Source organism: Carassius auratus, chromosome 28 (genome assembly GCF_003368295.1).
Source record: "Carassius auratus strain Wakin chromosome 28, ASM336829v1, whole genome shotgun sequence".
Classification (NCBI taxonomy): Eukaryota; Metazoa; Chordata; class Actinopteri; order Cypriniformes; family Cyprinidae; genus Carassius; species Carassius auratus.
The window spans coordinates 2351710-2423798 of record NC_039270.1 but is presented as its reverse complement, the minus strand read 5'-3'; the positions used below and the strand labels follow the sequence as shown (position 1 = coordinate 2423798).

At 40.0% G+C, this 72089-nt stretch overlaps 1 protein-coding gene and 1 long non-coding RNA gene across 2 annotated transcripts; both read left to right on the top strand.

The window, feature by feature from the left end:
* Positions 1–22761: 22761 nt before the first annotated feature.
* Positions 22762–27136, top strand: LOC113047526 (uncharacterized). Its single transcript, XR_003276283.1, has 3 exons — positions 22762–24730; positions 25174–26503; positions 26613–27136. It is a non-coding gene; the product is annotated as an uncharacterized LOC113047526 (long non-coding RNA).
* A 4545-nt stretch (positions 27137–31681) lies between these two features.
* On the top strand, positions 31682–70812 carry LOC113047436 (zinc finger protein 208-like). Its single transcript, XM_026208802.1, has 3 exons — positions 31682–31732; positions 47757–47942; positions 67059–70812. The coding sequence occupies exon 3, from the start codon at positions 67256–67258 to the stop codon at positions 69299–69301; it is 2046 nt and encodes a 681-aa protein (XP_026064587.1). The 5' UTR covers positions 31682–31732; positions 47757–47942; positions 67059–67255; the 3' UTR covers positions 69302–70812.
* The last annotated feature ends 1277 nt before the right edge of the window (positions 70813–72089 follow it).

Sequence of the window (72089 nt, the reverse complement as noted above, 5' to 3'; positions counted from 1 at the left end):
TAGACTTACATCATCACTTGAGATACACAAATCCACATGTTCCATCTTACAGTGTTTTATGTGTACTGGAAGGCACTGAAGGGGAACCATTTTGCTGCATAGTGCACACTGGGCTTTGGGCATTTTTTCGAATTCCCTTGCATCAGGTGGTAATGGAGTTATGTCAATTTGCTCTTGCAGAGGAACTACATATATTGTGCTCTTTCTATTGCTGCTCACGGTTTTTAATTGCTGTCCATTATACCCATCAGGGTCAGGAGGGATGACAGTCAATTTCCGTTGACCACCTCCACCTATGAAGTATTTAACAGAATATAGAAAGATAATACACCAAAAATATTTAACAGATAGAATCCATCTGATATCTATAAACGCGTATGATTTCAATTCACATACGTTTTTTAGAGGTTAGGAAATTTTTTTCAAAATGATCGTACATACCTGAGCACTTGTGAAGCAACCATCCTCCGCAGACTTTTGCCAGTTTTGGATATGCATTAACAAGCACGTCTGATAGCTTAATTATCAAAGGCAGAGTAAAACAGAGTAAGGAAGTTCACCCAACACAAAAAAAACAAGAAAAAATACATTATTGATCTTACCTCTGAATGAGTCATGTTTTCGGTTATAGTTAATGATCTTCTCCCAAGTCCTTTAAGTGTAAACTAGACAAAAGAGAACTGGAGCGCTGCTGGAATCCCTTGTATCCTCTGGTGCTCTTGGAAGGGTTAAATGTAGAAAAAGATTTTGGAAAAAAATCCAAGTCCAGGCACTCAATAGGATGCAAAAGTTAAAAAGGCTTTTTTTCCAAAATCTTTTCCTTTAAGTGTAAGTTGTAATTCTGTCTTTCCTTTCGGCGTTTTCTCATATTAAAGGTCAAAAAAGGTTTTCTGTGGCCGTTTATATGGTCCAAAACGTTTTTTACCCCTCACTTCCTTTCTGAAGAATCCAGGAAATGACCTAAAAAGGACATTTTTATTTTGAGCCAGTTTAAAACATTGAGAACACTCACATGCACACTAATATATGTGATGTAATGTTAATGTGTGATGAAACTTATATACAGTATGTATTCAAAAAAAAATATATACTGTACCAACTGTATATTCCACCAGTACAGACACACATACATTTTATTAAAACAACAAATACATTGAATCTCACACCTAGCCATTTCCTGCTGAACTGACTGCACATTTGACTTGGACCTTCTTTCTTCTGCTGACTGTACACTGATATTGGACTGGTTCCCCACTTTCGGTTGTCCAACACTTAAGGTGTTGGTCAACATCGACACCAGATTCTGGGCTGTATGCAAGATGTCACCTAATGGAACCTGATGAACAATGAAATATGACTTCAATACTTAAACAGTGAACACTTATATAACATGACCTGTGTATTAACATACAGTGCACGTAACACGGCTGGTAGGAAGTCAACGCTTAAAATTGCTCATTCTTTTATGTAACCCTATCTCATCGCGCTACAGGCTGCAGTGATGACCTCCTAAACAGCTGTCTTCTTTAAGCACCTAACGTTACATGTACTCTGAGAGCTTATCTTACCTACTACACTATCTCTGTAATATTGCTACTCTCTGTTATTAGTTATAACTAATGTTAACCCTTAAACACAGGGGTCGTCAAGTTCAGTCCTGGAGGGCCCGTGTCCTTCGGAGTTTAGCTCCGACCTCATGACCGCCAGGAACAGGTTTGATGACACCTGTTTAAACATGTCAGATAAACAAAATTAATAATAATTAACTTACCTGAGATGAGGAGTGAGCGCTTGGCTGCTGATCCGCCATTTCGGCGCCAGTGGTTTAAAATTTTGGTGGGGCGCATGCGCACTTTGTTGAATGTGTGTGTGTGTAACAGAGCTATTGTGAAAACAAGCGCCATGTCTGTAAACTGTCACAGTCGTACATTTTAGAGTTGTACTCTAAAAAACACACAGAATCGCGGATCTGTAAACTGTCGTGGTCATAGATTTTGAAATCCAACTCTGACAAAAAAAATTATTACGTACAATAGTTTTAAATTACGAACGAGTGTATTAAAATTACACACAAATGTTTTGAATTATGTACGATTATTTTTGAAAGTGATTTTATTCCATACAGTTATGTATGTACAGGTATATTATGTGCAAAAAATGTAAGTGTACACTAAGTATGTATGTTAGATAAATAAGTGTATGTGTATATAAATATAAATAGTGTAGTGTGTTCCACAGTTATTATTAAGTGTTCACTAGATGGATTGCCTGAGGGAAGAAACTGTTCCAATGTCTGGTCATTTTGGTGCTCAGTGCTCTGTAGCGTCGACCAGATGGCAACAGTTCAAAGAGGAAATGTGCTGGATGTGAGGGGTCCAGAGTGATTTCAATTCAAGTTTATTTGTATAGCGCTTTTTACAAAACAAATCGTTACAAAGCAACTTTACAGAAAATTATGTTTCTACAATATTTAGTAGTAGCTAGTAGTTTGTGCACATTTGACAGGATTTTAGAAAAACTAAAAAATAATAATAATACAAGACGTAGTCAGCTAGACGATGAACTATCAATATTATTAATTAAGTTATTATATGATTAAGTCACACATTTAGGAATAATTGTTAGTTCTGTTTGTTCATTCAGGGTTAGCATCATCTGGGGTCCTCTGAGGGTCAGCATCATCTCTTCTCAGGTGTTCTGGATCCAGACTGGAGCTTGTGTAAATCCTAGTTACCACGGGATGTGAATCCCGTGGCAAAACATAGAAACAAATACAGACATCATTAGCATAGCTGCTGATCCAACAAAGTAAAATTAGTTTAACCCAAGCTAATGAATAAAAATGCACCTTTGATCAGATGCAACTACACTCACAATTAAAAAGATACATTATTCGAATGCTTGGCGAAAGAGATGTGTTTTTAATCTAGATTTAAACAAAGAGAGTGTGTCTGAACCCCGAACATTATCAGGAAGGCTATTCCAGAGTTTGGGAGCCAAATGTGAGAAGGCTCTACCTCCTTTAGTGGACTTTGCTATCCTAGGAACTACCAAAAGTCCAGCGTTTTGTGACCTTAGGGTGCGTGATGGGTTGTAACGTGGTAGAAGGCTAGTTAGGTACGCTGGAGCTAAACCATTTAGGGCCTTATAGGTAAGTAATGATAATTTGTAACTGATGCGGAACTTAATAGGTAGCCAGTGCAGAGACTGTAAAATTGGGGTAATATGATCATATTTTCTTGACCTCGTAAGGACTCTCGCTGCTGCATTTTGGACGACCTGTAGCTTGTTTATTGAAGAAGCAGGACAACCACCTAGAAGTGCATTACAATAGTCCAGTCTAGAGGTCATGAATGCATGAACTAGCTTTTCTGCATCAGAAACAGATAACATGTTTCGTAGCTTGGCAATGTTTCTAAGATGGAAGAATGCAATTTTTGTAACATTGGAAATATGATTTTCAAAAGACAAATTGCTGTCTAATATAACACCCAGATTTCTGACTGTAGAGGAAGTTACAGTACATCCGTCTAGTTGCAGATTGTAATCTACAAGATTCTGTGTAGTGTTTTTTGGTCCAATAATTAATATCTCCGTCTTATCCGAATTTAATTGGAGAAAATTCTTTGTCATCCAATCTTTTACATTTTTAACACAATCTGTTAGCTTAGATAATTGGGAAGTTTCATCTGGTCTCGTTGATATATATAGCTGAGTATCATCAGCATAACAGTGGAAGCTAATTCCGTATTTTCTAATAATATTACCAAGGGGCAACATGTATATTGAAAATAGAAGGGGACCTAGGACGGATCCTTGTGGCACTCCATATTTTACTGATGATAAATGAGATGACTCCCCATTTAAGTAAACAAAATGGTAGCGATCGGACAGGTAGGATCTAAACCATCTTAGAGCCTGCCCTTGAATACCTGTATAGTTTTGTAATCGATCTATGAGTATGTCATGATCTATGGTGTCGAACGCAGCACTAAGATCAAGTAAGACTAGAAATGAGATGCAGCCTTGGTCTGACGCAAGGAGCAGGTCATTTGTAATTTTAACAAGTGCAGTTTCTGTGCTATGGTGGGGCCTAAAACCTGACTGAAATTCTTCATACAGATCATTTTTATGCAGGAAGGTGCTCAATTGAGCAGACACAACTTTTTCTAAAATTTTAGACATAAATGGAAGATTTGAAATAGGCCTATAATTTGCCAGTACACTAGGATCTAGTTTTGGTTTCTTAATAAGAGGCTTGATAACCGCCAGCTTGAATGGTTTTGGGACGTGTCCTAAAGATAACGACGAGTTTATGATATTGAGAAGCGGTTCTTCGGCTACAGGTAACAGCTCTTTCAGTAATTTAGTGGGTACAGGATCTAATAAACATGTTGTTGGTTTAGATACAGTGATAAGTTTATTTAGCTCCTCCTGTCCTATGGTTGTAAAGCACTGCAGTTTATGTTTGGGTGCGATGGATGAAACTGAAGTGTTAGATGCTGTAGAATCTACATTCGCTATTGTATTTCTAATGTTATCTATTTTATCAGTGAAGAAATTCATAAAGTCATTACTATTTAACGTTGGTGGAATATTTGAATCAGGTGGCGTCTGGTAATTTGTTAACTTAGCCACTGTGTTAAATAAAAACCTTGGATTGTTTTGGTTATTTTCAATGAGTTTGTGTATATGCTCTGCCCTAGCAGTTTTTAGAGCCTGTCTATAGCTGGACATACTGTTTTTCCATGCAATTCTAAAAACTTCTAAGTTAGTTTTTCTCCATTTGCGTTCAAGACTACGAGTTACTTTCTTGAGAGAGTGAGTATTACTGTTATACCATGGTACAGTACGTTTTTCTCTAACTTTTTTCAATTTGATTGGGGCAACAGCTTCTAATGTATTAGAGAAAATAGTGCCCATGTTGTCAGTAATTTTGTCTAATTCATGTGTATTTTTGGGTACAAATAGCAGTTGAGATAGATCAGGCAGGTTATTTGCGAATCTGTCTTTGGTGGCTGGAACAATAGTTCTGCCCAGACGGTATCGCTGAGACATATAGTTAATATCAGTTATACGCAGAATGCACGATACGAGGAAATGGTCTGTAATATCATCACTTTGAGGTACAATATCTATAGCAGTAAGATCGATGCCATGCGATATAATTAAATCTAGTGTATGATTAAAACGATGAGTGGGCCCGGTGACATTTTGCTTGACTCCAAAGGAGTTTATTAGGTCAGTAAACGCAAGTCCTAATGTATCATTTGTATTATCAACGTGAATATTAAAATCTCCCATGATTAGCGCCTTATCAACTGTAACTAGAAGGTCTGAGAGGAAATCTGCAAATTCTTTTAGGAATTCTGTATACGGCCCTGGTGGTCTATACACAGTAGCCAGAGCAAGAGATACATTAGATTTATTTTGCATGTCTGACAGAGTAACATTTAGCAGAAGTATTTCAAAAGAGTTAAACCTGTATCCTGTTTTCTGGGTAACATTGAGAATATCACTATATATTGTTGCAACACCCCCGCCACGACCAGTCTGACGGGGCTCATGCTTATAACAGTAGTTTGGTGGAGTAGACTCATTTAGACCAAAATAATCATTTGGTTTTAGCCAGGTTTCAGTCAAGCAGAGTAAATCAAAACTATTATCTGTGATCATTTCATTTACAATAACTGCTTTTGGTGTGAGTGATCTAATATTTATGAGCCCAAACTTTAAAAATTGTTTTTGTTCATTTACTTTACATTTTTCTGGTTTAATTACGATAAGATTTTTTCTAGATCCTACATTATATTTATATTTTGACCTCACTATTCTGGGAACAGACACAGTCTTAATAGGTTTTACAGCACAAGTACTTTTATCATTTAAGCGGGTGGAACAAAACTCATCATAATGGTTATTTGAGAATTGACTTACTAGTCACATGGAGCGAAGTGTCCTGGAGATGTTGTCAGAGAGAAGCTCCGCTCCGACTCGACTGGGGTGTAATCCATCAGCGCGAAACAGTCTAGGACGCTCCCAGAAAAGATTCCAGTTATTAACAAATAGCAGTTTCTGTTCTTTACACCATGACAACAACCATTCATTTAAAGCAAAAAGTCTACTGAACCTTTCGTGTCCTCGTCGATACGTGGGCAGTGGTCCTGACACGACGATCGTCGCCGCGGGCGTCGTGCTGCGAACCGTCTCGATCAGGCTCCTGAAGTCCCTCTTCAGCGTCTCCGTCTGCCGCAGCGTGGTGTCGTTAACCCCGGCGTGAAGCACGACCGCTCTCGGGCTCTCATCGTCCTTCAGGATCGCGGGTATCTGCGCAGAAACATCGAGAACACGAGCACCAGGCAAACAATGAGTGTGCACTTTACCTTCGGCTAACGTAGCACTTACGTGTCGGACGATGGAGTCTCCGATGATCACAGCGTCGCGTCCTGTCTCGCGGAGGGGAGCGAAGCGGTTCTGGATGGAGATCTCGAAGGCAGGAGGGGGAGAAGTCGTTGCCCGGGACCCGGCTCGCGTCCTCCGCTGTGGATGCACCCAGGGTCCGTGGTGTCCCGGCGTCGCAGTGAAGGACATCTGGGAAGATCGCGTCCTGGGTGCACCGGGCCTGCGCAGAGAAACACACGGAGTAGACGTGGTGGGACTGTTAACAGCACGCTGTATACTTACCCCGGACTTGTGAGCGTCAGCCCGGGATGATTCCAGCGCGGCTCTCCGCTCTCTCAGCTCGGCCTGCCTCCGTTCCAGGTCGCGAATCTGCTTCCCCACGGCCTCGAGCTCGAGCTGCACAGAGTGGAGACATTCATCCGCCATTAAAGCAAGTAACAGTGAGTACAGCAGTGGTAATGTGTGTGAATAGAGTATTAGCAATGTAAGCTCAGTTAGCAGCAACCACGCTTGCTGATGCTAACTGGCTAAAAGCTAATAGCGGACCCGGGAGATCAAAATAAATCTAGTGATAGCGAGTCGCTCTAATTGTTTTTGTTGTAGATTTTGCCAGCCCTTTTGCTCACTCTGGATAAGTACAGTTCTTGAATAGAAGGGAGTGTTGTACCGATGATTTGCTCAGCAGTCCGGACTACCCTCTGTAGTCTTCTGAGGTCAGATCTAGAAGCTGAGCTGAACCAGACAGTTACTGAAGTGCAGAGGGTGGATTCAATGATGGAGTAGAACTTTTTCAGCAGCTCCTGTGGCAGGTTAAACTTCCTCAGCTGGCGAAAAGGAAGTACAACCTCTGCTGGGCCTTTTTTACGATGGAGTCAATGTGACTGTCCCACTTCAGGTCCTGAGAGTTTGTGGTACCCAGGAATCTGAATGACTCCACTGCAGTCACAGTGCTGTTCATGATGGTGAGTGGGGGGAGAGCAGGTGGGTTTCTCCTGAAGTCCACGATCGTCTCCACTGTTTTGAGCATGTTAGACTCCAGGTTGTTGGACTGCACCAGACAGCCAGCTCTTTAACCTCCTGTCTGTAAGCAAACTCATCACCGTCCTGAATGAGGCCGATGAGTGTGGTGTCATCTGCAAACTTCAGGAGCTTGACAGAGGGGTCTTTAGATGTGCAATCGTTGGTGTACAGGGAGAAGAGCAGTGGGGAGAGAACGCAGCATTGGGGAGCTCCGGTGCTGATTGTATGGGTGCTGGATGTGTATTTTCCCAACCTCACTAGCTGCTTCCTGTCTGTCAGGAACGAGACGAGGCTTGTGACAGATAATACAAGTTCCTAAATAAATATACGATTGTGATAGAGAATAAGAAGCTGACGTCTGATTTCAAGTGGTCATATTTACCATGTTTACTATGGTAACATGTTTAGAGTGCATAACTTTTACATCGCTTATAAATATTTCTGCCTTGTATGGTGATTATAATCCACAGTGGATCAAGTTATTTCAAACACTCGCTGGTGACTGAAAGTGAGTTTTGAGCTTGACTTATTTAAAAAAGTGTTTAATGCTGGTGTTAAAGCTGTTATCTTTCTGAAATGATCCTCAGCGCAGACTCTCTATTTTTATAAAAGCTCCCAAACTAAAATCATTATTATATTTTGATGATATGCAACGTGGAGCTAAACTCTTGAAACGATACAACAGATAAAATGTTACTTAATAAATACACAATTGTGATAGAGAACAAGGTGACGTCTGATTTATCCAAGCGGTCATATTTACCATGTTTACTATGGTAACATAAATGTTTAGCGTGCATAGTCTTTTACATCGCTTATAAATATTTCTGCCTTGTTTAGTGATTATAATCCACATCGGATCAAGTTATTTCAAACGCTCGCTGCTGAGTTTTGAGCTCAACCTATTTTAAAAAGTCTTTAATACCGGTGTTAAAGCTCTTATCTCTCTGAAATTATCCGCAGCGCAGACGCTTTCTAGACGCGGAGAAACTCCGCCATTGTTCATCCTCGCTTATCTGTATAGCAGGTGTGGGGGAGAGGGGGGATCCTGGAGGTGTGAATTGTGAGAGCGGTTGATTGGAGAGGTGTTCAGGGCGGGTTGCAGGAGTTGTTAATGGTGTGAACGGTTGTTACATTGCTACATGTGTGACTGCATCATATAATAATTATTAATTAATAATATTAATTATGTTCATCGTCTAGCTGACTACGTCTTGTATTCATTTTTTCTAAAAATCCTGTCACGTGCACAAACTGACAGTCACCACCATAAGCTACTACTAAATATTGTAGAAACTAAATTTTCTGTAAAGTTGCTTTGTAACGATTTGTATTGTAAAAAGCGCTATACAAAAAAACTTGAAAAAACTTGAATTGTTTGGAGAGGTGATCAGGGCGGGTTGCAGGACTTGTCAATGGTGTGAACGGTTGTTTGGACAGGTGACCAGGGCAGGTTGCAAGAGTTGTCAATGGTGTGAATGGTTGTATGGGGAGGCGTTCAGGGCAGGGGATGGGTGTTCTTCTTTCAAACCTGCAGTAAAACTCATTCAGATCGTCTGCCAGTCGTTGATTCTCCACAGTGTTGGGGTGTGGTGTCTTGTAATTGGTGATCTCCATTAGACTTTTCCACACTGATGCTGGGTCATTGGAAGTGAACGGAGTCCTTATTTTTCCAGAATAATTCCTCTTTGCCACTTTGATCTCCTTTTCCAGTGTGTATTTAGTCTGTTTATACAGGACATTGTCCCCATTCATGTAAGCATCTTCTTTGGCCTGACAGAGCTGTCTGAGTTTTGCAATGAGACACAGTTTGTCACTGTTGTAATTTAGTTGAGTCCTGGTAGGAATACACATATAATTGATTAATTTAATTTAATAATTCATTACATTTATATAGCACTTTTCTAGGCACTCAAAGCGCTTTACATAGTAAGGGGGTACCTCCTCGTCCACCTGGATGATGCTACGGCAGCCATATTGCGCCAGAACGCCCACCACACAACAGCTTATTGGTGGAGAGGAGACAGAGTGATGAAGCCAATCAGCAGATATTGGGATTGTTTGGAGGCCATGATGGTCAGAGGCCAATGGGCGAATTTAGCCAGGATGCCGAGGTCACACCTCTACACTTTTTGAAAGACATCCTGGGATTTTTTAATGACCACAGAGAGTCAGGACCTCGGTTTAACGTCTCATCCGAAGTACGGTGCTTGTTGACAGTATAGTGTCCCCATCACTACACTGGGGCGCTAGGACCCACACAGACCACAGGGTGAGCACCCCCTGCTGGCCTCACTAGCACCTCTTCCAGCAGCAACCTAGTTTTTACAGGAGGTCTCCCATCCAGGTACTGACCAGGCTCAGCCCTGCTTAGCTTCAGTGGGAAACCGGTCTTGGGCTCCAGGGCGATATGGCTGCCGGCTGCATATCTTCACAGAAACTGATGTAAGATGTTACAGTCTCTGTGAGTTCATCCAGATCGGTGGCAGCAGCTTCAAAAACACTCCAATCAGTGAGGTCAAAACAAGATTGTAAATCCTGCTCTGCTTCATTAGTCCATCTTCTTACAGTCCTTAATACAGGTTTAGCTGATTTAAGTGTCTGCCTGTAGATTGGTATAAGATGAACCAGACAGTTATCAGAACGTCCCAGAGCTGCTCGTGGAACAGAGTGATATGCATCCTTTATTGTGGTGTAAAAGTGATCCAATATATTACTGTCTCTGGTGGGACAAGTGATGTGTTGTCTGTATTTTGACATTTCACGGGAGATATTGGCTTTATTAAAGTCCCCAAGAATGATTAAAATGGACTCCGGATGTTGTTGTTCTGTCTCTGTGATCTGATCAGCGAGTTTCTGTAAAGCCAGACTTATGTGCGCTTGCGGAGGAATGTAGACGCTCACCAGAATGAACGAGTGAAACTCCCACGGCGAATAGAACGGCTAGCAGTTAATGAGGAATGTTTAGAGATCTGAGAAGCACATCTTCTTTAACACAGTTACATCTGTACTCCACCGTTCATTTATGTAAAAGCATGTCCCGCCACTGCGTGCTTTGCCCATTGATTCTGTGTTGCGGTCTGCTCTGAACAGCATAAAGCCCGGCAGATAGAGCGCGCTGTCCGGTATGGCGTCATTCAGCCAAGTTTTCCGTGAAACACAGAGCAGCAGAGTGTGAGAAATCCTTATTTGTCCGAGAGAGCAGAAAGAGTTTTTCCGAATTCCGTTTTGCTGGGTAGAGAGCGGAGATTCGCCAGATGGATGCTAGACAACGGTGTTCGAAATCTGCGTTTTCTGAGTCTCACAAGGTTGAATATATCGGGAGATGTGTGTTGACAAATTTCCAGCAATTCATCCCTGGTGAAACTGATTGCAGGAATATAACTAAAGGCAAACTAACAAAAACACAAAAACAACTGCAGAGCACGTCACGGATGGAGCCATCCTGTATCGGCGCCAGCGCATTTCAAAACAGTAACATGTAAACACATCATTCCTCACAGCCAAAAAGCTCTCTTTCATATGGACAGTGTCTTATGAGGGTTTCAAACTTGCAGAGCAGGTTTAGCCAAAGTAGAACAATTGCCTCGTCATAATGTTGAAGAAAGGTTTTGATTCACTTCAAATGTTGACTACTGTATAGCGCAATATAGTTTATTAGTTATTATTACCTAGTTTCAGAGGAAGCTGCCTTACTAGGGATGTCCCGATCAGTTTTTTTGCCCTCGAGTCCGAGTCATTTGATTTTGAGTATCTGCCGATACCGAGTCCTGATCCGTTACTTTTATAAAATACGAGCGAAAAAACTGATCCAGGATGTTCAATAAATAACATTTTGAAATATATTCTAATATAAAACAGCTTTTTTAAATAGGCTAGTAAAAATATTTCAAAATCTTACTGTTTTGCTGTACTTTGGATCAAATAAATGCAGGCTTGGTGAACAGAAGGGACTTCTTTAAAAAAAAAAAAAAAAAAAAAAAAACCTTAAACAAGCTTACTGTTCAAAAACTTCTGACTGGTATGTGGCGAGTGGGGCGGGGCCAAGGGACGTGGGAACAAGGAATGAGGCCCGGCGAAATGATTGGGAAATCAGCGACACCTGCGTCCCACCGCGGGTCTCGAGTCCCACGTAGGAGATGGAAGGATATATAAAACTGGAGCGACATCAGTGAAGGACGAGAGAGCACCAGTCTTGGGCTTTTAGTTGTGTTTTGGTTTTTATTTGAGCGCACCAGTTGTCCGTGAGGGGCTGGCTCGCGGTTTTGTGTTTATTTTGAATTATTAAAATGTTATTTGATTGTCCGCCGGTTCCCGCCTCCTTCTTCCGATGATTAGGAAGTTTTAATTCGTTACATGGTAGTATAGGCAACTTTCATTTTTCTCTAATTTCTAGCTTTTAATTGGCTTAGAAATCTATAAATGCTGGACAATAACAAATAATAATGATTTGTTTATATACTACAAACACTGTTTATCACATAAGGCAGAATAGTTTCTATACTGTTATAAATGCTATGTCAATTAGCATTGCATTGTTCATATACTTTATTTATCACCTGCTGGAGATGACTTGAAAAACAATTTATTGTCGTGATCATATATTAAGGTCTTCGTGTTTGCATAAGTTTCTGTTGTCCTGTGAGCACCACAACGATAGCTGGACGCTTTTGTCCATATTAGGAATTTCCTGATATCAGCGCGAGAGCGCGCTCCGGCTTAGAGTATGAATGAAACACACACTGCATGAGAGTTTAGCGCTCTGTGATGTTCATCTCGCTGTATTCTGGGTCCGAATGAAATATCAGGTCATGCGCAGACTATCATGTCTCTTTGAGTTTGAAACTATATTTATTCACACCAGCTCTTGAAAACAAAGTGATGTCATGCCGCATGCGTTACTGTTTCTGTGTGGAGTCAAAAGGGTCCAACTCTGTGCCACCACATAACTAAAGATGTGTTAAAAATGAATAAGAATATATATATATATATATATATATATATATATATATATATATATATATATATATATATATATATATATATATTGTAACACCAATGAGCGGATGGTATTCAACCATCTGTTCCATATTAATGAATCCTGACTCTTAAACACATTCTACACTCAAAGACCAGAATGTAGTTAAAGAAAAACAAGGACCTTTGTTTTACAACCCTCTTCCAACATAACTCACCTCCCTGGGCGCCGGATGAGAGTGGATGAGAGTTATAACGCCTTGGAGACTATCCAGAGATACAATATCGAACTTCAGAGGGAAGACAAACACCCGCCCTTTTCACTCACGGCGCTATCACACATTCCAGCGAAGCAGACGCACACATATTCACAAGACGCACACACATTCACAAACAGGCACAGGCATTTTTGGTTAGCCCATGGACCTTTTTACTATAAAACTACCTCTAAATGTATTTTAATGTCTCCCTTTTTATGGTCAAATGTATCTATGCTGCATAGTGGAATATACGAATGTTACTGTGTGTTTAATGCACACTTTATATGCATTTAGTTAAGAATAACTCTGTATCTCTGTATACTTGATTGGTAAAATCATAGTTCTTGGTGTCTGTATAATCATAAAAACACGACTGTAACTAATCTTGATAGCAAATTACAAAAAGATGCATTGTTATAGAGGAACGATCTTGCTTAAGAAAAATGTTTAATTTTGTCATCGCCATAAATTAGACCAGTGGGCGGAGATCAGCAAACAAAGAAGATTTTTCCCGCCTCAGTTTCTTACACTTCATTGGCTCATACTGGAAGATAGGTGTAAACCTAAGTTTACGTAAAAGCTCAGGGAAACCTGTATTCTTGGCATTCTGCCAGAGAGAAAAGAGGGTTCCCAGCTTTGAAACCTGACTTCAAGAAGTTCTCTGTTTGTTCTTCTTTACTTTTCGTTTCATTTTAGTTTTTCTTTATTGTCTTCTGATATTTGACTTCGTTCAATTGTCTTCACGAGCCAAACGAACTTAAGTCTAATCATCTTGTGGTAAAGTTTACCTTCGCGTTAACCATCGAGCTCACGCATCATCTGCTCTGGAAAGGACCACACTGAAGCCGCAGCGACGGACAATTTGGACCCAGCTACACACAAGAGCCAGATCAAAGCAAGTACTTTCTTATATCGCAACTAAAATTGCTGTTTAAGGTTGTCTAGGCTATTCCATGTTTGTGAAATTATTCAATGCCTTGGGGTCTCTTGCAAAGTTAACTGTTTGAAATTGTCACGCTGAGATTGGTTTTCACTTTCTCTCCCTCTCTCTCTCTCTGTCTCCCTCTCTCTCTCTCTGTCTCTCTCTCTCTCTCTCTCTCATCTATATTATTACTATTCTTGTTTGTTTATCTTGTTTTTATATTGTACTTTCGTTTTGCTATATACTCATATTTACTCCGTGTGAATGGTAGTTATGTACTCTTTAGTCTGTTTTTATTAAATCCTATAATCTGCTTGAATTGAATTGTTTTATTGTCAGGAGAAAATGGGCAGGATTCAGATGCGGGTTTACGCTAGGCTTTATTTAAAGCAGAGGAGGCAGATCAGATGAGTCACGTTCACAGGATTACTCGTAGTGACTGGGAGAATAGTCGAAGCAGATGAATCAAACCGATGAGTAACGTTCCACAGTTATTTGTACGACCACTGAGACCGGAGGGATGACACTGAAGCTTCCAAGAGCTCTGCGCTGGGGAACAGGGGGCAGAGAAAACAGCTAAACACACTGGAGCCTGAGGACAAGACACGACAAAGGTGAGTGCCAAGAATAACTAGAAGATCGGAGCTATTGGTACGAGTAACAACAGTCTGACAATAGACAGAGAAACACGGGGACTGATAAGGGGATAAAATTAGAAGAACATAGAAAACAGGTGGTGAGTAATTAGGGTTCACAACACTGAAACAAGGAGGGCGGGGAAAACTCGAACAGGTAGACGCGGTGAGCTGACAAGAGACCCAAACACACACAAAAGGCAGGTGATTAGCCCCGAGACCCGACAGTACCCCCCCTCCCAGGAGCGTCACCTGACGCTCTAGGAAGGGGCCTACCTCGATGCCGCCGGAAGTCCTCAATCAACGAGCGGTCCAGAATGTCCCGGGACGGCACCCAGCACCTCTCCTCTGGACCATACCCCTCCCAGTCCACAAGATACTGAAACCCCCTGCCGCGGCGCCGCTCATCGAGTAATCTCTTAACCGTATAGGTAGGAGATCCATCCACAAGACGAGGGGGCGGGGGGGTGGGCCGACTACAAGCAGGATTAAGGGGGGAAGAGAACACCGGCTTGACCCTGGAAACATGAAACACCGGATGAACCCGACCAAAAGTGGGAGGGAGCTTGAGCCTGATCGCCACCGGACTAACCACCTTGGTGATGCGGAATGGCCCAATGAATCTGGGTGCCAGCTTACGAGAAGGCGCCCGGAGAGGCAGATCCTTGGTAGAAAGCCAAACCCGCTGACCACACACATAGGCGGGAGGAGAGGACCGGCGACGATCAGCTGCGGTCTTGGTTCGGCCAGAGGCTTGGACCAGAATCCTCCTGACTTTCTCCCAGGTGCGACGGCAGCGCTGGACGAAAGCCAGGGCGGATGGAACCGCTGCGTCGGGTTCCTGTGACGGGAACAGAGGTGGGTTATAACCAACAGAACACTCAAAGGGGGACATACCTGACGCGGCCACCGGAAGCGTGTTATGAGCGTACTCTGCCCAGGAGAGCTGCTGGCACCAGGAACTCGGATTGTTGGACGCTAGACAGCGGAGCATTCTTCCTAGATCCTGGTTGGCCCGCTCACACTGCCCATTGGTCTGGGGATGAAACCCTGAAGACAGACTAGCAGAGGCCCCAATCTGTCTACAAAATTCCCTCCAGAACCGGGAGACAAACTGAGGACCCCTATCAGAAACCACATCCACCGGAAACCCATGGAGACGGAAGACGTGGTCCACCACCAGTTGTGCGGTCTCCCGGGCGGAGGGCAGCTTGGGCAGGGGGATGAAGTGAACCGCTTTGGAAAAGCGATCCACCACTGTGAGAACAACAGTGTTACCCTTCGACGGAGGAAGCCCTGAGACGAAATCAAGGGCAATGTGTGACCAAGGGCGAGAAGGGATAGGGAGAGGGTTTAGCAGACCATCAGGAGGGCGATTGACCGGCTTACTTTGGGCACATGTGGGGCAGGCCAACACAAACTGTCTAACATCTGCGGCCATAGTAGGCCACCAGAAACGCTGTCGGATGGCAGACAACGTCCTCCGAATCCCTGGATGGCAGACTAACCTGGATGAGTGACCCCACTCAAGGACCTCAGAGCGCAGCGCAGCCGGCACCGGCAACCTGCCCGCCGGACACTCCCCTGGCACTTGCACCCCTCGACCGGCCTCCTCAACTCGCTGCTCGATACCCCATGAAAGAGCCCCGACCACCACCCCCTCAGGAAGGATGGCCTCGGCCGCAACCTCCCCCCCCGGAGCACCGAACAGACGAGAGAGGGCATCGGGTTTGGTGTTCTTAGATCCCGGCCGGTACGAGAGGGTGAAGTTGAACCTGGCAAAGAAGAGTGCCCAACGGGCCTGGCGCGAGCTCAGCCTCTTGGCTGAACGGATGTATTCCAGGTTCTTGTGATCCGTCCAGACCAAGAAGGGCTGCACTGACCCCTCCAACCAGTGACGCCACTCACCCAAAGCCAATCGTACCGCCAACAGTTCTCTATTGCCGATGTCATAGTTACGTTCTGCAGGGCTGAGACGACGAGAGAAGAATGCACAAGGGTGGAGCTTCCCATCGTGGAGGGAACGCTGAGATAGAACTGCGCCAACCCCGACGTCCGAAGCATCAACCTCAACAATGAACTGGGCCTCAGGATCTGGAACCAACAGAACAGGTGCAGAGACAAAACGGGACTTTAAAATGTCAAAGGCTACCTGCGCTTCCCGGTTCCATCTGAAGGACACCTTAGTTGAAGTTAGGGCTGTGAGCGGTGCAGCAATCTGACCAAAATTTCTGATGAATCGCCGGTAGAAGTTGGCGAAACCCAGGAATCGCTGCAGCGCCTTCCGGGAGTCAGGAACCGGCCACTGGGCAACAGCTTCAATCTTAGCGGGATCTGGCTTGATCCCCTCCGTAGAAATAATGTGGCCAAGGAACGTAACAGACTCAGCGTGGAATTCGCACTTCTCCGCCTTGACAAACAACTGATTCTCTAACAACCGCTGGAGAACCCGTCTGACATGCTGGAAGTGTAATTGGAGAGAAGAGGAGAAAATCAAGATATCATCCAAATACACGAAGACAAATTGATTGATCATGTCACCCAACACGCTATTGACGAGTCCCTGGAAAACGGCTGGAGCATTGGTAAGACCAAACGGAAGAACCAAGTACTCGTAGTGTCCCGAAGGGGTGTTAAATGCCGTCTTCCACTCATCCCCCTCCCGAATGCGCACCAAGTGGTAGGCGTTGCGCAGGTCTAACTTGGTGAAGACCCGAGCTCCCTGTAATAACTCAAAAGCAGAAGACATTAAAGGTAGGGGGTACCTGTTCTTAATAGTAATGTCATTCAAACCTCTGTAATCAATACAGGGGCGCAGGGAGCCGTCCTTCTTCTGAACAAAGAAAAAACCTGCACCAGCGGGAGAGGAGGAATGGCGGATGAGGCCAGCTTGGAGTGACTCACGTATATACTTGTCCATGGCCTCTCTCTCAGGACCCGAAAGGGAGTATAACCGACCCTTAGGCGGAGAAGCGCCCGGGAGAAGATCAATGGCACAGTCGTAGGGGCGATGCGGGGGTAGCGAGGTGGCCCGGGCCTTACTGAAGACCGCCCGAAGATCATGGTACTCCGCGGGGACACCGGACAGGTCAGAGGGATCCTCCTGAGGAACACAAGACACAGAGACAGGAGGAAAAACAGCACCCAAACATGACACGTGACAAGACTGACTCCAGGCTAAAACGGCATTGTTGACCCAGTCAATGTGTGGGTTGTGTTTATGTAACCACGGATGCCCCAGGATTAAAGGAGCCTTAGGGGAATCAATAATAAACAGTTCAATCAGCTCGCTATGGCTATCAGCAATATGAAGGCTTATCTTGGGGGTGATGTGAGTGATGGTGGTGAGGGGACGGCCAGCTAAAGACCATGCTGATACGGGACTAACCAGAGGAATAAGCGGTATTTTCCAACGTTGAGCAGAAGCAGCATCGAGGAAGTTCCCCTCAGCCCCTGAATCCACAAGGGCGAGCCCAGTGTGAGACTGACTCTGGAAAGAGAGTTGGAACGGCAGCTGAGTCCGTGCTGCGGGAGAGCTTGAATTAAGAACCGTGCCCACCAGGACTCTCCGCCTCACTGGTGGACCCTGGCTTTTAACGGACAGTGAAGGGCGAAGTGTCCTCCCCTGCCGCAGTATAGACACGCCCCCGATGACAGACGCTCCTGCTTCTGTTGTGGTGTAAGCCGTAAACGACCCAACTGCATGGGCTCCTCCTCCGAGGGCTGTCGGCCGGCAGAACTGGCTGAACTGGCTGAAGAGGACTCTAGGTGGCGCCACGGGGCGGGCGCTTGCCGTTGTTTGCGGCGGCGGCTGAGACGGCCCTCAATACGGAGCGCGAGATTAATGAGATTATCCAATTCCCGCGGGAGCTCTATGGCCGCGAGTTCATCAGAAATTTGAAAATCCAACCCCTCAAGAAAACGAGCGCGCAGCGCGCTCTCATTCCAGCCACACGCCGCCGCTAAAGTCTGGAACTGGATGGCGTAATCCGTGACAGAGCTCCTCCCCTGAGTCAAACGCGACAACTGGGCCGCCGCCTCGTCTCCCTGAGCTGAGCGATCAAATAACTTTGCCATCTCTCGACTAAAATCAGTGAAGGTAGCACAACAGGGAGCCCGCGATCTCCATACGGCAATTCCCCATTCGCGGGCACGGCCCGAAAGAAGTGTAAGGACGTACGCTACCTTGGCTTCCTCATTTGCGTAACGCCGGGGCTGCAGAGAAAACACCAGCGAGCACTGGGAGAGAAACGCTTGACAGGCGTTAGGATCGCCATCATAGACCGGCGGATTGTTGGCATGAGGTTCGGACTCGTGGGCCATACCGGTGTGAAGAACGGACCCCCGGTTTGTTGCCTCTCGCTGAAGGTCGTCCACCCGTGTGAGGAGCTCGGAGACTCGGGCACTGAGAGCGTGCACATCCTGCGCGGTGGTGTTGAGCTGGGTGGCATGCTGTCCTAACAAAACTCCCTGCTGCACGAGAGCCGAGCGGAGTGGATCAGATCCCGCTGAATCCATGATATGGTCAGACTGATCTGTCAGGAGAAAATGGGCAGGATTCAGATGCGGGTTTACGCTAGGCTTTATTTAAAGCAGAGGAGGTAGATCAGATGAGTCACGTTCACAGGATTACTCGTAGTGACTGGGAGAATAGTCGAAGCAGATGAATCAAACCGATGAGTAACGTTCCACAGTTATTTGTACGACCACTGAGACCGGAGGGATGACACTGAAGCTTCCAAGAGCTCTGCGCTGGGGAACAGGGGGCAGAGAAAACAGCTAAACACACTGGAGCCTGAGGACAAGACACGACAAAGGTGAGTGCCAAGAATAACTAGAAGATCGGAGCTATTGGTACGAGTAACAACAGTCTGACAATAGACAGAGAAACACGGGGACTGATAAGGGGATAAAATTAGAAGAACATAGAAAACAGGTGGTGAGTAATTAGGGTTCACAACACTGAAACAAGGAGGGCGGGGAAAACTCGAACAGGTAGACGCGGTGAGCTGACAAGAGACCCAAACACACACAAAAGGCAGGTGATTAGCCCCGAGACCCGACATTTATTGCTCATTGAGATCTAAGTCCCTGAATCGTGTGATCTAAGCTACAAGCTTTGTTTTCTATTAATTAATTTCGGTAATCTAAGTAGTACAGACAAAGAAAATATTGTTTTTCCTGATCAGAAGATTAATATTTCTTGGAGTTTGTAAGAAGGGTATTTTCATTGAATTTTGATAAGGAATTCTAGCTTCCAGTTCGTGGGACGAACAGATTGTCTAGATTACCCTCTTTGGGTAATTTAATATTTGTAAGCAAATAAGCAGGTTATATTCATAGACTCATGAATATTCACTTCATTTGAGTTAATTATTCCCCAGAAAGTGATTGTTGCTACATATATATATATATATATATATATATATATTAGTGCTGTCAATTAAAAAAAAATTAACTAAAAAAAATTAACTAATTAATCGCACAATTTTTTAAAATTAATCGCGATTAATCGCAATTAAAAGACTGAAACTTTTTGGATATGTAAATGTAAAATGTAAATAATTAATGTAAACTCAAGACAAAGAAACTATTTAAATTCAAAATATGATTGTTTATTGGAATTTGTGTTTAACTTGTAACACAGATTTTCTCATGTAAACAACATACCTGCAATAAACCATCAATATCCTCCAAATTAACTGTTGGCTTGAAAGCCATATTTATTACAGAAATAAAAACACAGGCATGTAAGTACCATTTGAATTTCAAAACAATCAATGCCAATAAAAAACAAAAATGATTTCCATGTTGAATTCTAAGTGGACTGCAAAAAAATTCCACAGTATAGTCATTGCCAGTGCTTTAAGTGGGCCAGTACTCACCGGTACTCAGTACCGCCACTTCCAAATATAGCTCTTGAGCGTACCGCCACCTCTCCGTGCGCCCAGAACGTGCTTGTAGCGTACCGGTACGCTCATTTGGACATCTGTTTTAATAGAGGTTTTAATCTTTTACCTGCACTGCCGATTTTCAGAGCGCCCTTCACAATGCAAGCTTCCTAATTCATCCCACCCAGAGCAGAAACTACATTACCCATTCACCCTTAAGTTATACAAGTGAATAGCGCATGTGTCGCTTTTCCCACTGTAAGTGTCAACAACTCAACGTGGCCGGAGAAGGTGTGTGAAACTCGTTGTGAGTTATACTAAAGCAAAATCTTGAATATTTATTGTCTGATAAACATTAAAAACTGTCTGCGGAGGTTGAGTCGTCCTGCAGCCCCCGCTGGCTGTTCATTGGCTGCAGCATCTTTTTTCTAAGTTCTAAAAACATACCGTAGACGGCAAGGCACAATTTAGATATTCATTTATCTAATTAATCTATAGCCTATGCACAAAGACAATATGATCTTTTTGTCCCCTTTTTGTTTTAAAGCTTGATGAAGAGAGAGAGCGCAAGTTGCTGCAGCTGAGGAGGACAGTGATGCACGCGTACAGGAGTGATTGACAGTTCGCGGCACTGTGTACAAAAAATACTCCGCTACACAATTATTTCGTTATTTTCGTTTAAGCTTATTAACGTTAGCGTTACAGAAAGGTCTGATTTACGCACTGTTACAGTCATTGTTTTTTTTTTATTTAAACAATGACATTTGAGTTCATGATTTTAATGTTGCTGTTTCTTGTGGCAGACTAAATGAAGAGTAATGTTTCTTGTGGCAGACTGAAGAGTAATCCGGCAGAGTTTTATACTGAAACTTTCCGTCTAAAAGTCCTTCCTTGGTCTTATCCATATTTCTTTGCAAGTTGAACACACGTAGGCCACAACTGGAAATAAAAAACTGCAACCGCGTTAATTGCGTTATTTTTTTTTAACGCGTTAAATATTTCAAATTAATCGAATGCGTTAACGTGCTAATTTTGACAGCACTAATATATATATATATATATATATATATATATATATATATATATATATATATATATATATATATATATATATATATATATATATCGGATCTGGACCATCTATTTTTTAGAGTGTGAAATATACATTCTCACAGCCTATTCATAACCAATATATTGAATATACCATCTCTTTATGTTTTTCTATATCCCATAGAGAGTCCAGACATCAGTAAAGTATCTGTCTATGAACATGTTTTATAGGCTTTTGTAGATTTAGGAAATAGACTTGCTTTACAGATAATAGTTAAAAAAATAGTTTTTGGAGACATTATTATTATTATTATTAGTTATTACTATTTGTATTTATAATGCACAAACCAGAAGCAATAATAATGTGCAGAGAAGGGTTGGCCATTCTCAAAACATAAAATATAAATTTTATTTATTTTGTTTTTGTTTTTCAGAGGAAAAATCTGTGTTAAGGTACCTCTCCGTTCCAGACCATTCTGAAAAAAGAATTTATGCAATTGCGTATAAAATGCTTTAGAAACTTTAACAGAGATCAGGGCCCGTATTCATAAAGAATCTTAATGCAAAAAGTAGCTCCTAGTGACAAAATTCTAAGAAAATTCTTAGAAATGTGGGCGTTTACTCTTAAAATTAAAGAAAAAATCCTAGTAAAGAAAAAAGTAATTCAGAAAGCATCTTAACCCTTAAAAGAGGTCAAACTTGTTAGGAGAACAGACAAGGACTTTTAAGAGGCTTAAGAGTTTCCTTAGCAGAGGAGAAAATAGCAGAAAGACAAAGATGCAGAAGAAATGTGTTGCAGACAATGGATGACAGTGAGTTAATAAGATGGTATAGATTATATAATAATTGATAATTTAATATATAAATTAAAGTAAACCCGACATTATGATATTTGGCAACTGGGAAAATGCAACAATGCAATAGTGATGATTTGGGTCTGTCACAACCTTCTGTAAGCAGAGTGATCACATAAACAATTACAGCACTTTCAGAACATCTTATTGTGTCGCAGTTCATTTCGTTTCACTGGACATTCCCACCTTGCAGGCTCAAAAAACTGCATTTATGAATATAGCAGGCTTATAGGTGCGCACAAGCGGGGGAATGAAACGTTAATAGTTTGTGCTACACGGTCCCATGTCTGCTTCTTGTGCCTTGCTGTGACACCCGGCCCACATTTTCCTTTAAGAATGGCCTTGTGTTCATCCACTAACTGGGCTAACAGTAAACCCTGATCCTCTGTCCAGTTTGCCCCCCCCCCCCCCCCTTCCTGGTTTTGATTCCATGTTTGATACTTTAAAACCAACATTCAAACCACCACTTAAATAGGACGGCAATCACTGTAATTAGAAAGAGTCAAACAATTTTTATCATTCTAAGCCAATCAAATACCTTTTTTTCCTTCTTGGACAACCAACCAATCACAGTCTTCAAAAGATTGTGTCATACATAGCAACAGGGTCAACCCCGCCTCCTCACTAAGTTGAAAGTTATTTGTCTTTTCCTTACTCAGAGTTGCTCTCAGATCGATCCCGAATCGCTCTTAAGCTAAGACTCCTACGTAAAAGTTTTTAAGCTAAATTAAGAGTTTTCTGAGAGGATTCTTAGGATCTTTATGAATACGGGCCCTGAAGGGTATTTAATAGGTCTTCCCCCACGTAAGATTTTCCTAGTTACTAGTTGTTTATTTATATTAAATTTACATCTACAATCCATAATGAGTCTTAATATATTATTTGCTCAAGCACATGCATTAAGTTTGCCACAAAGCACAGGCAGAAGTAGCTTAATAATTGTGAAAATGGAGACATTTTAATTATTTATTAATAAACAATTTTTTTCTTGTCAGCTGCAAGAGGAAATTCCCAGTGCTGACTCTCTCCACGTGGACGCGCCTTTAGAGAGAAATGCAACCTTCACAATTACATTATGCTTAATTTTGATTTGAAACACTTGAATATAAATAATAATTCACATTTTGCATATGCATTACAAAGTAAACATTTTTTTTTACATGCAATTATCCAAAATTTATAAATAATAATAATAAATAAGTAGACAAATAAGAATAAATGCTGTGAGTCGCACTCAGCATCAGGCACACAGCAAGGAATATGATAAACACCTGCATTTAAGGCACGAAAGCCGCTGAATTATTATTTTTTTACTTAAATTATATGAAAGCAAGTAAAGAAGGCTCCCTTTAAAATCACAGAAGCTGTCAAGTAATTAAGCTTTTTTTTTTACTGTGTGCATTTTGCTGATTATAATAAGAGAACTTAAGTTTAAATGTGAGGACATTTTATTAATCAGTCCATTCTTTAGAGTTTCAAGGATTTAGTTAAACTGTGCAGTTTAATTTGTACATTTCTTGTTTTAATTAGGCCAAAATAATGAGAGCGAAAATACAGTGCCTCAAGTTTGACTAAAATAAAGGAAATCATTTATAAAACACGCAACAATTTCTTAATCAGTGTACCGACAAATATCTTTTTCCCCAAAAATTACTGAAATAGACTACAACTTTTAATGCTCTGATGCCACAATTTATTTAGAATAATATTCATAGTATATAAATAATACTGCACACCTAGTAAGGGTGTCAAATCTAAAATATGGTGTTATACTGTGTACCTTAGAGAAAATATAAGCACAGACTCGTTGGCTTGACATGTATCCTGCTTGAATTCTTTCTCATACATTAATAAGCAATAAACTTTCATCTGAATATTTTAACATATTTACATATTTTAACAACAGTGTTTTTGGTTCATTTTCCCCGACTGCAGCAGTCAAATGTAACACATTGGTGACGTCTATCCCGCTCCTGCTCCACTCCACGCTCACTGATATCAGAAACACCGCTCCATAACTGAAGTATTTCATTATGTTTAAAATAGCACAGTTCTGTTCATAACATATATTAAAAAATAAAATAGGAGGAGAGTTTCAAAGTGGTTTATCAGAAAAGTAGTTTGCCCTCATCTTTGCTGTAGTAGAGAGAGACGTTTTTGAGAGCAGTCAGTTAATCATTTATTATGGACTTGGGCTAATTGTAGTGTTCCAGTAATCCATGTTATAACTGGGTATTTCCCAGAATTCGGGCCTATTTCTGTCCACAGGGTGTAATTTTATTAAAAACTAATTAAATCTAATACATTTTAGCACCACTTATTAGTATAAACAAAAACAAGCCTAGACTTTTTTTATGGCTGGTCTTACTAATGATTTTAACTCATTTTATTGGTGTTTGGTTTTGTGGTATATTATCTGTGTTGTCCGCCACCAGAGTTTTCGAATGGCATACCATATGTCAAACAAGATGACAAATTAATAAATAAAAAATATGCATATGAATTAAATGTTACCTAATAAAACTATTAAACTACATACACAGATTAAGCATATATATGCATTTTGTACTTTATTTTGGTTAATTTCTACCTGTCACATGTTTTAGACGTCATTACCAACATACTCTGCATAAGGGACTTTCCATGCCATGGTAACCTAATTTCACAGTGGAGCACATGGATTTCAAGCTGCAAGACTGATGCCTTGATGTCCAGAAAAGTAAGTAAATCTACTCTTTATTTTTTGTGTTGGGCATGTACACTTATTATGCGTCATTACCATATGTGTTGTATTTCTGAATTTTTTTTACATTTTTGGATTATTTTTATCACTTTAATAGTTAAAATGGTGTACATGTTGAAAGCTAGCTACACTTGCAAAGTTATCATCTTTGCTAGTAAGGCTAGTTTTTTGTTTTTTACAAAAGTGTCATTACCGGCACAGTCATTACCAGCACATTACCGCTTGTGCTTGTAATGACAGGTTGTGGTGGTGATGATGGCAGATACATTAAACCTACTGTTCTTTAAAGAATTTATGTTGAATATGTTATCTTAAAAGAATTAATATACATTTACCAATTAAAAGTCACTATATTTTAAATTAGGTAATGCATTTGTTTTTAGAATATTAAACTAATTTATTATCACTGTTGTGTTTAGGTGTGACATGGCTCCAAATGCAGTTGCCCAGAGGTCCAAATCTTACAGAAAACATTTGAAAGATGATCCTGAGAAATATGCACAGTATCTGCAGAGTGAGAAAGAGAGATATCATAGAAGAACAGAAACAGGAAAATTTTAATCTTGTTTCCCAATTGAGCGATGGAAAGTAAATCAACAAAGGAAGAGAGCTAAGGACAGAGAAAAAAGAGAAATAGAAAATTATCTTTCAATGAGTAGTCCTCCCGAATCTCCTGATATCCATACACAAAAGAATCAGAATAGGGATGTGCCAAATGCAAGGAATGAAAGAGTTGGTATGGCGGATTCAGTCCAAACCCCAAAGTAATGAGAACGCAAACCTACCATTAAAAGAAAATTTAAGGAAAACAAATCATAAAAAAAGACACCATAACTAGACAGAAATTCAAAAAGCAGAAGCGTTACCTCAATGTCTCCCTTTTCAGACTGTATCACAGTTTCAAGGAGGAATATCCTCAGGTGAAAATCTCATACAGTAAATTCTGTGAGAACCGTCCTTTCTGGATCTTCAAACCCTCCATTCAAGACAGGGATACCTGTTTATGCAAGACCCATGCAAACATCCAACTCATGGCTGATAAGTTGCTTTATCTTAAACAGAATTGAAAACGTAATGCACTACCTATGTTGTGAAAGTCCAACTAAAGCCTGCATGTATAGAGAGTGTGTCCGTTGCCAAGACAAAGAAGTACAAACTGCTGCATTTCAACCTGGTGAGCAAACACAGTGGATGGAATGGTGAAAACAAAACTGAAATCAAAGAGAAAAAGAAAGGTGGTGATAAGGTGACAATCACTGCTCACTTAACAGTAAAGGAGCAAATCCAAGGAACCATTCAACACTTGTTGGAAAATTTCACAGCAGCACTAAAGAACAAGTCTGGGATGCGACAGGATGCCTCAGCCATATGGACACATCTGAGCCCTGTAGTCTCTCACTTCAAAGTGCTCATCCCTTCTCTGAACACACTGCACATGATAAGTGATGGACCAACAACACAATATTGTTCAAAGAAGAACTACTTCTGTCTCAGCTCTGTTCCATTTCAGCTAGGATTTAAAAAGGTCACATGGAATTTCCTAGAGGCAGGCCATGGAAAGGCGCATCCTTAAAACAGAGGGCAGATGTTCTTTTTGCTGGTGGAACAGACATTCCAGATGGGAGAATGTTCTTTGAGAATCTGATAGAATAAAAGTCAATATCAAGCTCTTCTACATCACAGAAAGTGAGATAGAAGAATATGACCGATCTATACCAGACCAGCTTGAAACTGGTGAAAATCCACCAGGTAAGCTTGAGCACACACCACACAAGCAGTACAACAGTCCAAAGTGTTGGTTTTCATTTAGTTTATATTTGTGTTGTGTGAAATTATGACTTGTGCTTTTTGTTTGTAGATTTTTTACCACCAAGTCCGGCCACATCACCTGGCAAATCCTAAGCTGTTTCTGCTCAGCTCCTGAACATTGCCTCTGCTTTGCCCCTGAGTCTGTGGTCCTCAACAAAGCACAGAAAACCACTATGAAGACAGAGCCATGCCAAGGGAAGCTCAATACAACGCCTGAAATAACCATGTCTTTGGTGGGAGAATGGTGTGTGGTCTGTTATGATGGGGAGGCCTACCCAGGTGTTGTTCAGGATGTCGATGAAGAGTCTATCCAGGTGAAAACAATGTCTATCCTTGGAGTTAACTGTTTTTTTGGTTTGTTTTTTTGCCTCTAAAACAAGACATCCTGTGGTACAGGCATGAAGATTTCATGGGGCTCGTGCCAGAGCCAAAAACAGTCACCAAGAGGCATATGATGCTTGATGTCTCTGTCTGAAATAAAGTATCATCCAAGATGGATGAGAGGATGAATGTTTGATGAGTTTTTGTCTGTTTTGTGGAAGATTTGGTATCAATGACATGTTTGTGGTGTTTCATTTTTTAAGCAATTGTTGAACAAAAAGTTTAAGTAAGACACAATTCATCCATGTGTCAGATTAGATTCTATTTGTTTGGGGTACGTAATATGAATAATGTGTTATCTCAGTGTTTTACCTGTTCTTAACTGCCCTCCTGTTTCATGTTTTTTTTTTTATTCAACATGGCTATGAAATTATTAAATAGTCTGTTTAGACCATAGACTGTAAAAAAAATATGGACGTAGTGTCCGTGACGTCACCCATAGACTCCTCAATAGCGGTTTTGAAGCCTAAAGTGTGCAGTGCGAGCCGTCGCCATCTTGGCAGCGCGTCACCGCGTGACTCTCCCGGATAATCAAAAATGGGCAAAAAGGCGGGAGCTGATTGCTGAAGCCACGCCCACCTAGCGCGATGGCATTGTCAGTAGCGGCGGTCCACTGGTCACTCAAGTGGCCACGCCCTTTAATTATGCAGAACTTTAAGGCTTAATATAATTTAAACGGATGAGTTACAAAAAAATTCACCCCCCTCACAGTTGTCATGAGGGCAAAATTAGCAATATAGACCAAAATCATTTTTTGAACCAGGCTGTAAACATGGTTTTTTCTGCTGTAAAGTTGGGCATTTTAACATGGGGAGTCTATGGGACTGACTCTCTTCTGCAGCCAGCCTCAAGCGGCGAGTCGATGAATTGCAGTTTTAGTCACTTCCTTATTGGCTTCACGAGATAGAGCGCAAGGTTGCCGCTCGGTTTAGACTATAATTATACTGGTAATTATACTGGTCTTCCATAATCAGATTAAACTATGTTTTGATGTTTAAACCGATTACTAGCTGGTCTTTTTTATGTTGTTGGTCTGAAGTCACTTAGGATCTTAAGTTACAATAGCTTATGATCAGTGATTTGTCATCACCGCAACAAACTGTCATTACCAGAACTGCAATGTCATCACCATCACCATACATATTTTTGCCAATAAATTATGTATAAATTACAAAAACATACTACAATTATATATTTCTGACATTGTTGGACAGTCTACATGATCACTGTATTAAAAAGTTTTGATATATGGCATTCACTTAAAATAAGCTTATATTCCAAGCCAGGGTAGATTGATGAATCAGAAGTTTAGATACTTAAATGACTAATTCATCTTGCAGGTAAAAATCGGAGCTGTGTTTCTGATCAGGGAAATTGTTGCTGCTCCACTCTGCTCACATACTCTTCTGTGAGACGTGAATTTAAATGTCTGTGTGTGAAGAAGCTGTGCAGCACAAATCCATGAATGAATGTTTTGAAGTGAGGTAAACTTCAACAGAGTAGGGAGCAAGGAACACTATGTAGGGACCATGTCAATGTGAACAGTTCATGCATGGAGCTGATGATCTGAATCAGGTGTGTTAAAGAGAGCCGTGTGAAATCTGCAGAGCTGGGGAGCGCGAGGACTGGGATTGAGAACTGCTGACCTAAAGGAAGTGTTCTGAATAGCAATACTGTTGTGATCACAGGTTTATTTAACAATTATAATTTTGACTTGTATCTTGTCATTATTTGAAGGCTGAAATGTGAGGTTTATCTTTTTATTAAAACTTTTCAAAGCTTTATTTGAACATTTACATTAGAAATCTCAATTTTGAAATCTTGAATGTTATTAAACTGTTGTCAGTCAAGTTGTCTTTTAAAACCACTAGCCACACAGCATTTTTACTAGCCACATTTTTGTTGTTGTGTAAATTACCTTATAAAAGTTGAATATGGCATGCTAATATTTAACTGAACTAGATTTACAACCCTTTTAATGTAAAACCACTGTACACACCCAAATCAAGACTACATAAATGTATAACAATACAGGTCATTATCATTAGCTCTGATAAGAATGTTTTTAAAGCTCCTTTTTTAAATAAAACCATGTATCAAAATAAAGACATAAAAAATAGCTTCTTATTGTCATGAGTCCGGACCCGGTGTGCCTCCCTCTCACCACCAGAGGGCACCACTTCCCCATCTCCCGGACTCATTCACCGTAACACCTGGTTCAATCTGTACACCTGTTGCATCCACTCACTCACTTACACACACAGAGCTGTTCCCAATTTGTTCACGAGCATATATTCTGGTCTCACCCACCACTCTGCCTGGCTATATTGTAATGTCATTTGTGATTGCGTGTGTTACTCGTGCTTGTATTTCGGCTTGTCCCTGTGATTCGTTTCGGTTTTGTTTTTGCCGTGTTGGCCTTTTTGTTTCTTTCTTATTAAAATTAATCTTCCCTGCATCTTGGACCCTGACCTTGTTCTTTCCACAGCACCGTCTCTACCGCGCCGTGACACTTATTGCATAATAAAAATGGTGTATGGATGTAAAAGATCAAAAAATTAAATAAAAAAATTCAGAGATCATTAAAAACACTGTCTGTTTAAATTTCAGAATCAAACTCAGAATTTCTTTATTGAACCACACTGTGAAATTCTTTGTTACAAGTTGGAATGGAAAATAGATCAGTCTCGAAACCTCACGGAAAATACATGCCATGGTTCGGACAAAGTTGCTTTTATCTTCATTAAAATTTGAGGGGATTGTTCCTCTCATCATAAAGAACATTGCAGTTTGTGTCATTTTGGTGTTCAGTCCAATAATGACTACTGGTTAGGTTGCAACCCTCTACGGACACCTTGGCAATTCAATCGCCATTGGCTAGTAAATCCTTTACTCACCAGACTGATTGATTGATTGATCTGTATATATATAGAGAGAGAGAGATAAGGATTGGAGATTACAAGAAATGAGCCAAACAACTGTAATGTGTCTAAGGGATAGCTCACCCAATAATGAAAATAGTCATAATTTTCTCACCCTCAAGTTACGATCATAATAATTTTTCCTACAATGGCAGTTAATTGATTTTGAGATTTGCTTGGTTACAAACATTCTTCCAAATATCTTTGTGTTTATAAGACAACTGTGTAAGTCAATGACAAGATTTATAAAATACATGATAAAAAGAAACCGTCTTTTAACATTCTAGTAGAAAACACGTTAACGCATTCTCAGAAATGTAATATTTGAATTAATGTCGATTCTATACAGTTTAACATCATTTACGCTGCTTTGATTTTATAAAAAGCAATGATTTCAAACATATTTTATGATGAGTGTCAACAATGGCTCCTGCAAGGTGGTCATGCCACATGTTCAAATATTAATAATATTCTTAATATTGTTTATATGATTACAGTATTTAAAAATAAATGCAATTAATATTGATTTATATTATTATATGTTAAAAACATGAATAAACAAATACTGTGAAACTAGACCTTTTTGACAATAATAATGGACTTTAAGATTGAGTATTTCAGCACTTTTTATTCAGTGATGACCGACATTAAATAATATTTCTGATGAAAATGATAAACATATTTCAGAAATACAAAATGGATACAAAGATTACATTGAAAAACTATTATTTAAATAGATTTGTATCATCTTGAAGATTCTTATTCGTCATTGTCTCAGTAAAGCAAACATGAAAACAATATCGTCAGAACATAGATGTTTGAAACATGAGGGTGAGTAAATGACAGAATTTTCCTTTTATAAAATAATTCAGTATTTTGTAATTGGTATTTTAGTTTGGTTAACAGATGCTAAACTGTTCAAAAACAATAAAATGTGCTAAATCAGAACATGCTTCTTTTTTGCATACGTCCACAGATAATGTGTTATTGTTTGTGATGTACACTTGATTAAGATGTTTTATGGACGTTCAGGTCTGACTGGACCGATCTTGAATCTTTGTCAAGATGTGTTAAACCTAATTGATTGCCTTTCACGATGTTACACAGTGGGTGTGTGGTTATTTTATATGCAGGCTTATACACTTAAACTATGCAGCAACGCATTTAGACGTCCAGAAGACGACGCACTTAGACATCAAGGGACGTGCAGAAAACACGTGCAGTTCATGTCCAGAAGACGTAAAAGACGTCGGTTCAACTTTCATTTTGGAACTATTTTTCAACCATGACGGGACGAGTCGGACGTGAACGTTTCCTGGGACAGATCATTTCTCGGAAGGCAGGGCTTATCCTAGGGGAGGCACTGCCTCCCCCTGACAAGCCCCTGCTCTCGTCGCTTCGCTCCAGTCCAGCGGGAGGAGCTTAACACATATGTTTGTTTGACAAACATCATTACACCTAAGAGGAAGAAATTTCATCACGCTCTCTGTTGTTGTTATTTCGGTGTGCTGTCTTAATAAAAACGGTTACATGGTTCTAAAAATTTTTAAAAAATATATATATACGGTTTTTGAACCAGTTCAGTAAAAACCTGTAATATTCTCGTCCACACATTGGCTACGTTTTGAAGCGAGCAGGAATATCTGGAGGAGTTTATCATCTGAACTGAGATCTGCTGCTGTGAAGATGGAGTTTGTTAAAGAGGAGAGAGAAGAGAACACGAGTGAACCAGAAACCATCACAATAAAACACGAGGAAACAGAAATAAAACACGAGGAACCAGAAACCTGCACAATAAAAGACGAGGAACCAGAAACTTTGAGGATAGAACACGAGGAACCAGAAATAAAACACGAGGAACAAGGAGGTTGGTGTTTATTTTAATTTATCTTTAATGAATGTTTGTGGTACATAATGTGTAGACATTTGTGTGTGTGTGTGTGTGTGTGTGTATGTGTTATATATATATATATATATATATATATATATATATATAAGCATATTAATAACTTAAGTGTGATAATGTAAGCATCGCAATCTGTACAACAATAATATGCTGTGCAGCATGGATGTGTATGGATGTGTTTGAAAAAAACAACAACAACGTTTATTTATGGTTAGTGAAGTCACTAAAATAAGGCTATGATACACACACAGAACATTTGTTCACAAAACATAACAATATTCTGTTATCATGATAAATGTTATTTTGAATAATGTGTATCACCAGACAGTTGAACAGTATTTTTTCTACTATCAAATGTGCATCAGCTACTGTTTGGTTACCCACATTCTTCAAAATATCTTTTTTTATTTTGTGTTCACCACAAGAATTATATTAAAGGGTTAGTTCACCCAAAAGTCAGGCCATGTTTTACTCACTGTCAAGTAGGGGTGTGCCGGTTTCAGAATTGGTGATGACGGTAATGACGTGAGTCAAATGTGACGGTTCATAACATAACCGTCGGGGGGGGGGGGGGGGGGTCCAAGTCAATTGGTTGTTCTTGGAGATAGTGGGTTAACTCCGTGTCAGCGCGCGCTCTGATCGGTAAAGGGGCAGAGATTTCAGACCTCCATTTATTAAGGAGATCTGTCACAAAACTCATCATCCGCGCCAACGTTTTTTGATCAAATTTCAAAGCCGCACCCGCCCGCCATCCGCTGATTGTTTTGGCGTCTATGGCGAAGCAATGCTTTGCTGATGCGAGCCGCAAAAAAAAAGCCATTGCCATTTGCCCATTAGCTCCGCCCACTACCGGAGAAAATGGTATGTCTTCTGCTTGTTCGAAAATGAATATGAATAATTCTAAATTAAATCCATTATTTTGACAGGAGAAGACAACAAAGAATAGTTTACATATAAGGTGTTGTTTAAGCGTGGTAAGACTCTCGCTCTCTCTCTCTTTGCATGTGTGAGAAACAGCGCTATCAGTAAAGTGACGGTGAGTCGTGCACCTTCACAAAGAGTTTACAGAGTGTCAAATACAGGTGCGCTGTGTGTCCATTGAGATGAGCTGAAAAGTTCAGATCGCTTGAAGGAGGGAGAACTCTGAAGCTCAGATGCTGAAATTAATGCAAGCGTCATGCGCTTCAGTCTATGTAGTAAACAAACCTGCACGTCTCTGCCATTCATTAATTCACACAGAGACGCGCAGAACACGGATTTATATTTTAAACAACTTTTGCGGCTTAACATTTACAGATACTGGTCCATATGGATATTTAATTTGATTATTTTATGCTAACTTTGGCAAATTCCATGACTGTCCATATTAAAATGCAAGTTTCATTTTCATGACTGGATTTCGAGATTCCGTCCTTGTTTTTTGCTTCATGGAAATCATAGAGCAAATTTCAAAGCCGCACCTGCCCGACATCCACTGCTTGTTTTGCGGTCTATGGCGATGCAATGCTTTGCTGATACGAGCCGCAAAAAAAAGCCATTGTCTGTTCTAGAAAGGATGCAGCAAAGATATTTAATGCTAAAGTATGAGGCATAGGCCTACGCTGAGTTTCATTTGCGATGAGATGTGCTCTAGGTCACAGTGCAGTGCAAGCGGCGCGCTGGTGCTTCCATGTCACGGTTATCATTGTCTGCTTTACTTGCTTTTTATTTATTAAAATACATGCAATTGGTTGATGAAACATTTATTAAAATTAAGATAAAATTTGTACAAAACGAAATTCGTTTTTAAGAAAGGTTTTCTACGAAGCAAAATTTAATGAAGTGGTAAATATCATGTCTGACGATTTACAAAACTTCATTAAGTGGTAAAAACCATGTCTCCCGATATATTGCGCATCTTATGATCCTATCTAAAAAAATGAAAATAATTTTTGATAAAAAATGTTTGTAAAAAATATTTTAATGACACGGTTTTGGCGGTTATAGAGTTCTAATGACGGTGTTCAACTATAACCGTCGGTCTCACGGTTATATACGAACCGTCACACCCCTACTGTCAAGAACCCTTTAGGCGTATATGACTGATTTCTTTCAGATTAATCCAATCTGATTTATATAATTAACCTGGCTCTTCCAAGCAGTACAATTGGAGTAGGAGGGTGTTTTTGTTCAATAGTCCAAAAGTAGTCAAATAAACAGTGGCGGTTTCTCCATTAGGGTGATTGGGCGACGCACCACCAAAGGAAAGGGAGTGATTTTTATTCTTTTACATTCAACCACAGTGTTACGCTAGCTTTCACTGTTCTAGACTGTTTTTGCTGCCTCTAAATAGTCAAATCAGCGCCGAGTCGTGTTCTGTGTAGTACCGCCCCTTTTTGGGCGATTTCTGTCAAACTGTGAATCGCCTAGAGTGCTCTCATAGACTTCCATTCAAAGATCTTTTTTTTTCGAACTGCAGCCACTGCAATGCAATCTCAATGAGTTCCGGGAGGGCTAGCCCTAACGTGCTTTCGTCATCGTGCGTAACCTTAACTTGTGCAACTACTGGTGGGAACAGTGACATCCAATAATATTTAAAAACTATTTTTAATTTTAACAACAAGGGAAAAATTAAAAACTACTTTAATATCTTTATCAAATGTGAAAAAAAAAACAGCTATGCAAATTCAGTTGTCAGCTGAACTTGATCAACATCACGGCGAAAGTTACCTCAGCGTTGATTAATTCTATTGTGTCACTGAAAGAAATACCATTCATTTGTTGTAGCAATAAGGATAAATTGGCAATTAAAGAATTAGGACAACCAAGACCAAATTTAAACATCCAACAAGTATCTACAAAGGGCGGGAAGTCGTATAAACAAGTATTTTTGAGGAAGTTGTATGAGCAGAGAAAAAGGTTAATAGGCTGCGAAGTAGCTGACGCTTTATTCTGCTAATTTACAGCTGCAGTTTGTTACATCGCGATAGCATGACGGACATTGCATGGACAACTACAGGTGTCACCGAAATGCATCATCTCTCGGAGAAGGTGAAAAACCACGAAAGAGCAAAGATGCATATGGATAGTAGGGAGCAGTGTAATATAAGTGAGTAATTTAAGTTAGCAGTGTAATGTAAGTGAGGAATGTGATATAAATGAGCAGTAATATAAGCGAGTTGTGTAAACAGTGATTTATGTGACTTCAATTATGTCTTATTAAACTGAAATCGAAGTAAAACTTTTTTTTTTGGAAAACCACATCCTGGGTCTGTCTTCATTTGCTGCTGCTGTTAACATGCATATAAAAACATAGGAGAGCAAGAGATTGTATCCTAATGTCAGTTTATTTTTAATTAATACTATAGTAGTTCAGTTCCCTTTACATCTTTAACTAGCTGTTAATTTATCAATTGAATGGGTGAACTATGCTCATTAATCGAGCAAACATGTGCCCCCCCTGAGAGAACTGGCAGGAGCCGCCACTGCAAATAAAGCATGTGCATCTGTAATAAAAAGTGCCTCACATGACTCCGAGGGATGAATAAAGGCCTCCTGTAGCGAATCGATGTGTTTTTGTAAGAAAAGCATCCATATTTTAATTGTTATAACACTTTTTTCCTCACTTCGGCTGACTTCATGCATTCAAGACGTTCTGGGCAGATGACTTAGGACACACATGCACTTGTGAATTAGTGACGAGGTTTATGCGCATAGTCCTAGTTTAAGTCTTCATTTGAATTGTATTTCTGTGGCAGAATTACATTGCCACATGCTGGTCTGGCATGTATACTACATTTTTTTGATGTTTCGTATGGATGCAGATATTTCTTGAGACAAAAAAAAAAAGATTGGGAAAGTTCTGGCTTTGTGTGATTGTAGCTAAGTCTGTGAGGATAACCGCATTACTGCATAACTGTGGTAATTAGTTTCCGACCACTTTTTTTTTTGTTTAGTTTTTTTGCTAGTGAAAGTTATGTGGATGCTTATCAAGAGCGTGCTCACAGAAAACAGCAGGGAACATAACAGCGTTGGATGAAGTAATTAAGAGGCCGCCACTGATCTCAAATATAGGCCCTAGCCCAGAGGTCGGGAACGTATGGCTCAGGAGCTGCACCTGTCTCTTTGACAAAAATCATGTGGCTCACCTGATGTCTCACTTTTGCCAACAAATGATCTGGGGCTGAAACGATTCATTGAGTTATTAGATTACAAAAATTTATCGTGGCAAAAACTCTGCCTTGAAGCCTCGTTAAATTCCTATGACGCGCACTATATGCACAGGGATCTGAACCGTTGTTCAGTGTTCAGAAAGTACACCATAGCGCGTGATACATTTTGAATTTAGTTGATGCGATGGTGGAGTCTAAAGATGTTCATAAACAGCAGAGAATGTCTAAAGTCTGGGATCATTACATTCTTACAAAAAGAAGAGAACAAGGTGCAATGTGTCTACTGCTAAGTAGACCTGGCATTCCACATCAATACGACTTCAATGTTTCAATCTGAACCAAAAACATCGAATCCATGCTGTTTCACCAAGCGTCGCTGAAACAAGGTAACGAACCCTTAGCCTATACATTGATGTTCGGTGATTTTAATCCCATACTGTATTTGTAGCCATGTCGTGAAGCGATTTGACTGGATATGATGTTTAGCTTTGATGTTTAGTAAACGTATTCAAGTTGCAAGTGAAAATAGCCTTAAAAAAAAAAACCTTCACACCCACTACCTACCTCATTTAGGTACATTTTGATTTTTGTTTCAAGACTACAGCTGAAAAAGTCTGTTCTTATTTACATTTATTTTTTTATAAATTGGATACATTGTGTACCTGTTTGGCTTCGTATTGTTACAGTCATGTGTATGCTAGCATAGAGATTAAGCGCACGAGGAGGGTATAAATCAGAGGAGTTTAATGAACATCTGTAGAGGTAACGCTGATAACATAGACTATGTCAGGATACAACAATACTACATTAATCACGGACGAGGAAAAACTAAACAGACAGGGTATTTAAGCACACAGGAGGTAATCAGGGAAATAAAGACAGGTAGGGTTTAATCAATTAACAAAACAAGAACAGGAAAAAGACCAAATAAGGAAACTGAAAGTCACTGAAGGTAACAGTTTGCCCCTCTCGGAACGGTGCGTCCTCGCACCGCAAGAGGAATACCAGCAGAGGGAGGGTGGGGGTTCTGGAGGCGGGAATGGGGCAGGCGAAGAGGGAGCAAGGAGCTAGGAACCAGGGCGGAGTGGATGGAGGGAGGAGCCCGGAGCCAGATGGTGTTCCAGAGACCAGCCAGGATGGAGATGGATGGGACCAGCAGAAATGGAGCAGAACATTCAGGGCTGGGTGGAACCAGCGGAGAAACAGAACATTCAGGGCTGGGTGGAACCAGCGGAGAAACAGAATATTCAGGGCTGGGCGGAACTAGCGGAAAAACAGAACATTCAGGGCTGGGCGTAACCAGCAGAAAGGGAGCAGAGGAGCTGACTGGTCTAGGAGGTGGGAGTGGGAGGCTGGGAGGAAATACAGGAGGATCAGGGCTAGACGGAACCAGCGGAGACACAGGAGATTCAGGGCTGGGGGGAACCAGCGGAGAAACAGACATTTCAGGGTTTACCTCCACAAACCAGTCTATAAGGTCCTCCATATAACTTCCAGAAACCGAATTCAGCTCACCCTCAGTCGCGGGAGTGTGGGCAGGGCTTTCCTCCATGCCCTCGATCTCCACCAGTATTGCCACGACGCACAGTGTTGCCGGCTCACACACCTGGTCAGTCGCGCTCTCGAGTCCTTGCTACATGTCAGTGATTGGCTCGGGCTCTGGGGTGGGCTCTAGCTCTGAGCGGCGGGATCGCGGCTAGCTGGTCTCTGGTTCGGGAGTGGGGCTGGAGATATCCTCTTCGGCGGTGCAGAAGGTAAATGGGTAGGGCTGCTCCGAACACGATCGGCCAATCGTTAATGCACATCTCATCAGTAAAGCCAGTTCTCTAATCAGCGGTAAATTCCCTCAGGTGCGTGATTTCACATAGAGCAGCTGTTACTACACAGAGCCGTTGTTAACTGTGGTAAATTTGCACATCTTCTCAGTTGACAATGGCTCAGTGCAGTAACAGCTGCTCTATGTGAAATTACGCACCTGATGGAATGTACCGCTGATTAGAGAACCGGCTTCACGGCCGATCGTGATCGGAGCAGCCCTATAAATGGGGATCCTTTTTTCTCCAGCACCCACTCCACGAAAGCGGCAAAATCCTCTCTGGGACCGTTCACTGGTAGGCGTGCCTTACACTCGGGGAAGTGGGTAAGGCACACCAGATCAAGAAAGTTCCTAGTATGGTCCTCCAGCGAACGATCCAGTTGCTCCAGGCACAGGAGTTGGACTGCTGGGATTACCATTCCGAGAGGGGGAAAAACAAAACAAAAATGCAGCTAAACTGTTAGGTCCGTGATTCTGTTACAGTCGTGTGTATGCTAGCGTAGAGATTAAGCACACTGGGAGGGTATAAATCAAAAGAGGAGTTTAAAGAACATCTATAGAGGTAACACTGATAACATAGACTATGTACAATATCAGGATACAACAATACTACATTAATCACAGACGAGGAAGAACTAAACAGACAGGGTATTTAAGCACACAGGAGGTAATCAGGGAAATGGAGACAGGTGGGGTTTAATCAATTAACAAAACAAGAACAGAGAAAAAAACAAATAAGGAAACCAAAAGTCACTTAAGGTAACAGATATTTTATATTAATTTATTTTTGTTCTCAGGTGGGTAATTTGCAGGAGGTGCAATCCTTTTTTTATGTTGTATTAAGAGGACAAAACTAAGGCCAAATGGTCTTCACTATTTAAGTTTGTATTCATAGTTATACATGTTTTACAGTAAGTTGACTTAACTGTATTGTCATATAATTGTTGGCACTGGCACTTATAAACATTAAATGGGTAAAAAGTGCAATAAATAGGCTTAGTTTTGGAGACAAATGTTGGAGTTGGAATCAATACCTCTTTTTTTTTTTTTTTAAATCAAGCCAAATGCTTGATCATTTTACAGCCACATAATTTTTGTTATGTAATTATTTGTTTTGGTTATTTAAAAACACACAAACATCTGATTATTGAAGTAATCGAATGATTAAGTGCTAGATTAATCAATTACAAAAAGAATCAATAGCTGCAGCCCTAAAATGATCCATTACAAAAAATAATACATCACCAGAGATCAGCGATTCATTTGTTGAAGAGCCTACATAAATTATGTTTTTATTAACACGATTCGGGAGGAGCGTGTCAGATACTTAGCCTAATCAACACAGGTGGACCATAATCAAGTAATCAATCCCATAGTATAAATATCGCTGACTTACCTCCATCCATTGACAGTTTATCAACATGCTGGCTCGCTTCGTCTGTCACCTTATCACAGACCCAATTATCCTACCAACGAAGAGAGCTATACCGGGGATTTATCAGATCTGCTGCTCTTGCCAGACCTGTGATCATTCCTACCCAGTCAAACATGGCCGTTGAGCACCATTAAGCGTCATCGTGACGGCTGCTCTCCTCTCCAAGCCACACGTCGTGGCAAATAGACCGTGCAAGCCCCGAGCTCGCCTCGCACGACACAACGATCGTGCCGCCCAAGACCGAGCTCTCCTCGAGTGCTGGATTGCTGGATTGCTGGATTGCGAGCGCTGGATTCAACCAGTGTTAATTTCGTTGACTAAATATTTTCGTCATTATTTTCGTCACGAATATATTTTTGCGGACGAAAACGAAACGAAAACTAAAATAGAAGGCACTGATGGAGACTAAAACTATGACTAAATTGATTGACATTATCATCAACGAATAAAGGACGAGACGAAAATAGACTGTGACGAAAATCAAATCAGCAGACGGGAGAGATGCGAGGAATGAACAAAAGAACCGGCAAAACGGAACAGACTGCATGAGAGAAGAGAACCAATCCGAGCCTGACTTATTGAGACGTGAAGCGAAGGTTTTCAGTTTTTAAATGAGCTCCCGGGAAGACGGCATTCGAAGAGGTGATGTCTAAAAAAGCGACAAAATGTCCACAGCTCACTTCACGTTTGACGACGAACAAAACAAAACAAACTGTAAAGCACGCGGATCGCTCATTCGTGGCAAGAACACAACCAATTTGAAAAGACATTTACAGACGAGCCACCTGGACATTTTCTCAAATGTAATTTCACAACGATGTTCTTTTGTTTATTGAGCTAAGCAAAAGTGGAATACTGTAGTGCATTGATGTTGTAGCATTAAATATTACGAACTGAAAAGTACTGTAAAATAGCCCCTTCTTCAAGTTAGATGAGAGCACAATACTAATACGTAATATCATGATAAATACATTTGATTAATACTAATGTTTAGTATATTTTATAATGTTCTACTTGTTGGCAATATCACAAATATTTCTATATTAGTCATGTGAAACATGAATGTTCACATCCTATCATTATACATACTAATCTAGCAATATTGTAGTATTTAAAACATACAATATTGCTAGACAAATGAATACCTTATAAAATCTTGTTACTTTTTTTTATCCACCTAGCTGCCAACTTATTAAATTTACTTTAAATGTATGCACTTGTTGTTCAGCTCAGCTGTAAGCTTTAAGGTCCTGGACCTAACGTTATTTTTCTTTTATTGATGGTCAGTTGGCAGCTAGTTATTGTTTACATTATCATGACAGTGTTTGTTGCTGCATAAAAGCTTTTGAATCGAAATAAAGACACAGTTGTGTTGAAATAAAGTTGAATTTGTGTTTTATATATTTTGGTTAAGTTTGTTTCCTATACCAGCTGTAAAAAATTGTCTAGTAAATCTGTTATTGATTTTAGTCTTATTTTAGTCGACTAAAATACCAAGCAGTTTTAGTCGACTAAAATACCAAGCAATTTTAGTAGACTAAAATAAGACTAAAATTAAAACAAATCAGATGACTAAAACTTGACTAAAACTAAAAAGAATTATAGTCAAAAGACTAAGACTAAAACTAAATTAAAATTTCGTGTCAAAATTAACACTGGATTCAACAAGCTTGGGCCGCACCCCAGTTCTCACCGCAGCAAGCCTCTCTCACTTCCCGCAGCGGGTCAGCCTTTCCCCACGGCTTTTTCCAGCCGAGGCTCGGTTTGAGGCCGCTTTCTCTAGCGGCGCAGACCGCGTGACGTAAACCAATACAATTTCAGGCGAAGACGCTAAAAGCAGGTTCGCGGCTAAAGTTCGTTAAACGACGTCATGACGCAGTTCCGTCTTCTACTTCTACTAGTGTTTCATGGCGGTTTTGGCAAACTAGTGTAAAGGTGTGTTATCGCCACCTGCCGATCTGGAGTGTGGAGTCTTCATCCACACTGGAATGTCCAAGACATTACATTCGCCTTGCCGCGCATGTTTAAACCTCACTGAAATGAACAGACATAAGTTTCATGATAGGTAAAAAAATAAAATAAATTTGATAGCCTGAATGCACTGTAAGTTGCTTTGGATAAAAGCGTCTGCTAAATGCATACATTTTTACATTTTAATTTCCATGCAAGTATTCTGGCAGGACCAATGTATTTAGGGACCTATTTCACCATTCACTGGTGATCACTCAAAATTAATCCAAAATGCAACTGCCCTCATGTTTTGACGCAGGACAGCAAGCGTTAGTAAAATTTCTGTTGACTTTTTAAGACCGTAATACAAAAACAGGCAAGTAAATATCTTTAGAAACCACTTGGAAGCGAATAGCACACAACTGCTATTAACCCATTTGCTCGCAAACATTGCCAACGGCCCCAGTTTATCATCGTTTCACTTTCACAGCACGTTAAACATCACTCTTACTTGATCTGGACAAACCGTGCATAAATAGAAATCTAAAGACTCTAGCTTCGATATTTGACCAATGTTTCGATAAAAAATCGTTCCGTGACAGTTATTTAGTAATTTTATGTCAGGAAAACGATTCAGATTCCTGAAGGGTAAAAGTTGAAGTGTCAGCTCGTGGACAAATGTTGATCATGCATCTAGTGAGTAAGACTCATGAGCAGAACATTTTTTATTTTGGGTATGTAATTTATGTCTCCATGCCAAAAAATGGGGGGTGATTGGTAAGGGGCTACTGTTACTGCCATAATCATGTCTTTCTGTACAACGTCTTACAAGACTAAACATTCTTCATCGTTTGCAAAAGCCTCTGTTTCCACAGTCCATACTACAATGTGAAAACAATGTTCCAAATGTATCCGTCTGGAGACCGTCTAAAAAGGCCAGAGGCCAAAAGAGAGGAAAGATGCTTTTACAATAGGAACATAATAATGTGGGGGGATCCAAGATGGCGGCTTAGAGAACGGTCGCGTTATTCAGACGGTGCGGGCTATTACATTCATTTATCATTATTTTCGGCGGAGGAGCTCATTATTTTTTGTGTTGCTGGCTGCATAGTTTGCTATGAGTTTAGACACCTACTTTTTGAAGCAATCGACCAACATGCCTCAAAGGAACACTAAAAATTCGAGCAAATCAGAGACAGAGCATAACCGTGAGGGTGAGGATAATGCTACTGTTAGTTCAGATGCTAGCATCAATGTTTCCGAACCGGGCCCACGACAGATTATTAAGGAAGTCACAGAAAACATTTCGAAATTGATTGATGAAAAGTTAAGTCCACTGTCACAGCTCTTGCAACAACAGAACGAGAAGCTAGATGATCATGAAAAACGAATCACCGAAACTGAGAATCGAATTTCCGCGGTGGAAGATGCTGCCGCCCCGGTCGAGGGTAAATTGGAGACGCTAGCGAAACGAATTCGGGAATTAACAGAACATGTGGATGATTTGGAAAACAGAGGGAGAAGGAAAAACATACGTATTGTTGGGCTCCCAGAGAATGCAGAAGGTGATCGCCCTGTTAATTTTTTCGAATCCTGGCTGCCGAACTCTCTGGGCATTCAAACGAAATCTGGCCGCATGAAGATTGAACGAGCCCATCGCGTTCCAGGCAGAGCTCTCAAGACGGCATCCTCGTATCCAAGGGCAGTTTTGGTGAGATTTCATAACTACGTAGACAAGGAACGGGTCATCGCAGCAGCGAGAGATTTGGGTAACGGTGAGAAGGCTTTGATGTTCGGAAACTCCAAGGTGAAAATTTTTCAGGATTTTTCAGCCGCGGTTTTGCGTAAACGCAAACAATTTGACGAGGTCAAGAAGCGTCTGAAGGCAGCCGGTGCCACTTATGCGCAGCTTTATCCTGCATCTCTCAAGGTCACATATCGAGGAGCTACTAACGTGTTTCAGGATCCAATTGAGGTGGACAAATTCTTGTCGTCGCAGGAGGGAATATCCCTGTGAATGTTTTCATTTGTCATGCTGGCAATGAAAAGGACTTGGGTATGTGTACGCCACAATATGTAGACAGATACACTTTTTCTTTTTCTTCTTTTCGGCTTTGGTTAAATTAGGCCCTCTGTCACATGGACATGCAGTGTGCGTTTAAGGTCCGCAGGTCTGTCAGCGGTACGGGGTAACCAACTTTCTTTTGTCGTTCAGGGTCCCTTTTACACTGAATTGCGTTTTTTGAACCATTTCAGAGTAATGACTGGTTCTAATCTGAGTACAGTTTGTACTGTTTCTTGTATTATAGTTACGTGTTTATTGTTGTTGTTGTTTTTGTTTTGCACTTTTCAGCTCACCTTTGATGTTAACATGGGACTGTATTTCTGCTATAGGAAACATTTTTGTCGGGATTTGTTTTTGTTCTTCTTCTTTTTCTCCCTTATTATAAAACATGTCAGTTAGTATGCTTAAAATTTGTTCCTGGAACGTTAATGGGATACATACACCCGTGAAGAGGAAGTCAATTCTCACATTGCTTAAAAAGGAGAATGTTGATATAGCCCTTTTACAAGAAACTCATCTTGATGATAAAGAACATCTTAAATTGCAACAGCTGGGCTTTAGTCATGTCTTTTTCTCCTCATTTACATCGAGGAGTAGAGGAGTGGCCATTTTGTTAAAAAAATCTTTACCTTTCAGGCTGATAAATTGTATCAAAGATAAAAATGGGCGTTATGTGATTGTGAAGGGTTTGCTGCAAGACGAAGAAATCGCCATTATGAATGTATATTTTCCCCCTGGTCATCAATGTGATTTTTTAACAAATGCATTCGTCAAATTGATGGAATTCAAGGTTACTCGTTCTATTGTGGGAGGAGATTTTAACTGTCAACTGAACCCACTTATGGACAAATTACCTTCAGGTTTGACTCCCTCATTTCAGGCTAAATTTATTAATTCTTTATGTGAAGATTTGGATTTTGTTGATGCATGGCGTGCACAGCATCCAGCTGATAAAGAATTTACTTTCTATTCTAAACAACATTGTTGCCACACAAGAATAGACTTTTTCTTTGTTCCTAAGGGACTGTTACAATTTATAGATTACAGCGCTATTGGAAAAATTATAATTTCAGATCATGCTCCTGTTTTTTTACATTTAAAGTTGCAGAGTCCTTTTAATCAAACGAGGAATTGGAGATTTAACCCTTTCATTCTTAAGGATAGCAAATTCTGTTCTTATTTTATGTCAGAATTCCAATCTTTTTTTGCTATCAATTCTCCCTCTACAGAAGATAAGTCTCTGCTATGGGAAACGATTAAAGCTTTTTCAAGAGGTCTTGTAATTTCTTACACCTCTAGTAAGAGGCGGAGGCAAATAGAACAGAAGAACATTCTAGATACAAAACTTAAACGAGCAGAGAGTGATTATGTTCAAAATCCGAAGTCAGCAAAATTAAAGGAAATTACTGCTTTACGTTCTGCTTTAGAGTCCTTGCATATAAGTTCTGCTGAGAGAAAAGTTAGGTTCGCTAAACAAAGGCTCTATGAACATGGTGATAAGCCAGGGAAATACCTGGCTTATCTTACTAAGAAAAAAGCAGACTCACAAATGATATCTTCAATCAAGGATGATCAGGGGCATTCTTCTTCTGATGTTACAATAATTAACAATACATTTGTTAACTTTTTTAAAACACTATATAAAGCAGAGTCCCCATGTAACTCATTAAGCCTTATGGATGTGTTTTTTTCTAAAATAGAGTTACCTTCTATATTGGAGGATCAGAAGCTTGCTCTTAATGGTCCTATTTTAAAGGAGGAAGTGTTATCAGCAATCGGGAGTTTGCACACTGGGAAAGCCCCTGGTCCAGATGGACTAAGTTCTGAATTTTATTCAGAGTTTCAAGATGTTTTGGTAGATCCTCTTTTAGAAATGTTTAATTATTCATTAGAGAATGGTATTCTACCTCCTTCCTTACGGGAAGCTAATATTTCTCTGATACTTAAAAAGGGAAAACAACCAGAAGATTGTGCCTCTTATAGGCCAATATCCCTATTAAATTGTGATTTCAAAATTCTTTCTAAAATTCTTGCTAAAAGGCTTGAAGACTTACTCCCTCAACTTATTAAAGAAGATCAAACTGGTTTTATTAAGGGACGTAACTCTGGAAATAGTATTCGTAGACTATTAAATATTATTCAGTTTTCACATGAGCAGAAAATGGACAGTCTTGTTGTCTCAATGGACGCAGAAAAGGCGTTTGATCGAGTTGAGTGGCCTTACTTGTTTTATACATTATCTAAATTCGGTCTGGGTGAAAAATTTGTTAGTTGGGTGAAGCTGTTGTATACAGGCCCTCTTGCTGCTGTTATAACTAATGGCTTACGTTCTTCCAGTTTTGGGATCAGTAGGGGCACTCGACAAGGCTGTCCATTATCACCCCTTCTTTTTGCTTTAGTAATAGAACCTTTGGCTGAGGCAATTAGGTCAAATCCAGGTATACATGGTTTGGCTATAGCCAGTAGGCAACATAAGATTAATCTTTTTGCTGACGATGTGCTCGTTTTCTTATCTAAACCGGACATATCTATAATTAATCTCATAAGTGTCATTAAAGATTTTAGCGTCTTCTCAGGCTATAAGATTAATTTTAGTAAATCTGAAGCTATGCCACTTGGTAACCTACAAACTGTCCCTTCAGGTTCACTTTCTTTCCCATTTAAGTGGTCTACGATGGGCTTTGTATATCTGGGAATACATATAACCCCTAAATTTGACCAGATGTTTAAATCAAATTTTACTCCTCTTTTTAATCGTATTAAGCTTGATCTAGAAAGATGGAATACTCTACCTATTTCTTGGCTGGGGCGCATTGCTCTTTTGAAAATGAATGTTCTCCCAAGATTATTATACCCGATTCAGATGATTCCAGTTCTTTTCTTACAGAAAACATTAAAAGATATAGACAGATGGTTCAGTTCTTTTATATGGGCTAATAAAAGACCTCGCCTTAGGATTAATATATTGCGTTTACCAGAGGATATGGGTGGCTTGGGTCTTCCGGATATTAGAAGATATCAACTTGCTGCCCATTTACGTTATATAACTACCTGGATTTCTGAAGACCCAACTTCATTGTGGCTGGATATAGAGTCCTTTCAATCACAAGTCCCTCTTCAAAATTTGCTTTTTATTAAAAAAATGAAGACAGTTAGAGTAGCTTGTACAAACCCAATTACTGTAAATTCTGTGAAAGCTTGGCAGTCTGTTAGGCGATTTGAGGGCAAATCATGTTTAACATCGCTTTATACTCCAATATGTAACAATCTAGATTTCCCCCCAGGTATCAGTGATTCACGTTTTCGACAGTGGGCTCTTAAGGGGCTTTCTAAACTAAAAGATCTTTTTGATAATAATATTCTTATGTCTTTTAGTCAGATTTCCCAAAAATACAACTTAGATGGGCTGGATTTTTTCCGCTATTTACAAATAAGAAATTATATTCAAAAGGATACAACACTTCTTTCTAATGTATGTTCTTCAGAAATCGAGAAGCAGCTTTTCGAAATGCACTCGATTAAATCTATAAGAGTGTTTTATGATGTGTTATCAGAGTATCTTGACACTTCCACTCATTTTCTTAAAATAATTTGGGAAAAGGAATTTAATATACAAGTAACAGAGGAAGATTGGTGTACGGTTTGGGAAAATGCAAAGAGTCTGAGTATATGTAATAAAGTAAGAGCTATCCAGCTCAAGATTCTTCACAGAGCTCACATTTCTCCTTCCCAGCGTAGCAGATTTAGGGCTGATTGCTCTCCTTTCTGTCCCAAATGCAAGACAGAAATAGGTAGTCTTACTCATTGTTTGTGGTTTTGTAACAAGATACAGAGGTTCTGGTGGGGAGTTTCTGAAGAACTGAACAAAATTTTGGGGGTTACTTTGGTTCCAGATCCAAGGACTTATTTGCTGGGAGTGTCTCCTCCTGTGGGTCTTGATAAGTGCAAAATTAGGCTTTTTAATATTCTGATTTTCAGTGCAAAGAAATGTATACTTTTAAAATGGATATCAGATAAGGCTCCCTCCATTAGGATGTGGCATCAAACTATTCTTGAATATCTGTCGTTAGATTACCTGACTTGTATTGTACATGATAAGACTGGAAAGTTTCATAAAATTTGGGAACCTTTTATGACATATGTTGAATTTGACATTGCTTCCATCCTGACAAGAGGATTTATCTGAGGGTATTATAATCTCTAATATTTTTTTTTCCCGACTTAGTGAATTCCCATGTATGTGTATAGAAACTATGTAACCCTTACTTTTAGGGTGTGAGCTGATTTTGTGGTTTTTTTTTTTTTTTTTTCTGCTTTTTGTTTTTGTTTTGTTTTTGTTTACTTGTTATTGTCATTATATTATCACAATTTTGTAAGGATGTTATTTCTTTGTGAAAAGTGAAAATAAAAAAAAATAAAAAAAAAAAAAACATAATAATGTGGAAAAAGCTTTAGGAATTGTCAAATCAGGCAACCAATTGCTAAGCTGACAACACAGTAGGGTACCCATTTTTTTTTTTATAGCTTGCCCTATCAAATGTTACTTACCCTTTTAACTCTTCCCGCAGCCAACATCTATAGCAGCCGAAGCAAGCTCCGCAGGCGGCCCAAGCAGCTATCTCTCCTCCGCTCCGCTTCCCATGCTCCCCTTTACTTCTCTGTTCTCTGCATCTCCCCACTGCCGAAGCAGTGTCTGCTCCCGCAGGAGACTTTTCTGTATCTCCTCACTGCCTCACATCACCTCCGCTTGAAAGGTATGCCATGCATCCTAGGTTGCGGTGATAGTATCATGTATCGACGATAGCCAAGACGATATTTGGCTCATTCTCCAATCAATGTTTTTTATTATCATTATTAGGCGGCCTACCATAAATCAGCTATCAAACTACTCCGTTATCCCATCTCAACACTGCATTTCATGCTCGCCTGTGCTCTCAAAGTATGATTCGAGTCCGTAGGTGGCAAAGAAGTCTCTATCCACAAATAGACATACATCGTTGCAGATATAAGGTATTCCATTGTACTGTAACAGGTAATCCGATACGTGCCATATTTTAAACAAGCTCTCACTAACGGAGTTTAATGCCACAGTTATGTTAGACTGCATCTCATTCGGCGCGTCGGTCCCATCATGAGGCACGTGGTCCGGAGCGTGCATGACCAAGGCATCAGTTCAACCGAACTCCCTCCATATATATGAACTTAGCTGTTTTTGAATACCTTATATTTAAAGCGTTCGTTTACATCCATATTAGTGTTAAATCGTTGGACTTTAAATGAATTCTACTATTGTTTTTGCACCGTTGACTGATTTTGCACATTTTTTTAACATTTAGACTGATAACTTCCATGCGCAGATGCGGAAAATTTGTCACCAGACAAGTGAGATGACAGTAGTGTCAACTACATGAACTAGCTGTTTTAAATATAGTATTTTATATTTAATGTCAGTTTATTAGTACGTCTTAGTACAGTTTTTATAGTAAGCTCTGACAAGAATAAAGAATCTTTCTCTTACTCCACCCATGCACGATTACATCATTGATATGTACCATCGATCTCATATGCCGACAATTTGACAATGACCACATCGCTGATTCATGGCACCTATTCGGGGTACACTGGTACAGGAAATTCAATTTATTTTTTGCACGCTTAATTTCGAATACAATGAATGCACCAAGATTTTTCTGACTCTTTATCGGAAGCAGCTCAACAGATTTGCTAAACAATTATTCAAGTAAGCCTCACAGTGTCTACCCTCGTAGACAACCAAATCGTCCTTAGTATTGAACTCCCTGTCAGGCGGTGCAAGAGTGCTCCCGGTTGAGCCAACCTTTGCCTTCTCCATTCAACTATCAGCAAAGCTTACTCGTATGACATCGCGAGTATTAAACTCCTGTCAGATGCTGCAAGAGCTTTCCCGCTTAAGCAATCTCTGACTTTCCATCTGACCACCAGCAAAGCTTACCCGATTAAAAAAAAAAAATTTATTTCAGTCTGCGACACGTACCTATCGAACACCAATGAGTACATCGCAGCTAAATCAAATTTTCCCTCCGATGGCAAGATGTACCCATCCAATACCGCAATTTAAGCTTTCGCCGAACACCAACGGGTGCTTTGCAGCTAAAACAATCTCAATTTTCCATCTGATGCCTGGAGAGACTACCCATCCGGTGTCTCACAAAAAAAACACCGGATGCCGGCCATAGCCTCCTGGCCAGATAACCTTAACTTTTCTATCCTATGGTTGGTGAGGCTTCTCTGTTCGATGCCAGGAGCTCGAGCTCCCATCGGATGCTGACGAGAGCCTCCTGGCCAGACAACCTCACCTTTTCCATTCTGCGGCCAGCAAGGCTTACCTGTTCGTTGCCAGGAGCCACACTCCCTTCAGACGTAGGTGAAAGCCCCGGCTACCTTTCTTGCCTTTCTGTATTACGTACGGAGAGGTTAACCCATCCAATGCATGGAGTCAGGGTTCCAATTGAACGTAGATGAGAGCCTCCCGGCTAGAAAACCTTACCTTTTCCGTCTTTTGGCCAGCGAGGCTTAACCGTTTGATTCCCGGAGCTAAGCTTCTGTCGGACAAAAGTAAGAGCCTCCCGACTAGACAACCTTTTCCATCCTTCAGCCAGAGAGGTTTACCGATTCAGTTTCTGGAGCTAAGCTCCTATCGGACATCGGTCAGAGCCTCCCGGCTGGACAACCTGACCTTTTCCATCCTTTGGACAGCGAGGCTTACCCTTTTGACGGGAGTGCTCCCATCGGACACTGGCGAGAGCCTCCTGGAAAGACAACCTTTACCTTTCCAGTCTACTATCATCGAGACTTAACCCTTTCGATGCGTGTGCTCCCTGCGGACGTCGGTAAGAGTCTCTCGGCCACGCAACTTACTTTTGCATTTGACGGTAGGCGAAGCTTAACTGTCCGACGCTACGAGTCTCGACCTCTCGTCAAATCCTGCAAACAAACAAAAAAAAACCTCTCCACTACCCTGACATCTTTTAACCCTGCCTGGCGAGGCTTACCTGTTCTATGTTCTGAGTTTAAAGCCCCATCAGATGCCGCGAGAGTCCTCCCTGTCGGGTTTTCCTTTCCACTCTCCCCGTCCGGCAAGGCTTACCCGTCTGATGCGTGCGCTCCCTTCAGACATCTGGCGAGAGTTCTCCCTGTCGGGCCTATGCTTGCCGGCCGCAAGCGAGTCTCATCCATCCGATGCCGTGAGTCGGGATCTCCCTTCGGATGTCGCCAGAGTCCTCCTTGTCGGCCAGCCCAAAGCTTTTTATCTGCCAAACTGAGAGGACCCAGACATCCGTCATCCTGCGTCTCAATTGGCCACTAGGGCTCACCGTTCCAAAGCCACAAGCTCCCGGTTGAGCATCGGCTCGAGCACTACCGACCGGGCGCCAACAACCTACTCTTCCAATGCCTAAGTCGCTCCCACCGGAGTACGTAGGCCCTTCCGGCCTGCCAACGAGACGACTTCTAAGAAAATCAAATCTGGCCCCGCCAGTACTCTATGCTATTTTTTGGGGGGTGTTCTTTAAACTGGCGGCTGTCCTCTTGTACATTTGCTTCTTGGGGGGTACTCTAGGTTCGGGCCATTACCGAGCTCGGAGCCCTTCCCCGGACTGCATGCCAAATACGCATACCATACCTCATATAATAATATGTAAGCGTGAACTAGTGAAATTATGTTTTTAATAACAAGATTTGGGAGGAGCGCGTCAGATACTTAGCCTAATCAACACAGGTGGACCATAATCAAGTAACTAATCCCATAGTATAAATATCGCTGACTTACCTCTATCCATTGACGGTTTATCAACATCCATCCTCCACTCCATCTCCTCACTTTGAGTTCACCTGATAAATAGACGGGGAAGGGGGGGTACTCTAGGTTCGGGCCACTGAAGTGACACTGAAGTGCTTTAAAAAAAAATTTTACCACTCTGAAATATTTTTTTATTAGATATAAAAATACATGAAATGAGTCCTGGAGCAATCTAGAAAAGTAGTGGGTTGATAGCCACATGTCTCATGCGTTTCTATTTCAAATCTGAATAAAATATCATTAAAAATGAGACTCGTGCAAATATTTTTATGAGACTGTTTACACCCCCCACCCCCCAAATATAAGAAAATATATTTCTCAATAGTATTGAAGGCTTCTACAAACTATTAAGTCCGTAAACGTACCACTGCATAGTTTTTTTCAATTATAAAACACTAGACAGAAACGTAGATATCATATAAGTGATTTATTTGAGCACTAAAAAATACAATAAGAATAATTTGAGTAAGAACATTCACCGTTTTGGGCAGCTCCAGGACAGCGGTCTTTACAAACACGCTGCTGTCTGTGAGCGGGTCAGAGTAATGTCAGAGACAGTTTACTTTGGTAACGTCACGCTGCAGTGTTTGTTAGAGCTGCCAACTTCTCCACCCCATTTACAGAGTGAAATTCTTTGACTTCCTTTATCTCCCAAGACTTTTGTTGAATCTCCCAAAAGTTTTGGCTTGGGGTGCTTCACATGCACTTTCCACTGCACCAATAACACGGGTCTGCCCGTAGTTGTGCCTGACTTTAAATCGGCGCTACTAAACACGGATATCGGCCGATGCTGATATATTAAAAAATGACAATTATCGGCCCGATATATCATTCCTATAGCAACTGCATTAAATTTTTTCAGTCAAGAGCAGTGAATGATTTTTCTCTTTGTGTTTTGTTGTTTTATCAACATTAAATAGTTCACCCAACCTGTCATTTCTGTCATAGTGTTTTGTTTTTATACCACCATTTACTCACTCAAAACTGGTTTTAAACCTGAATGAATTTCTTCTTCTGAACGTTTTTCACTCAACTGTTCACTTTCATTTTTAGACATAACCAACTTGGGTCTACATGTAAATCTTGTGTTTTTGACAGTATTAGCACAAAAGATAACTTAGTTCAATAATCAGGCGCTGTTTGACAGGCTGTAGCTCACACGCTTCGGGTGTATGCGGCGCTCAGAAAAAGCACAGGTAAGACCAAAACATGAATGAAAACTTTAAAAGCACACTCTGATAACGAAAGAGTAACTCTAGCACGAAGTTATAACTGCTGTGAATGCATGTGGCGTTGTACAGTATATGATGGACCAGAACTGCAGCTGATAGAATGTGGGCTGTAGCACTGTACTATGCTTCTGCAAAGCGTTAGCACTCTTTAGCTTGTCATTAGCATTTTCATTCGAACCTATCACTGTTTTCTTTTCTCCTCTCCTCTCTCTCGCTCCAATTTTTCACAAGTTCATCAAACAACCGCAGTAAGAATATTTCACCAAGCACGGTGAGTAATGGCTTCTCCTGCTATTGTTATTTGCACCTCTTGCCACATGTACAGTTTATCTATCTCTGTCGCTGATGAGGGATTTACATGTAATAAATGCAGGGAAATAGTTAGGCTGACAGAGAAGATTTAAGAATTAGAGACACGCATCCAAACATTAATTGAGGACAGTAAGAATGTTAGGGCTCTATATACAGCTTTGGATGCATCTAGCTCAGGGATTTCTGTACATTGTTCGGTTCTGGAAACAGAGCCCCTGCAGCAGGGCAACTGGGTGATGGTGAGGCAGCGTAGTCGTGGGTCAAAACTCCGCTCTTCTGTTCCGATCAAAACATTAAACAGGTTCTCCCCACTCAGTGATGCACCCACTGAGAAACCTGATGAAAGTGCTCTAGTTATTGGTGATTCTATTGTACGGAACGTGAATATAGAGACACCAGCCACCATAGTCAAATGTTTACCGGGAGCCAGAGCGCCTGACATCTTGGCAAATAAGTGCTGGCTAATGCTAAACGTATATACAGTAAAATTGTTATTCATGCTGGCGCTAATGATGTTCGACTTCGCCAGTCAGAGATCACTAAAAATAACATTAAAGAGGTGTGTGAACTTGCTAGCACGATGTCAGACACTGTAATATGCTCTGGTCCCCTCCCTGCTTACCGTGGTGATGAGATGCATAGCAGATTGTCATCACTCAATGGCTGGATTTCTTAAGTGGTGCCCACAGAATAACATAGGTTTCATAGGCAATTGGACAAGCTTTTGGGGCAGACCTGACCTGTTGAAAAGAGATGGTCTTCATCCCTCCTGGGGTGGCGCCACTCTTCTCTCTAGAAATATGGCACATAGTCTTAGTGTTTATACTTGACTAACTGGGGCCCAGGTCAGGAAGCAGACAGACTGGCTAAACCGACCGTCTGCTAGCTGCCTCCCGTCACAGAGGTCAGTTAATTCTCAGCAGATAGAGACTCTTTCACCTAGATATCACACTATAGAGACTGTGTCTGTTCCCCAAACTAGAAAATACAAAAAAAATCCAAACCAAGTTAAGATTAACAATTTAATTGAGGTTCAACAAATAAAAAACAGATGCAATATGGATAAACAAATGATAAATCTTGTCTTATTGAATATCAGATCCCTTTCTACGAAAACACTTTTTGTAAGTAATATGATCACTGATCATAATATAGATGTACTCTGTTTGACAGAAACCTGGCTAAAACCTGGGCCCGGTTTTTCAAAAGGTTTAATCCGGATAAAATTGATTGATCCTTTTTTTGTGATCCGTGGTCACGTAATCCATCTTACTTTTGGAGCCAGTTTTTTAAAGCAACATCGGATTGGATCAATCTGATCCGGATAGGAACTTTTCAGGATCACCAAATCTGGATAACCAATGCTGGATAACCAGTGCTCAAACAGGATTGGAAATTACAATGTAGAACTATAGATATGTACAGAGCAACAAGCCAGTGTGGGGTCAATATAAATTATTTTTTATTTGAAATGAAAACCCACACATTAAAAAAAAAAACTAAAAACAAGAAAAACCCCACCCCATCCTCTTCCAGCAGTCCGCTCATCTGAGACCTACAACACAAGCACTGTACATTGAGGATATTTATAACAAGTATCAAGTATAGATGTTTTGAATAAAAAAAAATAAAAAAAAAGACTTAATGTAAAAAAATATTTTCGATTGTGATGAATATATATATATATATATATATATATATATATATATATATATATATATATATATATATATATATATATCAATTAGTGACAGAATAAAATTGATTGTTTTTGGATTATTTTATGAGGCCAAACTCTTTCTACTTTGATGTAGGCCTATACTGAAAGGCTGAATACGTTAAAGCCTACCTAATCACTGTAGCTTGACGGATGAACAAATAAAATTAAAACCTTATGAATAAATAGGATATCTTGTAAGATACTGCATGATCCAAATATAGTATTTTTTGATACATTTTTAAATTTTTCATTACGTTTCTGCCATGAAATCCACGCTGAATCCACCCTTCTGATGGGATCAGCTTAATCCAGATTTTTTGGATCAAAGTGATCCAAATCCTACAAAAAAGTTCTAAAAAAAAAAACCAAACTAAAGGTTTGATCCGGATCAAAACCGAGATTGGATTGCGTGATCTAATCCGATTATGTAATCCATTTTTTCTTTTGAAAAACACATTTTCAAGATTTGATCCAATCCATTATCCAAAATCCTACTGGATTATTTTTGAAAAACCGGGCCCTGATGATAACATTATTTTAAATGAGTCCACCCCCCAAGATTACTGTTATAAACATGAGCCATGTCTAAAAAGCAAAGGGGGAGGAGTTGCTTCAATTTATAACATTTTCAGGATTTCTCAGAGGGCAGGCTTCAAGTATAACTCGTTTGAAGTAATGGTGCTACATATAACATTATCCACAGAAACAAATGTTAATGATAAATCACCTGTTATGTTTGTACTGGCTACTGTATACAGGCCACCAGGGTACCATACAGACTTTAATAAAGAGTTTGGTGTTTTTACATCCGAGTTAGTTCTGGCTGCAGATAAAGTTTTTAATAGTTGGTGATTTTAATATCAATGTTGATAATGAAAAAGATGCATTGGGATTAGCATTTATAGACATTCTGAACTCTTGGTGTTAGACAAAACGTTTCAGGACCTACTCATTGTCGAAATCATACTCTAGATTTAATACTGTCACATGGAATTGATGTTGATAGTGTTGAAATTATTCAGCCAAGTGATGATATCTCAGATCATTATTTAGTTCTGTGCAAACTTAATATAGCCAAAACTGTAAATTCTACTTCTTGTTACAAGTATGGAAGAACCATCACTTCAACCACAAAAGGCTGCTTTTTAAGTTATCTTCCTGATGTATCCAAATTCCTTAGCATATCCAAAACCTCAGACAACTTGATGATGTGTAACAAACTATGGACTCTCTCTTTTCTATCACTTTAAATAAAGTTGCTCCTTTATGATTAAGGAAGGCTAAGGAAAACATTTTGACACCATGGTATAATGAGCGTACTCGCACCCTAAAGAGAGCAGCCTGAAAAATGGAGCGCAGCTGGAGGAAAACAAAACTAGTGGTATTTTTTTCTAGATCCGATTACTTTTCTTCTCTTTTAGAAGAAAACAAACATTACCCCAGGTATTTATGCAATACAGTGGCTAAATTAACAAAAAATAAAATCAACTACAGGTGGCAGATCCTTTTCCTATTTGGCGCCTAAACTCTGGAATAACCTCCCTAACATTGTTCGGGAGGCAGACACACTCTTGCAGTTTAAATCTAGATTAAAGACCCATCTCTTTAACCTAGCTTACACATAACATACTAATATGCTTTTAAAACCCAAATCCGTTAAAGGATTTTTAGGCTGCATTAATTAGGTAAATCGGAACCGGAAACACTTCCCATAACACCGTACTTTCTACATCATTAGAAGAATGGCATCTACGCTAATATTTGTCTGTTTCTCTCTTATTCCAAGGTCACTGTAGCCACCTGATCCAGTCTGTATCCAGATCAGAGGGTCACTGCAGTCACCCGGATCCAGTACGTATCCAGACCAGATGGTGGATCAGCACCTAGAAAGGACCTCTACTGACCTGAAAGACAGCTTAGATCAGGACAACTAGAGCCCCAGATACAGATCCCCTGTAAAGACCTGGTCTCGGAGGCCCACCAGGACAAGACCACAGGAAACAGATGATTCTTCTGCACAATCTGACTTTGCTGCAGCCTGGAATTTAACTACGGGTTTCGTCTGGTCATTGGAGAAATGGCCTCCAACTGAGCCTGGTTTCTCCCAAGGTTTTTTTCTCCATTCTATCACCGATGGAGTTTTGGTTCCTTACCGCTGTCGCCTCTGGCTTTCTTAGTTGGGGACACTTCATCTACAGCGATATCATTGACTTGATTGCATATAAATGCACAGACACTATTTAACTGAACAGAGATGACATCACTGAATTCAATGATGAACTGCCTTTAACTATCATTTTGCATTATTGACACACTGTTTTCCTAATAAATGTTGTTCAGTTGCTTTGACACAATGTATTTTGTTTAAAGCACTATATAAATAAAGGTGACTTGACTTGACTTGACTATGATAAAAAAATTAGTTTTTATCGTTAGGGCTGGGTGATATATCTAACGATATGATCATGCGCATCTAATCGTAAAGCTGCTTCCATGATTACCGCTAAATCGCCATCACCTGCTTATAATTGGAGTGGCATTTAATAGACAGAGCCATATATCACTGACAAGCTACACAATATCGCAATTCATTATACCAGATGAATTGCCTTCAATAATAAATATGAATTGCGTAGCTTGTCAGCGATCTACGGCTCTCTCTATTAGTTGCCGCTCCATTTAAAAGCAGGTGATGGAGATTTAGCGGTAATCACAGAACCAGATTTACTGACTAGATGTGCATGATCATATCGTTAGATATATCACCCAGCCCTATTTATCTTCCATGATCAAAAATCATCATATCGCACACCCCTAACGCCAGTGTGCATTTTCAGTACACATTCAGTGCTGTTTGCGAGGGTCATGACAGCAAACCACTGACTTGTCTATGGCTGATAAACTCAAGCTGCTATGTAGTTTGTTTGTTTGTAGTAAGAACTGTTTGTAGTAATAGCAGAATTTTTTTTTTTGTTTGAACAGAAGGAAAAAGTAAAAGTATGTAAAAAAAAAAATGAATAAAAAAAAGTGACAGAACTGAAAACATGTACTTTGTGTCAAGAGCCAGTATTTAACATTTAACAGTCACGGATTTGTTTTGGGAGAGAGTTCCAGATGAAGGGGGCAGCAACAGAGAAAGCTTTGTCACCCCAGGTTCAGTGCTTAGTCCTAGGAGGTAGAATCAGAGGGCTTTGTGTGTGAGAAGGATTTTGAATTTAATTCCTTCTGGGACTGGGAGCCAATGGAGGTTCCTGAGAACAGGAGTGGTGATGTCACAGGTGTGGGTCAGCATACGAGCAGCAGAGTTCTGGATGTATTGGAGTTTATTTATATTTATAAGGTTTAAGATGTTATGCCGTACAGGATGCTATTGCAATAGTTAATTCTGGAGGTGATGAAGGCGTGAAAGAAGGTTTCTGCAGCAGAGAAAGAGAGTGATGGATGGAGTCGGGTGATGTTTTTGAGGTAAAAGCAGTTCTGGTGATTTTGTTCTATGTGATATTCAAAGGAGAGGTTATTGTCAAAGAAAACTGAGGTTGCGACTGTGAAGGGATGGAGACAGGGTGAAGGTGTCGACAGTGAGGGAGAAACTGTTAATGGTTTTAGTGATGGGTTTGTGTCCGATGATGATCATGTTTGTTTTTTCACAGTTGAGTTGAAGTAAATTGGTGTGCATCCAGGATTTAATGTCAGTGAGGCAGTTAGTGATAGTGGAGTGGGTGGCAGAGGTGATGGATTTAGTGGAGATGTAGAGCTGAACATCATCGGCATAGCAGTGAAAGTTGAGACCATGGTGGCGAATGATATTGCCAAGGGGAAGCAGGTATAGTATGAAGAGGAGAGGACCAAGCACTGAACCCTGTGGGACACCTTGGGGCAGCGGAGCAGTGGAGGAGGTGCAGTTGTTAATATGGATGAATTGTTGTCTGTCAATGAGATTAGATTGGAGCCAGGACAGCGCAGTGCTGGTAATACTGAGGGAAGATTCAAGGCTGGAGAGAAGAATGGTGTGGTTGATAGTGTCAAAAGCTGCAGCTAGATCGAGGAGGATGAGGATGGTGAGGTGACCAGCATCTGCAGAGAGGAGGATGTTGTTAGTGACTTTGAGGAGGGGTGTTTCAGTGCTGTGTTGTGATCAGAAACCAGATTGAAATGATTCAAAAAGGTAATTTGAGCAGAGGTAAGTTGTTTGGCAACAGTGCGTTTGAGTATCTTAGACAGAAAGGGGAGACTGGAGATGGGCCGAAAGTTTGACATAATGTCGGGGTTGAGACCGGGTTTTTTGAGGATGGTTTTGGTGGGAATCAGATGGTCGAGACAGGAAGAGAGTGTTTCATTGTAGTAGTTGATGAGGTTGGAGGGGTTGTCAGTCAGCGGTGTAGAGGAAGATGATAATTTGCTAACAAGAGCGGCTGAAAGGGCAGGAGTGGAGATGGATTTAAGATTTCTGAAAGAGATTGTGCGTTTGTTCATTTGTCGACACCACCACCAAACCCTCAGGTCGAGGTTTGTCCATGTAAGTATATCCTGTGGGTGTTGTTTTGTTAATTGAAAAATAGTCCAGAGGTTTGTGCCAAGTTTCAGTGATACAGAGGACTTCCAGATTATTGTCAGTTATGAATTCATTTAAGATGAGACTTTTACTGTTGAGTAAGTTGGTATTGAGCAAAGCTAGTTTCAGGTGATGTTCCTTCGTGATGGGTTGAGAGGGCCGGGGAAGGAGACGGAGATTAGATAGGTGCATGTGCTGTTTGTTGTGATGACGTAGTGAGTTAGTTGTAGTACACAAATTGGACCAGATGGATGGGATAGAGCTTGGGGTTGAAAAGTTGAACATACGACCAGAGCTTCTGTGTGGAGGACAGCGAAGTAGTCCAGTTTCTCGGAAGAAGTTAATGCAGTCCAGACAGGGGGGGTTGTTGAATTGGTGGAAATCAGCAGTTGAGCAGAGCGGTGGCATGATTAAGGCATGGTGCGCTAGCGCTAGCTTGCACTCAGATGCCGGGCGTCGCAGTCCCATGTACATCCTTTTCCTTGCAATCAGAGTGTTGTTGATCTGGTCAATGGTCGCAATTGAATCGGGCTCTTGTTGCTTGCTGCAATGTTTGCCTTACATGAGATTTCCTGGACAGACTATCAGCTTCTTATTATTCATTCATGCATTTTCCATTGTGATTCCGTTTATGTTATCCAATCCTGAAGTGGCTGAGAGGATGAGTAAACTTGTAATAATAAAATGATTACTGTTTAAAAGTAATTAAGATAAAAACGTTAAAAAAAGCAGAAAAAAGAAGCGGTAGCCAACCTGCACCAGCGTTCTCATCAGCGTGACCAAAATAAATTACTAAATTAATTAAAAGACAGCTGCCGCACTTTTGCATTACAGAAATCTTTGGCTACCTTGTTTGTTTTGTGAGCACCTACACTTCAGAACAGTGCCGAAGCTACAAGTAATTGGAGTCTCATGTGAGGTTCACAATTGGATGGGTTCAGGAGCTACAGATCATAAAGCCTACAAACAGTATACAGTAATGCAGACAAAGGTAAGCTGCGCTCCACGTAATGTTATCTGCTAGTTTAGTAACTGTTAGTTATAACAACGATTCACACATGTACTTTAACTATGAGTTTCAAAAGTGTAGTTAGTAGCTGTCAACCCTTCCGGGTTTTTTCCGGGGCTCTCATGTATTTGAGCTCTTTTCCCGCTGTCTTCCCGTTTTAGTATTATCCTGTAAAATATCCTGTTAGTCCTTCCATCGGACCTGTCAGTCTCTGTACTGTTGTCCTGTTGTGCTATTACACCCCACAATACAGCAATGGTTTACCTTGGTTGAAATAGATTTTTAATTTATCAAATTAAGATGCACGGCTGAGAGTGAGTACGTCTAAACACTGTGCAGTAGTCAGAGTAGCAGTAAAGGAGGCCATCAACATGGCGGCCATGCCAAGTAATGACATCACGATGCCCAAGCCCTATTGCTTCTCAAAACTAGCCCAGTTGTGTTTTGTTCCAGGCGATAAAGTACAAATTTTTTGGTGGGGTTGCCTTGGTAAAATTCGAATTTTAGGGACTTAACATCACATTATTGGGATTGGGGTCACTTCGACCCACGGGCATGAAAAACAACCACAGACTTGGCAACACTGGTTGGCCTTTACTACACAGAGTCGAAGTTCATCGACAATCTACAAAAAATCGATTTCAAAATCGCAGGTGATTAATTGCTGATTTTAAAAGCGATTTTTGTGTCAGTGATTGTCAGTGAACTACGGCTCTTGTGTAGTAAGTGCCGCTCCACCGGAACCAGTGTTGCTTAGTCCTTTGTTGTTTTTCATGTCTGCAGGTTGAAGCAGCCCCAATCACAATAACATGATATTTACCCACTAAAAGCCGAATTTTACCAAGGCAACCCTGCCAAAAAACATGTATTTTATCCTTGTGATGCAATTTTTTTATAGGGGAACCTAATTGGACTAGTTTTGAAAAGCAACTGGGCAGGCTTTGTTGTGAAAACACGGAGTCTCAGAATGCCTTGGTGTGTATTCACACAAATACGGTCCACATGCACTAGGGGTGTAAAAAAAATATTGATAGTATTGCGATATTCTGTTAGAAGATATTGTATCAATTCTGGGGCGGCAGTGGCTCAGTGGTTCATGTAGGTTGTCTACAAACCGGAAGGTTGGTGGTTCGATCCCCGGCTCCACCTGACCAAGTGTCGAGGTGTCCTTGAGCAAGACACCTAACCCCAGCTGCTCCCGACGAGCTGGATGGCGCCTTGTATGGCAGACACCGCTGTCGATGTGTGAATGGGTGAATGTGAGGCAAATTGTAAAGCGGCCATGTGGTCTGTTGAAAGCGCTATATAAATGCAGTCCATTTACCATTTACCATTCTCAAAAATGGAATATTAATATTTAACTAAATAAATTAATGTAAGATTCATGGCAGTTATTTCATTTTGAGTTTACATCCCGACCGCTTGGTGGCAGTTTTCATCTCTGTACGACAGTGAGAATAACCGTAAATACTAGCATAGGATAATGGATTAATTTTGTTTGAGGAATTAATGCACTTTTCGTGCCTGTGACAATACAATGGGGAAAATGTACATTAATTGGAATTTATATTAAGAGTTTCTAAAGTTTTTACCAGTTTTTGTGTTTAAAATGGCATGGCAATGTTAGTTTTCAGTGTGTATTAACAATCTTTGAGCAAACTTACTGTGCAATCTTAGTGGCTTTTTTTTTGCAAACAAATTGTCTCTTAAAAATGTAATGTGAATACAGATGACAAAACACTAACCAAAACCATGAGTTTTATATTATCATAGTTGGTTAAATGAAGTCCGTGTTTAGTCAGTTGATGTTGGTTAAAGGACACATTTCCCTGCTGAAAACAACAACAACAAAAAAAGAATAAAGCTAAAACCAGCCTAAGCTGGTTGACTGATTTTAGTTGGTCATCCAGCCCAGTTTTTGCTGGTCAAAGCTGTACAGAAGGCTGGTTTTAGAGGGTTTTGATCACTTCCTTAGCTGGTCAGGCTGGGAGACTAGCTAAGTTTAGGCTGTTTTTTTTTTCTGCAGAATAGAATAATCGTTATTAATTATTTATTTATTTAGTTTTTGTTTTAAAATAACGACCAAGCAGCCAGCGCCAGACAATTTTTTTTCAATTCAATTCAAGTTTATTTGTTAAATTAAATAAAAAAATAAATAATAATAATAATACAAGACGTAGTCAGCTTGACGATGAACTATCAATATTAGTAATTAATAGTTATATGATGCAGTCACACATTTAGCAATAATTGTTAGTTCTGTTTGTTGATTCAAGGTTAGCATCATCTGGGGTCCTCTGAGGGTCAGCATCATCTCTTCTAAGGTGTTCTGAATCCAGACTGGAGCTTGTGTAAATCCTAGCCGTGGCAAAACATAGAAACAAAATAGAGACATCATTAGCATAGCTGCTGATCCAACAAAGTAAAATTAGTTTAACACAAGCTAATGAATAAAAATGCACATTTGATCAGATGCAAGTACACTCACAATTTAAAAGATACATTATTCATATGCTTGGCGAAAGAGATGTGTTTTTAATCTAGATTTAAACAGAGAGAGTGTGTCTGAACCCCGAACATGATCAGGAAGGCTATTCCAGAGTTTGGGAGCCAAATGTGAGAAAGCTCTACCTCCTTTAGTGGACTTTGCTATCCTAGGAACTACCAAAAGTCCAGCGTTTTGTGACCTTAGGGTGCGTGATGGGTTGTAGCGTGGTAGAAGGCTAGTTAGGTACGCAGGAGCTAAACCATTTAGGGCCTTATAGGTTAGTAATGATAATTTGTAACTGATACGGAACTTAATAGGTAGCCAGTGCAGAGACTGTAAAATTGGGGTAATATGATCATATTTTCTTGACCTCGTAAGGACTATAGCTGCTGCATTTTGGACTACCTGTAGCTTGATTATTGACGAAGCAGGACAACCACCTAGAAGTGCATTACAATAGTCCAGTCTAGAGGTCATAAATGCATGAACTAGCTTTTCTGCATCAGAAACAGATGTTTCTAAGATGGAAGAATGCAGTTTTTGTAGCATTGGAAATATGATTTTCAAAAGACAAATTGCTGTCTAATATAACTAGACAGTGAGCTAATCATAGCCTTTATTTGATAAATTTGCCCTTCTCAAATCATTACAACTAGCCTAAAATAAAATCTATATATACAAAACAGTTCAAGCATATAACAATGTTTAAACGTTAAACCTAGATAAATGGGCGCTATATCCAACACTTTGCTACCAGTTTTGTGATTATTGGCCAAACCATTCAGAAGTAAAATGCAAAAATATGCATTTTTAATATCTCCGGACCACTAGGTGGTGCTGTGTCGAAATACTGCAGGTAGTCTCAGGTTGTTCTAAAACACATCAAGTTTGGTCTCAATACGCCAAACCGTTGTCAAGATATAGCCTCACGTGCATTTTTGCATGCTTTTTGTTAAATTTGTTCATGTGTCATTTGAGAACGGTTGAACGGTTGAACTTGAATTCCATAACTTTTTGCCAGAATGATCTGAAGATGATCTGAGCCAATTTTCGTGAAAATCGAACTAACCGTCTAGTAGGGCTGGGACAACGCGTCGAGGTCATCGATGACGTCGATGCAAAAAATACGTTGACGCAAAATATGCGCAATGATTTGTCGACCTGTTTTTATTTCTATAAAAAACGTTTGTAAAATGTTTACCTTATGTGCACTGAATACACGCGATGGCCGGATCAATATATAACCAATCCAGGGTTTTTTCTGCATTGATCTTTTTTTTTTTGGTGACTGTCAAAGCCTTATTTGATCGGTGAGTGATGTAGAATAGAATGACTGCTGCGCCTGACAGGGCGCGTACAAGAGAGAGCCCCGGCTGGGCGCACACTCACAGTCTTCAAACAACACGAGTGCTTCTTGCTCTCTCTCTCCCTCGTGCATATTATTCAAAATCATTGAAACACGATAGAAAAAGGGCGAAACGCCAAAGTTTCACGCGCGCTCACGCACTCACAGTCTTCAAACTACACGAGCGCTTGTCTTTCTCTCTCTCTCTCTCTCTCTCTCTCTCGTGCATATTAACCAAAATCATTAGACACGATCAAAAAAGGGCGGAACGCCAAAGTTTCACGTGGAGCATTCAGAGATTTTTTTTTTCTCCATGACAGCACTCTCTGTATTAGCTTAAAGCCCTCAAGTTTACATTGGTTACTGTATTCTTTCAATTGCTCTTGATGCCCTTTTTTATTGAATGCTAGACATCAAGTTGTTGTTATTTTCATCTGAAAGAAGAACATAGGCCCTATGTGTTCAGTAAGCTTGTTTCAGTAAGCTATGTGTTTTCAAAGCTTCAAGGTTTTATTGAACGGTATCTCTATACAAGTGCAAAGTAATGCATTCTTAATCAGTCTTTTATTTTGTAATTTTAAGAGCAATAAACATATATTGCAATGTTAAGGAATTCATGTTTTTTTCATTCAGATATGTAAATCAACATGTATAAATTTTAGTAGTCAATTAATGGGGAGATAATCGAAATCGAATCGGTCCGAAAAAATTAATCGTTAGATTAATCGATGCATCGAAAAAATAATCGCTAGATTAATCGCTTAAAAAATAATAATTTATCCCAACCCTACCATCTAGGATGTGTTTGAAAAAGTATGAAAATAGTAAAAAAAAAATTTATCATTGCCATTTTATCATTTGACTTGGCATGGGACAAGGATTCAGAGGAATTTTTTTTTTTTCCATTTTCTGGTTTACGGTTCAAAAGTTAGAATTAGAATAAACATGAGTGCAACTTTGGACAAGTGGTGGCGCTAGCGTGTTAAAGTGCTATGGTTAATGTTGAAAGTGTCCTCTATCAGTGTGCCAAGTTTTATAACTTTCCCGCAACTGGTTCTATGGGCTGCCATTGACTTGCGGCGGAAGAAAAAGAAGAATAACGCCAACGATTACAATAGGTGCCTACGCACCTTCAGTGCTTGGGCCCTAATAATGATAATGGGAACAAAGACAATAGGTGTCTCGTACCTTCGGTGCTTGGCCCTAATAATTATAATAAGAATGGGAACGAAAACAATAGCTTCCTCGCACCTTCAGTGCTTGGCCACTAATTAAGCCTTGCAAGTGTAAAAACATCAATTACCATTTTAAGAAAAAATTCATTCAAATGTGTTGGTGGTGGTGAAATTATTACCAACATTAAAACACATTTAATATCATCAACAGTCAAAATAATTTCTAAGGATTTTGAACGCAGCTACCTGAAAGTGATGCACGTGCTTCATTATGGGCTTTTTTATTTTTATTTTCTCTGCGCGGGACTGCGCTGATGTATTTGGCCAGATATAGCCTAGTTGTATATTATGTTGACAATTTGCTCAAATGCGGGAATGGCATGTCACGTGTGCCGACTGCAAACTGCGTACATCATAAAAAAAAATATATATATATATATATATATATACATAGAGAGAGAGAGAGAGAGAGAGAGAGAGAGAGACAGATAATTATTTTTTTATATGTTAATGTTAATATAGAAAGTTTTTTTCTGGATGTGCAAACCCCGTCACTGCATCAAGAGCCACCACACAAATGATGTAACAAAGAATTTGGCTACAGTTGTCATATTCCTCTTGTTAAGCCACTCCTGAACCACAGAAAACGTCAGAGGTGTCTTTAACTGGGATGAGATGAAGAAGAACTGGATTGTTACCCAGTGGTCCAAAGTCCTCTTTTCAGATGAGACGAAGTTTTGTATTTAATTTGGTATTTGGTCCTAGAGTCTGGAGGAAGGGTGAAGAAGCTCATAGCCCAAGTTGCTTGAAGTCCAGTGTTAAGTTTCCGTAGTCTTTGATGATTTGGGGTGCAGTGTCATCTTCTGGTGTTGGTCCATTGTGTTTTTTTGAAAACCAGTCACTGCACCCTTTTACAAATACATTTCGGAGCACTTCATGCTTCTTTCAGTTGACCAGCTTTTTGAAGTTGCCGATTTCATTTTCCAGCAGGATTGACACCTGCCCACACTGCCAAAAGCACCAAAAGTTGGTTAAATAACCATGGTGTTGGTGTGCTTGACTGGCCAGCAAACTCTCCAGACCTGATCCCCAGAGAGAATCTGTCAGTTATAGTCGAGGTAAATAAGAAACAAGAGACCAAAAGATGCAGATGAATTGAAGACCATTGTCAAAGAAACCTGGGCTTCCATACCACCTCAGCAGTGCCACAAACTGATCACTTTCATGCCATGCCGATTTGAGCCAGTAATTAAAGCAAAAGGAGCCCCTACCAAGTATTGAGTACATGTACAGTAAATGAACGTACTTTCCGGAAGGCAAACAAGTCACTAAAAATGTTTTTTATGAAGTATTCAAATTTGTTGAGAAGAATGAATGTTAAATTGGTGGGTTTTTGTTTATTGTGAGCCAAAATAATCATAATTAAAACAACCAAAGACTACTTCAGTCCGTGTGTATTTAATTTATTTAATACACAAGTTTCACAGTTTGAGTTGAATAACTGGAATAAATTTAATTTTTTGGATGGAACTTGTTCAAGTTCCTGACAATATCCAGTAACTTCGCACAGCCATTGAAGAGGATTGGACCAGCATTGCACAGGCCACAATTAAAATGCTGTCTTATCGGCATCTTGCTTTGCCACACTTGTGAGGTGGATGGAATATCTTGGGAGAGGAGAAGTGCTCACTAACACAGATTAAGACGATGTTTAAGAGAAATAGGCATTTTGTGTACACAGGAAAAGACTTAGATCGTTAAATTCAGCTAATGAAAAATGGGGGCAAAAACTAGTGTTGTGTTTATATTTTTTTTTTAAAGTGTTGTGTTTATAGTTTTGTTATATATATATTATGTGTGTGTGTGTGTGTGTGTGTAAAATATAGAAATGAATACATTTTACTAGGGCTGTGATGGTGGTAAAGTGATAAAAATCTGCCACCATCACAGCCCTAGTAAAATTTATATATTTCTTGTTTTATACAGCTTAAAGACCCTGGGGTCAAACTCACCAAAAAGAAAAATTATGCTTTAAAAATGTTTACCAGGTCTCCCTATTAAAATAGTAAAAGAAATTACAGTAACATTACAGTAGACAAGACAGTAAATATAAAGCAAGAAAAGTAAATTGTTTATTTACAGATGTTCTCTCAGCTTTTAACAATATACCAAAAATAAATAATTTTTACTTTTATTTCAGAGTTCATTGAAGAAAAAGAGGAAAATCAAGAATCAAGTGAAGTTGAGGAGAATCAGAATCATGTTAAAACTGGTGGAAAACCTTGGAGTTGCTGTCAAACCAAACAAAAAGATTCAAAGAAAAAAAGAGTTAACAAATCTTTCACCTGCAATCAGTGTGGAAAGAGTTTCACATGTAAATCAAATCTTAAGTGTCACATGACAGTTCATACTGGAGAGAAACCACTCACCTGTGACCAACGTGGGAACAGTTTCACACAATCATCAGACCTTCAGGATCACATGAACATCCACACTGGAGAGAAGCAGCACGCATGTGATCAGTGCGGTAAAATCTTTTTATGGGCTTCACTTCTGAAGAAACACTTGAAAGTTCATGCAAAGAAGCAGCCACATTCATGTCATTTGTGTGGTAAGAGTTTTTTGCATCTACAAAGTTTGAAAGAACATCAGGGCATACATAATGGTGTGAGAGAGTACATGTGCTGTGGGTGTGTAAAGACTTTTAATTCAGCAAGCAGTTTAAAACTGCATGAGAGGATTCACACTGGAGAAAAACCTTACAAGTGTTCACACTGTGACAAGAGATTCAGTCAATCATCAAATCTGAAAAAACATGAGAGGATCCACACTGGAGAAAAACTGTACAAGTGTTTACACTGTGACAAGAGATTCAATCAGACAACAGATCTGAAAAACCATGAGAGGATTCACACTGGAGAGAAACCTTACAAGTGTTCACACTGTGACAAGAGATTCAGTGTGTCATCAGTTCTGAAAATACATGAGGTGATCCACACTGGAGAGAAACCTTATGAGTGTTCACACTGTGACAAGAGATTCAGTGTGTCATCACATTTGAAGACACACAACAGGATCCACACTGGAGAGAAACCTTATAAGTGTTCACATTGTGACAAGAGATTCAGTGTGTCATCAAGTCTGAAAAGACATGAGATGATCCACACTGGAGAGAAACCTTACACGTGTTCACACTGTGACAAGAGATTCAGTGATTTATCAAGTCTGAAAAAACATGAGAGGATCCACACTGGAGAGAAACCTTACATGTGTTCACACTGTGATAAGAGATTCAGTGATTTATCAAGTCTGAAAAAACATAAGAGGATTCACACTGTAGAGAAACCTTATATGTGTTCACACTGTGACAAACGGTTCAGTCAGACAAGAGATCTGAAAACACATGAGAGGATTCACACTGGGGAAAAACCTTACATGTGTTCACACTGTGACAAGAGATTCAGTAATTTATCAAGTCTGAAAACACATGAGAGGATCCACAATGGAGAGAAACCTTACAAGTGTTCAAACTGTGACAAGAGATTCAGTCAGACAACAGATCTGAAAACACATGAGAGGATTCACACTGGGGAAAAACCTTACAAGTGTTCACACTGTGATAAGGGATTCAGTCAATCATCAAATCTGAAAACACATGAGAGGATTCACACTGGAGAGAAACCTTACAATTGTTCACACTGTGACAAGAGATTCAGTCAGACAACTGATCTGAAAAACCATGAGAGGATTCACACTGGAGAGAAACCTTATAAGTGTTCACATTGTGACAAGAGATTCAGGTGGTCAACACATTTGAAAACACATGAGAGGATTCACACTGGAGAGAAACCTTACAAGTGTTCACACTGTGATAAGGGATTCAGTGCCTCATCGAGTCTGAAAACACATAAGAGGATCCACACTGGAGAGAAACCTTACAAGTGTTCACACTGTGACAAGAGATTCAGTCAAACAGGAGATCTGAAAACACATGAGAGGATTCACACTGGAGAGAAACCTTACAAGTGTTCACACTGTGACAAGAGATTCAGTCAAACAGGAGATCTGAAAACACATGAGAGGATTCACACTGGAGAGAAACCTTACAAGTGTTCACACTGTGACAAGAGATTCAGTGTGTTATCGAGTCTGAAAACACATAAGAGGATCCACAATGGAGAGAAACCTTATAAGTGTTCACACTGTGACAAGAGATTCAGTGTGTCATCAATTCTGAAAAAACATGAGGTGATTCACACTGGAGAGAAACCTTACAAGTGTTCACACTGTGACAAGAGATTTAGTCACTCAGCCAATCTGAAAACACATGAGAGGATTCACACTGGAGAGAAACCTTACAAGTGTTCACACTGTGACAAGAGATTCAGTGTGTCATCGAGTATGAAAACACATGAGAGGATCCACAATGGAGAGAAACCTTAAGTGTTCACACTGTGACAAGAGATTCAGTGGTTCATCGAGTCTGAAAAGACATGAGAGGATTCACAATGGCGAGAAAGCACATCACCGCAATGACACATAGAGACTCATTTAGCTGTATATGTAAATATTTTGTATGGTATATGCGTTTCGTCCAGAAGGATCCGGAATTCGGGAGAGTTAAAATGTTATATAATTTTTTTTAAAACCAGGTCCCAGAGTGAATTAACCTGAAAATGACAAAATGATAATTTTTCTCAGCGATGTATATTGCGATTTAAAAAAAAAAAAAAAAAAAAAAAAACATCAGGGCCCGGTTCCCCAAAACTTTCTTATCGCTAAGTAGTTCTCAACCTATTCCTTAACCTCTCTCTTAACATTATGCCATGATTCCCAACATGTTTGTACACTAAGTATATCTTCTGTAAGTCACACATTCGCAAGGTTGGTCTGGACCATTCTTAAGCTCTCTCTTAGCGTTGTTTGAGCTCAGGACGCTAGTCGCTGCCACTGTGCAGCAGTCTTTAGAAATCAGTGCAGCGCAGTACAAGTCAGACTATGGTATGTTGACAATGTTGTGGCTCAACAAAGATTTTATCTTATGGACATTTTAAGACTAATAATAAAATATGTTTTTATGAAGTTGGCTTTTATGTGGTATCACAACTAATATGGTGGTAATTAGCCTAGACTATTTCATAAAGTCATTAAAGCATTTAAATTGGCGATCACTTTTGATAATTTAAAATCTGGCAAACAATTTGGCTCTAAATGGCTAAGATCTATAAATGGGCAAGCATGGTTGTGTCCAGTAGGCGACCAACTATGGCAGCGATCCAACATGTCCTTGATCCAAGATTACTTGGCTAGGTCAATTAATGAAGCAGTTAGGATATTTTAAGGGCTTCTGCTCATCTTGGACACCATCTTGAAAATCACACCTTTCTAGTGGTCAAACTTTGGTAAACTTTTTGTATGTTATTAAGTACATCTAATATCTGTTAGCTTGAAACAGTCCTGACCATCAGTTATTAATCAAATGTATCATATTCTTGTTATAGGAATCATGTCCAAAATTAGACCCTGCAAGAGCTGGAAAATTCGGACCACGTGCTTGATAAGATTACATGATTTATGATACCCCGAGCAAAGACAATATCTAATTGGTCAAGACAACATTTGAGGTGTGGCCAAAAGGCCAGTTTAAATGCTCAGAAATGCTCACCATCAAATCCTGCGTTTAGCTTTTAGCTTGCATTTAGCTTTTGCTATCAGTCATGCCGGCTTTTAGCTTGTAGTTTTGAGGATTAAATTTGAGGGTTAATTAAGTGATTGATGGCTGTTCATGTCTATGCAATTTCACGTGTTGCTGCAAACTTGGGATTGCACATTTTCGTTCTCTTAAACTCATTCTTCCCTAACTTTCTATCTTCCTGCAACTTTTATGAATGTGTGAGTGCATGTGCTTGTGTGTTAGAATAGTTTATATGTCTTATATTATCTAATAAAGCCTTATTCATATTGAAAAGAGAAGTATCTTGTGTTTTGTGCTTACAAGTTAATGTCTTAAACTGCCAATCTTGTTACTGTGCTAATTGATAGTGTTTTCAATATAGTTTGGTTATTAATATCCATTGCAGATTTGATGTTAAACGGCTCGTTCAGTGAAACTCAGGGCATCTCAGTGATCAGCCGTGAAACAGTGATTCTGTTCAAATTCCCTTTAAAATCTTAAATGATTCCCTTTGAGCTAAATTGACCTGTTTCCCTTACACCGAGTTCAATTCAACTGGAGGGGGCTGGGGTTTTTGGGATAATTCTGTGTAGCTTGTAGACAATTGCTTCTTCATAACGTTGAAGAAAAGTTTTGATCCACTTCAAATGTTGACTACTGTATAGCACAATATAGTTGATCATATCTTAATTTTAGAGGAAGTTGCCTTAACAAAATAATAATAATAACAATGCAAACTTGCATTAATTTTCTTTTGTTTCGTTTAAACAGTACTTTTTAGAGTGTGAAATATCTATTCTCACAGAATGTGGCCTATTCATAACCAATATATTGAACCATCTCTATGTTTTCCTAAATCCCAATTCTATGTCCAGACATCAGTAAAGTATCCGTTTATGAACATGTTTTATAGGTTTTTTAGATTTAGGAAATACACATGTGTTACAGTTTTTGGAGACATTTATTATTGTTATTATTATTATTATAGTTATTATTATTATTTGTATTTACAATGCAAAAACCAGAAGCAATAATATCTGCAGAGAAGGGTTGGCCATTCTCAAAACAAAAATCAGTTTTATTTAAATTTTCGTTTTTGTGTTTCAGAGGAAAAATCATTAAGGTATCTCCATTCCAGACCATTCTGAAAGAAGAATTTATGCAAATGCATATAAAATGCTTTAGAAACTTTAACAGAGATCTCAAGGTGATTTAATTGGTCTTCCCCACACATAAGATTTTTCTAGTTACTAGTTGTTCATTTGTCATTATTCAACTAATCGCAGGTTTATATAAAATTTACATCTACTGTACAATCCATAATGACTCTTAATATATTCTGCGCTCAAGCACATGCATTAAGTTTGCCAAAAAGCACAGGCAGAAGTAGCTTAATATTTGTGAAAAAGGAGACATTTTAATTATTTATTAATAAACAAATGTTTTCTTGACCGCTGCAAGATGAAATTCCCAGATTACATAATGCTTTTGTTTTTAATTGAATCGTTTAAAAGACATTTCAAGCTTCCTGTAGATCTTTTTCATGTATGTGAGACA

Excerpts from the sequence above, each read along its gene's own strand:
- LOC113047436 (XM_026208802.1), top strand. The coding sequence starts at position 67,256 with ATGACAGTTCATACTGGAGAGAAACCACTCACCTGTGACCAACGTGGG.